The sequence below is a fragment of the Trifolium pratense genome, linkage group LG2 (genome assembly GCF_020283565.1).
Source record: "Trifolium pratense cultivar HEN17-A07 linkage group LG2, ARS_RC_1.1, whole genome shotgun sequence".
NCBI classification, from domain to species: domain Eukaryota; kingdom Viridiplantae; phylum Streptophyta; class Magnoliopsida; order Fabales; family Fabaceae; genus Trifolium; species Trifolium pratense.
Genome location: NC_060060.1, coordinates 25,450,012 through 25,522,100, shown reverse-complemented (window position 1 = coordinate 25,522,100; position 72,089 = coordinate 25,450,012). Strand labels below are relative to the sequence as shown.

The following is a 72,089-nucleotide window of genomic DNA, read 5'->3' as shown; positions in this document are numbered from 1 at the left end:
AGCCCACCCAAATTGACGTCAGAGAGAATCGAACCTCAGACCTCAAGAGGAGCACACTCTCAGGTCCCAAGTCAATACCAATACACCAACCCAAGTGGGTTTTAGCTACCATGAATATTAATGGAGTCTCCGGAGTTCAAACTCCAGATTTCATATTTTTTCGCATTTAAATGTGTGACTAGACTACTTAAAAAAAAAAAATTATTGCTATAAAAATTGAAGATCTCACGAACTTTTTTCTTTCTTTTGGGTATAGATCGACTTATAGTCAAATCAATATATAGCTTATAATTGATCAATTTAATACTATTGACTTTTAAACAATAGTTAAAAGGTGAGAATCCTTATAATTTTTAGCAATAAAATAAATCTTATAATAATAAAAAAATGAAAATAAATATAAATATAATATTTTTATTTAACTTATTAGAAATAGTAAAATTTAGGACAAATTATATTTTTTGTTTCTTAACTTAATTTCACGTAAGGCAAAATGCATTAAGAATTAATACCTTATGTTTTACGTTCGTAACTTAATTTTAGGTAAGGCAAAATGCATCAAGAAATTTCTTAAGTTTTACGTTCGTAATAGATTAGTCCTTTAACTTTTTAAGTTATAAATAAATAAGTTCAGGTCATTTTTGGTCGTACATCCAAACTGAGAGCTACAAAAGAAAAATGAAAATTATAAATTTCAAGCAAGAATTCTTATCTTAGCATACGGAGTAAAATGTTATAAAAATATAAAATAAAAGACTAAAATGTTAATTGAAATTAAATTAAGAGACTAAATATATAATTTTGCTATAATTTATTATAAATAATAAGTCTATAATGAGAATTGTATCTTTTTAGAGGCTAAAGTAACTTTGTTGCACCATAACTTGGTTCTGGAATTGGTGGTAGATATGCAGCAAGAGTGTTTGAGTTTGGAAGAACATATGTGTGGCTAGGCTTAAAGTAATGTGATTTATTTTGTAACCCGAAAAAAAAAATGTGATTTATTTTTATCATTCTATCCATTTCTTTGGACGCTCCGAATTTATCAAAATACCTCATCCGTTACTTAAGTAATGGATATCCCAAAATCATCATATTTTTATAATATCCATTACTGGACGGCATTTTTTTAAAAATTTTCATTTTTATAACGTCTGTTACTTAAGTAGCGGAAGAATAAAAAGAGATAGGTGTAGTCGCGCAAATAATCGGTAGGACGATAAAAGGAGATCTGAAAAGTAACACGAAGCAACTATTGTTTGGGTGCATGGGCTCCCAGCTATTAGTGGCCATTCCACTTCCAAATATCACACTATCGAATCCAAGACCATACAGATATGTGAGTTTAAACTTAAGAGTGGTATTTATCACTTTATCTATCAAAAAAAAATATATGTGTGTGTCTCTATGTACATGAAAACAAAAACATTTCAATATGTGTATGAAAAGCCCTATTATACTTTTTGACTTTGTATTATTTTGGTGTTTATGATAATTATTAATTAGATTTATCACTCGTATATGTATACACTCTCACTTGTTGGAATTATTTTGCAGGAGATGATTTTTAATGAAATGGCATGATCACAAGAATTGCACAAGACCAAAGACTGAAGTTGATGGAATGAATCAATTACACTAAAAAAACTTTTTTTTTATTGGAAATATATATAACTAAGTATTTGTTTTAGTTTGTTTGCAAGAGATTTTTATTTTTAATCACATCAAGCTACTTTGGTGGAGGAGTACAAAACCCAGTTAGTTCCTTGAACCTGTACTTGACCCGTAAGCTATGAGTTAGTCTCATCTTTAACTCGAAAAAATTGAAATTTATTAGGCTAAAGTCTTTATGCCAAATAAATTTGTAAGGATTATTTTTTTTTTAAGCATTGTAAGGACTGTTATGCCAAAGTTTTAATTTTTTAGTAAAAGAAGGTCAAAGTTATTATGTTTGTAAATATGAATTACTAACCCTCGACACTAAAATGAATTTGACTTCTTGAAACTTAATTCATAATTGTTAATCTCTCCATCCTAAATTGAAAAGATAAAAAAAAATAAAATTGGTTGGCCTGTCACAACTTCATATCCATTCTTTCTTTGCTTAACCATCGCAAGATGAACCATTCTGCTACATGTTTTTGTTGTGGCCTCCAAGATGAGTCTTTTCTTCATTGCATCCGAGTAGTCTTTCGCACCACATTGGATTTACCAACCCGGGTTTCTTCTCTAAAATGGACGTTTAGATTGGCTCATGGGCGTCATCGAGACCCAACCTCTGGTGTGTTGGAGACATCGCAACCTGATGTGCCTAAATAACGAGACATGGTCCTTAAGTCGACTTTCCTTTAACATCGGATCTATGGATGCTTCTTGGATTTCGATGGACCGATCACTTTTGATTCGAGACCGGGAATTAGAGTAGCATATTCGTAGGTCGAGTTGATGTCTTTTTTGGTGGTCTGGAGACTGTGGAGTTCCCTTTAGCTATGGACCTCGTTTAGTTAGTGTGCAGGTGTTCCTTTTGGTGTGTGGAGGCTTGTTTTGGTGTGCCCTTTAGTTTTGGTGTTTTTTGGTATTTCAGGAGGCTTGTTTATAGCTCTTTTTTTTTTTTTTTCTTCTTTTGTCCCTTATGTATCATGTTCACCCGCTTGACATTTTTCATGCCTTGTTTGAGGTTTCTAATAAAATTTGTTGTTTCAAAAAAAAAAAATAATAATAATAAATTAGGTCTATGATTGAAAATTTCAAGAATTGCTTCGCTCCTACCTCTTATGGCGATTCAAATGATAGATTTATCAATTGGATCAGAACAATAAGAATTACTCTTGTACCATTCTTAATGTTGATAGAAGTTGTCTTGGTTCCCCAAGTCAATCAGGTTTTTGTGTAATCATTAGAAGCACCTTTGGTTACTATCTGGTAGGGTTTTTGTGTTACATTCAAGAGTCTTTTTTCATTTTATATGCCAAGCTGTATGCTATCTACAAAGGAAGGGCCTCTTGTTGGCCATTAACATGGACATTGACGAGTTAGTCTGCTTAGATTCTTTACATTGTTTCATTAATAAATATAAAAATGAATAATTTCTTAACTTTTGATCATTTATTATCATCAGGTTTTATGTCAATATCATTTAGAATATGTTAATTCATTATTTTTAAGGTACAAAATTTTTATGGAAAGATTAAAACTGTGTGATTTTAAAATATAGAAATCAATTTTATAAATGAATAAAATTAGGGAGCAAAACTGTAATTAAACGGTATTCCACTACCGTAGTGAAAAAGTTCTCCATACTAAAATTATTAGAATTTGATTACAAATTTAATATCCTCTTACATAAAAAACACTTGAAATTAATGTCTTCAACTTATTGAAAACCATATATATCATTGACTCAAGCATATATAATGTATTCATTCCAACATTTAGACATATATTACGACATATACTCGTTCCTATATGATATATATGATTGTAAAATATAAAAACGTTTTCAAGAACATCCAAGGTTGGAAATTAAGAATCAATAATATAGTGGTTCAAGGGTCAGGTCAAGCCCGTTTCTCCCATGTTCTTGTTCTCCCACACGGTAATTGCCACTGAATATATAAATTGAAAAAAGTTACACTTTGTGCGTGAGTGAAATTAATCACAATATGATCATTTTATAATAGAAAAGTTAGGTAGTATCATACCCTATGTTCAAACCGGGAAGAGGGTCTTGTAGTATGAAAGAAGTATTAACCCTATAGTTTGGCTGCTCCCATTGAGCAGCAGCCTCTTGTGCAACTGCCTTCTCCTTCTCCTTAATCTAAATAATTCAAATCATCATAAACATATGATTTTAGAGTAATATAAAGCAATTATCATCAGTTTAAAGTATATACATGTAACTATTTTATGACATGTAGCAAGGAAAATATACTTTGTAAAATATAGCTAGTGGCAATCCACCGCCTGGCCAGCCCGTTGCCCGGTAAAAAAAACGGTATTTTAAGGGGTAATTTAGGGCAAACCTGAGTTTTTTTTTTTTGGTTTAAAACTGAGATTTTTCCCAGACTTTGTAAATTTTCTGACTCTGTCATTGAATATAGCTCAAACTTTTCTTAAGGATTGACGAAATACTTTATAAAAAGATAATCAAAAGAGTGCAAAGAGTATCAGAAGTATTCAAACAAGAAAAAAAATAGAATAACATACATGCATAACAAGACAAAACAAAACAAAAAAACAATCAAAGACTAAAATAGGAAAACCAAACTGAAAATCGGGCAAAAAGAACAGAAAACTAGAAGCCTAAAGACTAATAGGAGAACAACAAACTTTTTTTTTTATAAGCAAATGATGGAATTAATAAGGAGTACAAAGAGAACAAGAAACTTGACGGCCTTCAAACAAATTTGTCCGGTCATCTACACAATACTCTAGATAAGACATTTAAAAGAGATCCATGGTTTAAATTCCGACTGCTAATACATAGTAACAACTAAAATGTTCTGTTTAACACTAATGATATTTTAATATTGTATTAGACTTTTTAATAAAAGGCTAAAAAATAGATTGATATGTAGTGTATTAGGTTACATTTTAGAGTTTAATTTTGTTACAATGTAAACAAATAAAATCTATCATATGACAAGCAGTAGGGAAGAGCACAAAACAAAATTACTATAAGAATTTAGGGTTTCGTTTTAAAAGTAACATATACACCAACCATCTTATCCTATTTAATAGTGACAATTAAAGACACATTTAAAACCAATAGTACATTTTTAAGTGAATTTTATCCTATATTTTATAATGAATTTTATTTTGTTAGGGAGTGAGAAGACGAGTGGATTAAAGAACTAGTGAAAGATCAAAGATTTGTCCATTGGAATTGAGCCACAACTGGTCCAGTGGCCCGGATTGATGTTCACTAATGAGTACACTATACATCATTTTCAGAATTGTAACCTTTCCCATGGTCAAAAGATAAAAAGTTGCAGGATGGTTTCATCAAAGATATAAGTATTTTTTTAAGTTGTGCGGCAGAAATGGGATATTTTCATCAAAATAGATTTTCTATAGATTTTATATTTTTCAATAATATAATTACAGCTAATTATAAAATGTGTAATTAAAACTTTAATGTCTAATTAAATTTTTGCTACACCTTAATACTAATGTGGTCCTCATGAACTTAGTTCAGTTGGTAAGGGACATCACATTTTATATACTTCAACATAACTTGGCTTTTACGCCCAACACAAACATGTGTGACAATTATGCTCGTATAATCTGACATCAGAATGATGGGCATTTACTGTCCATCAAGGTTCTTCAGTCATTTTTCAACAGGTACATCCTATTATTATATTCTTAAAATTTTACTCCACCTCTTACTAATTTGAGTGTCGGAATGCCTGTAGGTATAAAAAATCCCCTCTCATTCACCAGAACAAAAGAGGAGCTTCCCCGGACTAAGAATTATTTCTGATCCAGGAATGATCACTATTTTTTTAGGGACTAAGGCAATGGCCTTGTTGGCCTTGCTAACCTTATCACTCTACTAAAAGGGAAGACAAATAGATTATTGTAATTCAATAGATTGCCATCATTGAGGTAGAGGTTGGGAATGAACTAAGACTAAGCATGCCTTAAGATCTTTAAGTTGCTAGCTAGGAGTTAAAGACTTACTTGTGATTTGACATGCAACACTTTGGGTCATATGAAGGACTGGTGACGAGTACATATTTTCATCATAGACTCCTAAGGTGGAAGAGGCCGGATGTATATTCTATTAGATTATTTTTTGCCAATGGTTCTATGGAAAGAAAAAACAAAAAGCGCAATTGGTTTGTCAATTATTAAAATTATTTACATATTTCGTTTGCCGATTAACAAAAAAACGGTTACCTTCACCATGGTGAACTTTATTTTTTTATAGATAGACGAAATGAGAAGTTATTGGAAACGTGTACATAGAAAGTGAAATGATTAGGATTCGAATCCCGTTCATGATGTTCGACACTAACAATTTCGACATTTCTGCCGATCAAGTTAAGATTTATGGACACCACGGTGAACTTTTATCCTTTGTAATGAATTGAATAATTTATAACAAAAAACGATTTCCTTCACCATAGTAAACAATACCAGATGTATGTATTAAGCGTATGATTTTGTGTTCAAAAATACTAAAAAAAAAAGACAGTTGGAAGGCTGATGTATTGCTTACCTCTTTTGAGAGCATGTTATTCTGCTCTTGAATTCCTTTCTCCTGTCATAAGAAAGAGTAGAATTAGTTCTCCATATTATTAGTTTCATTATATCTAGAGAACAACGCCTTCATTTGGTGTACTATAATGTGACAGAAAACAAATAAAGCCTGGATAAATTAACTTGGAGTTTTAGGGATACCTTTTTCTGAAGCTCAGAAATGGCTTCATACATCACTTGAGTCTGTCACCATAATTTATAATATTTCTATGATTAGTACCAAAATAGCTTTATTATATATTATAAATATAGAAACATATGAATATAATTATTATTCATTTTACAACAAGATATATAAATTTTGACAAAGTAGTGAATAAATAAAGGTTTAACAGTATGGGATTTCCTATTTGGGTCCTTGAATTACAATATTTGTCAATGATTCTCTGAATTTATCAAGACTTTGTAGTAGGATTTTAGTTAATAATTATAATGGAATACCTAAACTTTTAAATGATTTGTAATTGAGTATATACTTATTGACAAATTGACCAACATATGTCAAGTGAAAAGAGTTTCAACATATGTCAAGTAAAGGATTCCTTAGTCAATAAAATTTTTATAAAAGAAATTCAACAAATTGACCAACATATGTCAAGTGAAAATAGTTTCAAATCATTGAATAAAGTTCAAATTTCATTTGGGAAACACAGATATCTAGAATTAGGCAAGTCATGAAGTTCGACACACATTGGTGTCTGACACTCCTATGACATGTATCAAACAAATCAAATAAGTGTCTTAAAATATTATTTTTTCCTTTTCTTCGATACTCTTTGAGTCAGTGTCTAACACATGTATATGAGACTGGAACACTCATGTTGAATAGTTCATACAAATGTTCTAAAAAAACAATCTTTGTTTCGATAATTTGTAAAATACTCGTTCGACACTCCCTTCAAATATTAAATATGTCTCGAAACAATGTTAGTGAAAAATAAGGATAAAAACATTAATACTATTGTTGATGTATCTGTGTTGTGACATGTGGCCTAACAAATTTTGAAGGAGAGAGATTTCATCTTAGAATTGTAAGTTATGCTTAATTCTTGTAAGATGCTAAATACTTCAACTTATTAACTCATATTCAAACAATCTAATACTCAATGTGTAACTCTTAACTTAAATTGATTATAAAGTTCAAATTATATATTAAATATAATTTCAATATTGAGAGAGAGAATCTATGTGTGTGTATAGAAATTCAATGTAAACATACTCTGCGGGAACGGATGTTCTTGAGACCAGTATCTAACTGCTGCTCTAAACACTGAAGCTCTTTCAGGCTCATTGTAGCTAAATCTTCTCCCATATAGTGCCTGAATATATAAAAGAATATTAATTTCAGATCAATATAAACTAAGTTACACTGCACACATGCATATGTAAATAGTGCATAATTAAATTAAAAATAAGGGAAAATTAAATCATATGCATTATTATTATGCATATATACAAGGTTTTAAATTGCGGTTGCGGTCGTGGATGCGGTTGCGGTTGCAGGTATTGCGATTGCGGCTAATGCGGACACTGCGATGCAATTGCGGCCGTTGCGGCGTGAAATAATTTTTTATCCGCACAAACACAGAAAAAATACTATAATTATTGTAATTCCTTATATATCTTTTACTTATAATTCTATATAAATTTTAATTCATTTTTAAGTCATCGAGACATAAGAAGACAGAAACTCTAAAATGAAAGGACATAAAGGAAAAAATAAAGGTGAGATTTTCTGAATTTTTACGAAAAGGAATATTGGATTGAACCGTTGCGGCCGTTGCAGTCAAAACTCCGTTGTGTTGCGGTGAAATGCTGTTGCGTTGCGGTTGCGTTGCGGCATCACGTGTGATTTGAGTTCACACCGCAATTGCGGTCCGATGCGGTTGCAGTGCTTACCGCATCCGCAATATTGCGGCCGCATCAGCTGATGCGGTCCGCAATTTAAAACCTTGCATATATATATATATATATATATGCACTATTACACCGGTGTAACATTTGAGTAATGTTACTCTGCTCAATAATGCTTTAACGAATACAAATTTTACAAAATTCATCGTTGGATTGAAAACTTATATCATATAGATCATCTATGTTAAATTTTATAAAAATCTAAAATCGTTTGATATGTTATTGAGACTGATCAAGATTAATGGTTTATGCGTTTTTATTGAATACCGTTAATCTTGATCTATCTCAATAATATAACAAACGATTTTAGATTTTTGTAAAATTTAACATAGATGATCTATACGATATAAGTTTTCAATCCAACGGTGGATTTTGTAAAATTTGTATTCGTTAAAGCGTTATTGAGTGGTCAAATGTTACACCGGTGTAATTTGATCTCTCCCATATATATATATATATATATATATATATATATATATTGTCCAATGTCATTTTTTTCTTTTTCTAAAACAACAAAGAGGATAATCATAAAGATGTGTACCTGTGGTTTCGCTGCAAAAGATCAATCTTTGCTTTGAGTCTAGTGTATTCAATTGTCCAGTTTTCCTGCACCAAAGTACACCTACTACTTAGCTCCTTGCTATTATAATTTTGAATGAACTGATGTTAACATATGAATTTCAATTATTACTTTTTCTTATTATATATGTCTGTTTTTTACACAATAATCTATGACTTGTGTTGACTTTTATATTAGGGTTGACTCATCCTTTCAAGATTGACTTGTAAAGTGAGAATTATCGGTAGTTATAAATTTGTGTTCCGATCATCTTACATCGAATATGCGACTCTTAAGATGCATAGTCATAATTGCCTATATATTTCCACAGTAAAAGCAATGATTTTAAATTACAATTGCAATCACGCTAGTACAAACCATTATATTTCAGCTAACAATTGTCAAAATCACAATTGAAATGATGTTGCTAAGACCTCAAAATCCGGTTATATTGTGCTTGCAGACTGCAATTTAAAACGATGATATCTAAGTCCCTAACGCAGGCCGCAACTGCAATTCTAGTTTAGAACTATATATGACTGATGATGCTATAACACTTCACAATGCCAGAATTTATTATTGACAGATTAAAAAGAATATATTGACAAACCTGTGTGTCAGGAGTATCATTTCCTACTAGTTGTTTCTCTGCATAGCCATACCTTTCATGGCGTTCCAGTATCTGCTCCATGCTGTTTCAATGGAACAGTACAGCAAAGTTTATATATATATATATAGTTCTCAAACATTATTAATCAGTTTACACACACAATGCAGAATATGTAAAGGGAACATAAAATACTCCCTAGGATGCAAAATTTCATAGATAAATAATGTTAATACCAATTATTCAAATGATTTAAAAAGGGAATTTATGTTTAGAATAGAAAAAGGTGTATAAAAGAAACTTAGTTGTTGAGGTTAAAGCTCGAAGACAGTTTTGCAATCAAGTAATTAAATTCAAATAATTAATAAAATTCATCTAAAGAATAGAACTTTTTTCACTAAAATCTGGAGGTTAACAAAAAAATAACTCAAAGAAGACATATTGCGCAAAGAGGTTAAATGTTATATCTTCATTCACAATTACATTATGGGTGGAGTTAACATGTGTCTCACAGGTAAAAAAAAACTCTGGCTTTAAATGGGACCCCAGCAAGTGGACGGTGGGATTGGTCTCCTCGGATTAGTCGGTCCTAAGACCGTATACCGATCTTTCAAAAAAAACATGGGTCTCATAGATGCTAAGGACACATGTTAAAAAACCTAAGAGTGAAAAATTGATATAAAAAACAAAATATATAATTAAATGTGTTCAAGTGTAAAAATCAATCTGTTGTCATGTATATTGGGTGGTAGACTGATCATCTTAAGAGTTTTAACATTGTTGAATATTCAAATTCAAGTTCAGTCAAACTCAGTCAAAACATTGATTAAGTTCGAAAAGATTGATATCATCTAATCCGAATACTTTTGGGTTCAAAATGGCCATTTGAACATTTTAATTCCTCATAAACTAGAGGAAAAAAGGGTAAATTAATATTTGCAATCTAATAATAATAATAATAATAATTTTGAATGGAAAATATAACATTATAAATACAAAAATGGACACTAAAAAATCCAAAGTACTAATAAAAATAATATTTGTGATGGTAAAAAAAAAATTCATGCTTCCATGTCCCCAATCATCGAAGGGAATTGATCAAACAGAAACTCAGTCACACAAATATACAGAAAAAGGGTTAGCAAATTGCATAATATTTCTAAACAAAAGAAGGGTTAGCAAATCACTCTTCTATCAAAGATTCCTTACTTCTATACTTCCCTCATGATCTGCAAAAAATTAATCACCTCTGAAAATCTCAACAAAAAGAAACCAAAAATTTAAAATAAGGGCGTTTAATAATTTATATATGATCACAAGGTATCCTATATAAATGTTGTATTAATCCTGGTTAAGTTTGAACAAATGATTTTCCTACACTGAGAAAATCTCTTCTTTTAATTATAGAAATAAAATAAAAAAATAAAAAAATACATGGTTTGATATTATTTGAACAAATATATAATATTTTTGAGACTTGATTGATAAGAACAAAGAAAAAAAAAGCTGAAATAAACAGGAAGAGAACTTGAAACACTTTTTGTATATTTTAACACTAAATTACAAAAGGAAAAAGTAAAAATCTTCTTATGCCTTGATTTGTGGTTTAATAAAATTTTAGCCTTTTAAAAAAAAACACTAAATTACAAAAACCCTTCTCAAGATAAAAAGTAAAAATCAAAAGGAAAAAAAAACACTATAAATAAAATAAGAAACATCTTTCTAGATTTTTGCATGATATATAGATCTACTTTTTTTTTAAAGAAGATTTTAAAAAAAAATTTGGTGAACTAAGAAGAAGATTTTAAATATAAAATTGTATGATATATAGATCTAAATGAATATATTTCTATATAAATAAATAATTAGGGCTTTATATAGTTACCATGAATCAGTTGAATACTCAAAGAGCTTTCCATTATGAGAGAAGATAATCAAAGCAACTTCAGCATCACAAAGAACAGAGAGTTCATTAGCTTTCTTGAGCAAACCGGTTCTCCTTTTTGAGAAAGTTACTTGTCGATTGATCTTGTTCTCGATCCGTTTTAGCTGTACCTTACTCCTTCCCATGTTTGGTTACAATATTTTTTCCTTTTAATTATTATTATATTTATATACCTAGATCTTTACCTAATTAGTTCTTGCCCTTTTTCACCAGAAATAAATCCCAGCTCCCAAACAAGGTAAAGGAGGGACCATACTTGAGAAGTATGTTTATAAAAAGGCTGGCAAATATAGCCAAGTGTGTGTTTGACAATATTTGGTCATGGATTTTCATTTTTCTTTTTCTTCTAGACTATTATTGGTTTGTACATTTTTCTGTAAAAATTAAATAGAATATATGAGGTTGGGGTGAGTTGGCCACATCAATTGTTTTGAGCTGAGAATTAAAGATGTTAAAGGACCGAGTTCAAGTATATTAATATATACCGTATAAAATACAACTGTAAAATTCGGAAAAGTAATTTTTTTTTTGTCGGTGTGGCGTGATATAATTAATTGGTTAGGAATGCATTGGTTTTTTTCAATAATATCATTTCTCTTCCATGTCAATTTTTGTGGGGTTCATGTGTGTTTTTGCAAAGATATTCGGTTGTGTTTTTAAGCAATTAGATTAGCTATAGATTGGACTATTTAGAAAGAAAGAAGCAATAGAGTGTTCCCTCAAAAAAGTCTTCCATTTGTTATTCAACATCAAAGTCTAGGTTTGGTGGAGGTTGAAGCCTTGGAAAAAGAATTTTTGTTTAGGATTTTCGGTATTCTAATTTTTTACTCTCTTTTTTTAATAAGCAAAAATTGATTTATAAGAAGCACGATAAATACTCAATTCTTATAATTCAAAGTCAATCACCTTAGTTGCATTGTAAGCAAACTAAATGATTATTACACCAATCCGAAAAAGCTAAATTAGCATTGCTCCCTAATCGACCTATAAAAAAAAATCATGAAATATATAAATAATAAAGAAGATACATTAACACAAGCTCCTATAAATAAAATGTTATTACATATACGCCAAATGATTCTTTACTCTTGATTTTTATATTGAAATCTATTTCTTTTTAGGTAAACCTTATGCTTAAAATGTTTTATATATATATATATATATATATATATATATATATATATATATATATATATATATTCGGCTTCCTAAAAAAAAATTGGTACAAACATTTTATTAAATTTACTGAAAATGATGAATCCTTCTTTCTACACTATTTTTTAAATGTGCATATTTCATATTAGAAGTTTGCTTTGTCTACTGTTTTGTTCGGTTCTGTTCGCGTGTGTCAACCTATCTGTAAGCGGTCGGCACTGAGAGATCTCAATAGGTGCAATATTGAGGCTTATGATAGCTTATGTCGTGCTTAATTTTGTGATGGCTCCTTAATTTGGTTGTCCATTAGGATTATCTTGTATTGGTTTGCACTATTTTTAGATTCACCGGTTGTCTATTGGTTTGCACTATTTTTAGATTCACTGGTTGTCCATTTGTGTATTGCATCTTTTTCTGCAAGTTCAGGAGCTGTTTTGGCTTTTAGCTTAGTGTTTCCTTTAGCATGTTGCATTAGGTCAAGGGTGCATTGGTGACTGTCATGTATTTTGACTTGTTTTGGAGTAGTTTTGAACATCTAGTGCACAATTCACTCTTTAATATATAATTTGCTTTTCCAAAAAAAAAAAAAAAAAAAAAAACATTGATTTTATTATTATAAACCAACCTATCAGTAGACATTTTCTTACGGTTAAAAAAATTATTACTATCACGCTCTTTCCAAATAAATCAATTCATTATTGGTCACTCGATCAAAAGATATATCTTACTATTTTAATAAAATTATCATAAATTTTTTATCATTATACAATAATTTTTTCAAAGATATTAGTTAGAGTCTACTTATAAACCATTTTTTAATAACCATTTTTAATGGTCAATATTAAATCGACCCTTAATAAAATCTGGTTTGCTTATAGAAAAAAAAAAAAGAAAAGTGCCTACTAGCCTATATATAGTACCATGCTAAAACGTGACTTACTTAATTAGTTCCCTTCCCTAAGAGGCAAGTCCATTTAAATCTACCTAAACATAATATTGGTGAACAAATTCGAGAATCGTGAAAATAATTTCAAAGTTTATTATCAAATCAATATATGTCGTGGTGTTGAACAAAGTCATTGGACTCAACTAGTTAATAAATTTATCAATCAAATCTTCTTACCTTGATACTATACTGAACTCTTTCATTAAATTTATTCTTATAAAAAGAAAATAAAAGAAATCACATATAAAAATCAAATTTTAATTTTGACTTTTTATTTATAATTCAATTATACGCAAAATTTTATTGTAAAAAAAAATTATATGCAAAATTTAGTATGCTTTTTTTTTTTAAACTTGCAAGAAGCAAGCCCTCAAAATATATTGATAAAAAGAAGAAAGTACAAAAGAAGAGGAGGAGCAAAGAACCTGATCCTCAAGCAAAGTAAAGTATTAAGAAAACGTAAAGTACGGCATATCAAAACGGTTTCTAACAAAATCACCCTGCATTTCAACTTTAATTATAGTAAATATTCTTTTTAATTTTTAAATTTATTAAATAGTTAGCGTGTATAATCCTTAATATAGATAAAATATGAGTTTCAATAAATTTATAAAGTGAATATATATTTATAAGGTTTAAATATGTAAAAGGTCCATGCAAGTATAAAGAATTTTGGTGTTGTAATAAATTTTTGTTTCTAGTCGTCGTGAATATTCCACTATTTGCTTGGCGCAGGACGAGGTCTACGAGGGATACCAACCTAGTTGAAATTTCTTTTAGATCATTTGACGTCATTATGTTCTTAGTTCACCATAAAAATATTCCACTATTTGCTTTAGGTCCTTGATGGTTTATTTTAGTCACTACAAAATTAATTTATTTTAAAATTGATCCTGGTAAGAATGTAAGAACTAATTTTATAGTCCTTCAAAGTTCTAAAAGGAATATTACAAGAACTAATTTCAACATGAACAAATTTTGTAAGGACTTAAACGAAACACCATCGACTAAAACAAAAAATTATATATTTGCAAGGTAAAAAAGAATATATTTACATAAACTCAAATTACATATATTTGCATGCACTATATTTAAACCTTACACTAATTTTAAATTTATTGTATAATTAATAAATCTAGGCTATAATATAGATAAATTTATTAATTTAAAGAACTTAAAAAAAAAATTGTTTATGACGGTGGTTCTGCAAGTGCACAGAATCGCTACCAAATAATAAAGTGATAAGTTAATCGTTCTCCTCCGAGATTGTGCCAAAATTACTAGTTTCGCTTAGGAATGATTTTGCATTCGCTTTGGTGTTTAGAGATAATTGTGCTGATAAAATAAATTGCAATAATTAAAGTGCAGAGAAGTAAATTGCAGGAAAATAAATGGTGCGTGTGTGTCCACGCGGGGTGGTTAAGTATGGTCGGATCCCTCCCTTACTCTTGCTTGTTGGTTATTCTTTTGTTTCCCTCTATCAGGAATTAGACTATTAAAAATAGGTTCAGAAACAATCGTTCCCTATTTCTATTACAAATTGTTCAGAGCCTAGTTAGTGGTTACCCTTACTCTATTTAAGTATCATCGCCCCAGATTCCACTTTTTTGTTAAAAACGTTGGTATCATTACCTTAGTGACTCTATGTGTCATAAGCTGTCACGTGTGCCTCTAACTAGTCTTAACTCTGCCTCAGGTAGAAATTATCGTTCGTTCTAGCCCTATACTAAGACCTTATATACTGAATTTAATGGTCTTATCTTGACCTTAGCATACTGTCATTCGTTCGGGATTACTTGCTTCGTTTCCTATGCGATATCCACTAGGTCCTTAGATGTTATTCTAATGTGATCAATATTAAAATAAATATAAAACCAGACTATAAAAGAGTTTGCAATCAGAAACAATTGAATTTATACCCAAATTGTACAAATTACAAAACCAAGCATTCGTAAGGGAGTTCCTCGACTTCACCTAACCTAGAAAAAATAAATTACAAAGACAAAAAAAAAATAACCTTGTTGGCCTTGGCCTCCTTGCATTCTCCTTAGAGTTCTCCTAACTCTAGAGTGAATATTGAATATTCTCAATATTTTTTTGAATGAATAATAGTGAAGGAGGAAGGCTCTATTTATAGTTTTTCAGCTAGGTTCTGGGCTTTTATGCGCGTCCATCGTGGCCACGATGACGTGTATTTTCGCCTCATCGTGACCACGATGGATCATATCGTGGCACGATGGAAGATCTTCTCAGGATTTTCTGCGTTCTTTTGAAGTCATCATCGTGCCACGATGACAAGTCATCGTGGTACGATGGAAAAGATTTGTTGTAGATTTTTTTCAATTTAACCGCCTTCTCATCGCGCCACGCCAGGATTCATCGTGGGTACGATGGCTACGCTGTTTTATTACATTTTTGCCATGTTTTGCTGCTTTTTTCACTTTTTTTGCTTATGGGCCAAGTAACTTCATTTTTTCAAGTATTTGCTTGCTTTTGGGCTTCAACTGCTATTAAAACTACCTAAATTACTACTAAAAACAACATATAATTGACTGTCATCAGTTTATATTTAAAACCAAGTTAATAAGTCCTCTCTTGTCCATTATATATGTCACATACATATGTTTTTCTAATGATCCTAAAAGTTTTTTTTTTTTTTTGTTTATAATAGTGATTGGCAGAGGAGTGTAGATATATAATAATGAGGATAGGTAGTATGGGAATGGTAGACATGTGAATAGGTAGTCTCTTCTAAGTTTGGGGTTTAACCACAAGAGTTTTTGGTATTTGGCTGGCATGCGCTCCTCACTTTATGTTTATCTTTCGATTTTGATTTCTCGAATTAAATGGCGTAAAATTAAAGGCTTATCTTGCTCTACCATATTTGCCCAAAGTTAGCATGTTTGTTTACCTCTTTAATTTTAAATACAAGCAAGAAATTACTTTTTTAAATAATTTTGAATAAATAATAAATTTAGTCTATAATTTTTATTTTTTAATTTATTAATTAAAAATTTATTAATCAAATTTATTAATTAATGATTTTTTTTTTCTTTTGACAATTTTTTTATTTATATTTAAAACCAGACTAATATAGGACATAATTACGAGGATAGGGATTATGGGAATGGTAGACATGTGAATAGTTAGTCTTTTCTAAGGTTGGGGTTTAACGACAAGTGGTTTTTGTATCTGGTTTATGAAAGCCTGAGAAGTTGAGTTAAAGTTACAATGTTGTCTAACTCTGATTGGTTGATCAGTGTACTATGTTGTTATGTATATAGGTTAAAACAGGACACTGAGTGTTTCTTAAATAAATACAAAGGTTCCACCATGTGGCAGTGGGAGCATCATAGCACGATCTGATGGCTCCCTATATAGGATTGGAGGAAAAAGACAGATAAGAAAAGAAAGCATCACACAAATTAATCCTCTCCACTCCAGTCTCATCAAAATGTTCTTCATTGTTGTTTAACCAACCAAATTTAATTACTCCATCGATCTTGTCGAATCATCGAATATATATTGTTCATCATAGTGAAACAATATATTTTGACAACAAGAAAAACTTGTATATTAATAAGTGAAACAATCAAACAAAGTATGCTAGTAATTGATTTCAAAATTGTTTTTGGGGACTGGACAATCTACGGGCTAATGGACTAGACAAAAATTTAAATTATTATCCCTACTAAACTAAGAGACAACTTTTTATTTCTGGACAAGTTGTATAAAATATCAAAGTAACGTTTTGTCTACAAAACATCGTACAAAGACAAAATTTATTAAACACGTTAAACTTTATCGTGTGTTATTTTGTCTTGTACTATGCTATAATATTATGATTAATACTTGTATTTTACGATCAAACGAATCCTAAATAATATTGAACCTGGCAAGCAAGTAAAAAGTACAATGATTACTATCATGTAAACATATTAAAAAACATACATATGAAATATTTTTCTACTCTTTTGTATTTCTTTTCACGGCTGCTAATATAAAATTTAAATAACTACTATATACATGCGTGAACACGCTTTTGTTGATGAAAAATTTAAATAAATATTATACCCATAAAATAAGTTGTTTCTATGAAAAATTTAAGTAACAAATATATCAATTTCTTAATTATAAACAAAAATATTTTTTCATCAAATTTGTCAACTTTAATATTTAGTAATATTTATAATTCAAATAAACAGGCAATAAAAGAATACACATATATATATATATATATATCAATGATGCCTAAAATAGTAAAATAGTTTTCAATCTATTTCAAAATCATAAAAAAATAGACCAGCCATCAATATAATCTTTACAATGATGAATAATGTTATAACGGGACTAACTTCGTACTATACAATATTCGCCTTACAATAAAAAAAAAAAATATTGGGGCAATGCCGCGACCCCGTCCCGTGCGTACGCACGGGTATTATACTAATATTCATTAAAAAATATAGATTTTCTAAAACTAATGTATAAGTTTAATCACTTTCAAAATCGGTCGGGCTTCGGGCTTTGTCGGGCCGGGCTAAAAAGGCCAGATAAAAAGCGGGCTATAAAAATTAGTGCCTGAGCCCGGCCCGGTATGGGTTGTCGGGCTTTCGGGCCGGACCAGTTTTTTTTTATGTTTTTATTTTTTTATACTTTTTAGTGCTTGAACTCAACATTTGTGTTGTGCATAACAAAATTAGACATTCAAATTAACTACTACGCTATGATAATCATTACTCTTATATTATACATATACTATATAGGATTAAAATTCTCGCGCGCTCTATTTTTACTCATTCAAATTAACTCATCTGATACTTAAGAGTTTCTCCCCCACCTTATTTTTATTCATCTGCTACCTATGAGTTTCTCGCACACGCTATTTTTACTCATTCGCTATTTATGAGTTTCTCGTGCGTCCTATTTTTACTCATCCATTACCCAAGAGTTCCTCGTGCGCCCTGTTTTTACTCGTCCGCTACTTACGAGTTTCTCGCGTGCCCAATTTTTACTCATCCGCTACTTGAGTTTCTTGTGTGTCCTATTTTTACTCAACCGCTATCTATGAGTTTCTGGCGCGCCCTATTTTTACTCATCCGCTACTTAATTAGTAAAAATGAGAAATTTGAGGAAAAAAACATCATTCGGTACTTAAGTAGCGGATGATATTTGAGACACTCGTAGAACGGCAAAAGAAACTCTTATAATACAATCTAAGTCCAAATCATCCAAAACAAGTTACTTATATTATTTATTTTGAAAAAAAAATTATTATAATTTATTCGGGCTTGCGCGCCGCCCGCAGCCCATTCGGGATAACCCATATTTTAAAAGGGCTTTATCTGGTCGGGTTAGGATTTTCAAAGTCCGAGCTCGGAAAAAAATCGGGTTTGGCGGACTAGCCCATTGGGGCTAGGACAGCTCTATTAACAACCCACTCATAGAATAAACAAGCACTCCCATGTATTTTTGTCATGAACCACATCCAAGAGATCCTCCTCATTTCTTTGACCACCTCGCCAATAATGAAGTCTTGGATGAGAAAATCGCATCATTCATTGCCTTTGAAATTGATCAAACAGTTGAACGCTAAAATACAAGTAGTCCTTTTCTCCTTGTACTCCCTCTACAATGTTCTAACAAAGATTGAGTAAATGGAGGTGCAAATATTTCAGATTGATGTATGAATGCTTATATATAGGAGAATATTAGGGTTTTATAATATAGTGGGGTCCCTCATGTGCAGAGGATCAGTCACATATAACACATGAATTGTCCTTTGCAAGGGAGCACGACGTAGTGGACATTTGGCCTCTGTCTGTGCTCGTTGCTTTGGTTCCGTGGTCGTCGTGCCGCGCAATTAAGCTTATGCCATTTTGAATAGGCCTTCATGTGTGTTGGGCTTTTAGCCGATCCGGAACATATATAATTAATATTAATATTTTTTGTATAAGCTTAAACTCCTATAAAACTCGAAAAAAATAAAAATAAGTAAGCTTAGATTTAACCACACATATCACATATGCATCTATGATAATTAAAAAAATATTTAAAATATTAAAATCATTCTCTCTTTGTACAAAAAAAACATTCCCAAAAAAAACATTCCCCAAATAAATGTGATCCACTATAAAAATAGAAAACCTAAAATTAGTGAAAACCAATTGGACATTTGGACTATTAATATTCTGAGGGGAAAAAAAATCAATTGAACTCTTACACTACCTCCATAGTTCCCTTTTTTTTATCTACCACTACCCCTAAAAAACAAAGCATCAAATTCATAGTTTATTCATGGTATTCAAAATCTCGAGGACGACCCTACTCCCAGGCCCTCCTTCTGGACCATATTGCCCTTCATTAGGGTTTCGAAACTTAGAATCCAAAATATCATGATAGCTTCATAACATAAATTCCGAATGCATGTTAAATAAGCCAATGGCTGGGTAAGCTTAGCTTGCTGAGCATACTCTCACCTAAAAAACATGGCTTCGAAACGTAATTTCCTAATTATTTTTTTTAAAATTTTTTACATGTTTCGGAACTTACTAACCGAAAATGTTGAACTTCGGAATGTAGCTTCCGATAAGTTTCCAAGCCCATATACCACACAACCCCATTTGATGAATTTTTTTAGTTTTGTTGTGCTGACATTGTGAATTGAATAACATGGGAAAACTATTTTTTTAAGAGTTAAATATGTTTCTAGTCCCTATAAATATTTAAAAATTTCATTTTTAGACCTTATAAAATTTTTTAGCGAGTTTTGGTCTTTCAAATATTTTTTGCCACCATTTTGGTCCCCGCTTTTCAGTTGACTATTGTATATCATTCGAAATTTTGAATTTTTTTGTTCCGCAGTCATGTTTAGGACATTTTAAAAATGGATTTAATTTAAATACATCGACGGTGTAAAATAATTTTACACCGTCAATCAATATCAACCATGTTTTCCGCCACATCACCCCATTTCACCCCACTTTCTTGATATGACATGGCAAAATGGTGGTTATTTATTGGACGATCGTGTAAAACTATTTTACACCGTCAGTGCATATCAATTAAACTCTTTAAAAATATCTTTTGCAAAATTTCAAATTTTTTTAACAAATGATGAATTAAATATAAATTTTTGGGAGGGAGGTTTTTATAATATTATAAATATGAATAAAAAACAATTCTATAAAAGTCGTTGAAATAGTTTGGGGACCAAAAGTCGTTGAAATTTTTTATAGGAACTAAAAATTAAATTCGTGATACTTATAGAGATAAAAAAAGAATAGGATATAATCATGGTTTTCATTGTTGTTAAATATACAAACGAAAAAAATACTCCGTTCTTTTTTATTTGTCGTTTTTTAAAAAAATGTTTCAAATTATTTATCGTTTTCATAATTTAAGGTTATATTTTGTCTATAATAGCCTTCTTTCGATAAAACTAATTAATGCTATATATTTGTAAAATTTGTATTTATTATAATATTATTAATACTTTGTACACCATACACCACTTGAATGTTGTGCATGCTAAATGTCGCCATTGCTCATTCTCCTATTCAACATGATAAGACAAATCACATAGATATAAACCGATCACACTTCATCAAGGAGAAACTGGATAGAGAATTGATAAAAAAAGAGGGGCAATTCCTGTACATCATAATTTTGTCTGCACAATAGTCTATATATAACTTACACATAATTGAAAGACAAACGGACAATAAATTATCTCGCTAATCCTTTTTGTGTAATATGTTTTGCAGAAACTGAATCATGCAACCACCTTTTTATACCTTGCAAGATTATTGTAACACAAAACTGGTTTAGAATTTTCACTTTGACTTGGCATAAAGTTGCAGTCTAATATGGAGCTAGTGTCGCATTTCCTTATTGATCAAGAAGCATTGTAGGTAAAGAAAAAAAAATGATATGGTAAATATTTGGACCATGAGAAATAATATCAAGTTCATGGGTGAGTTTTTAGATATAGAAAAGGTGGTTAAAGAAAACTAAAAATACAATCAAAGGGTACTTCCTTATTTAAAAACTTTTTTTACAAGCAAATTTTACAATGAGTTATGCTAACCATGCTATAGCTATATACCTTGTCTAATAGCTTCCCTTATTTAAAAACTTAAATGTGTCATTAAGTACAAATGAACCAAATTATACATGATTAATCAAGATTGGATGGAATTTGGGAAGATTTTTACAAATTCCTCAAAGAAACATGTCTTATTAGGTATATAAAGCACATGGCATGTTTTATATGTTATAGCCTAATTTTCTTCTAGGCCACAACAAAAGCATCATTTATTAAACTAAGATTTATAAATTCAGTTCATCCATCCTTGCATAAATTCATTAGCATTCTGAGATGAGGTTCCTGCAGCTTCTCTTGATTCATTATTTAACACTGAAGTATTATAGCTGTAGAAAAGAAAGAAGAGTCAGCTTCTTAAAAAAAAGCTTTAGGCAAAATTAAAATAAAATTCTAATTTATTTTAAAATAATTTTTTGACAATAATTTACTTTAAAATAATTAAATATAAACAATAACGTAACAATATTAAATGATTAAAATAAAAATATGTATAAATTAAAACTTTAAGTCCCCATGAGCTTAGCAAAGTTAGAAGGGACATTGCATTTTATATGTAGGGGTAGGGGTCAAAACTCCAGAAACCCCATTTATCCATTTTATGGATGAAATTTCTAGCCACTAGGCTACCTGATATCTGATAAAAAAAAAAAACTCTATAATACCTTAATTAGTATCACCAAAAACATAATCTACTAAATATTTGTCTACAATAAGCTAGGTTGAAGAACATTACCCAATTTGCAATGTACTATTGCCACGTTCTTTCTCATTGTATCCCTCTGATTGGTGAGGGTGGCTGCTATAGGGTGCATTTTGCCCCCTAGATTCCCATGTTGGTTGAAGGGTCTCATTAATATTCTCCAACTATGAAATTCACAAGGACATTATAAATTTAATCAAATGAGGAAGATGCATACTTCCAAATACAAAAATTCATATGTACACTTAATAATATATGTTGCCATTCAAAATATATGTACACTATAAATTTAAATTTAACTAAATGTGGTGGCACACTGAAAATGAAATTGGAGGCAATAAAGAATAGTATAGTACAATAAACAAAACAATTCAAAATATGAAGATAAAATTGGACCTTATACCTTTCCTCAATTACTCTCATACATAAAAGAGGCAAAAAAATTCTTCAAGTAAGAATTTCATTTATAGCAAATTTATACTATAAATTTCTTATAAATTTTACTTCATAATTTTTTTGAGTTGAGATTCCCATTTAACAAAAGAAATAATTTTTTTTGTTGTTGTTGTTTATCCTCTAATTTACCGGAAAAGAGGGGCTTTATAATTTAGAGTTTGACCGAAAAATAAAAAATTTGTTCGACGTAAATGGGAGATTAGTTTCTCTCTGATGAAAAAACTTTGTAAAAGTAACAGTGTTTTCAAAATTTTAAAAAATGTATCATTTCCTGTGGTTTGAAAATCAAATAATATTATTAATGCATTTGTAAATAATTAAAAAAATTGTTCCACATATTATGAATGTAAATACTACTATAATATGTGAAGTCTCCCTTGGAATCAAGTCAAAAAGAGAGATACTCTGATTTGTAAATCATGTCATAAAAGGCAAAACATTCTCTCAATAAAATCTATGAAATAGTAAATAGTCTTCTCACAAAAGAATCTCTAGCTTTGATTGGAATCTGTAGACTGTAGCTAAAATTTGTAGCTGTCCAAATTAGGAGTCTCTGCTCTTTATTAAAGAATGTAGGTTTTAAAAATTGGCAAGTGCATATTTGCAGTTTATAGTGCAAGTACTTCATATGATGATGAATGTTTATGTATGAATTTGACAAGTTATTTTTCTAAGTCATAAATTCTTTTAAAATTTTTTACAAAATTTATGTTAGTAGATAAGTTCAAATAAAAAATTCAAACATACCCTAGAATTAGTTGAAGTTCAACTACTGAAACACATAAAAAAATGTAAGTATTTCATTTCACCAAGATTTTTTTTTTGATGGCAAATATATTATGTATTAATATGTTTAGCATAATTTTTAACTATATATAAAATTAATGGATTTATATTTGTAATATTTTTCCATAAATAACGAAATGAATTAAAGAAGTTTCCACATGGACTGTCTGAAGATCAGGTTCAACTACCAGCATCATATCTAACTAAACATTTTTTTATAAGCAGGTATAAGTATAAAAAAATACTTTATTATAGGTTGTTTTATATACCTTGTTCCTCAGGATATTATTTGTTTCCATTAGCATCTCTTCCTGTGTGTCCATAAAAAGTGTAGCATCTCAAAATATCAGTACATGCTCTTATTTATAATAACAAAAAGGCTTAATTAGTAAAATGGTCCCTTAAAGATATTTTTGGTTTCAGATTGGTCCCTTAAAGAAAAAAAGGTCCAAATAGGTCCCTTAAAAAAAAAAAAGTCCGAATAGGTCTCTTAAAGACATCTCCGTCAATCAGTTTGGTCCCTAAAAAAAAATCCGTATAGGACCAAACTGATTAACGGATGTGTCTTTAAGGGACCTATTCGGACTTTTTTTTTCTTTAAGGGATCTATTCAGACCTTTTTTTCTTTAAGGGACCAAGGTGAAACCAAAAATATCTTTAAGGGACCATTTTACTAATTAAGCCTAACAAAAAATATATTTAGAAAGTCTAATCAAAGTTTACCTTTCTTTGCAAATCTGAAAGTTGATTAAGCATATGCTGTGTCTGGAGATAAATGAAAAGATAAAGTTTTCATAATCTAGTGCATAATATTATGATATCAAAAACTGGAAAATGCTAACAAGTGTCTTTGGAGTACTAGTTACGGAAGTAAAAGTAGTAAAATTGTCTTCTATTTGTGTAGTAATTTTTTTTTTGAACCAGTGTAGTAAATTTTTTAAAAATGTAAAATATGTCTTTTTTCAATTAATATAAAATTTACTATTTTTGCGTTGCTTAACTAATGCTCGGAGTACTCGTTAGCATTATCCAAAATTTATAGCAACTTTAGAACATAATATATTTTATGCATGGAATATTTCCTCAAAAGCAAACTTGTGGACAAATCATTTAACAACTACTTCAAGTCATACCAGTAGACTTAAATGTCTGTAAGAAATTTTTCCTACATATTTCTATGCTTTAACCTAATAGATTTTTGTTAGTAATTGAGACAGTAATATGTTAGTTTAGAATGTAGTTGTTAGATAATAAAATAATAGTCTATGTTATTGGGCCTATTAGGTCTATTAGTTTAGAGTCCATTAGGTTTTATTATATATTCTCTCCAATAACCTTTTGTAATGTCAAGCAAGCTATTGGTATTCTATGAAAAAAATTTAGAATACCAATAGCTTGCTTGACATTACAAAAGGTTATTGGAGAGAATATATAATAAAACCTAATGGACTCTAAACTAATAGACCTAATAGGCCCAATAACATAGACTATTATTTTATTATCTAACACCTACTCTCAAACTCATGATGCATCAACAAGAAGCATTATGAGTTTGTCAAACAAAATACGAAAATAAAATAAACTACCAAATAAAATAAACTTCTAACATCACCCCTCAAGCTAAAGCTTACTAAGCTTTAAGCTTGTTACAAATTAGTCCTGACAACAAATCAACCAAATTAAGATCACGATCAACGCAGCAATTTACCATCAAAGAGGGGAGAACCAAATCAAATTAATCCAACATCCAATCCAATGCAGTCCAAGCTAACCATAAACCAAATCAATCGAACAAATTCAAACTAAACTAATCATGAACCAAATCAAATTAATCCAACATCCAATCCAATGCAGTCCAAGCTAACCATAAACCAAATCAATCGAACAAATTCAAACTAAACTAATCATGAACCAAATCAAATTAATCCAACATCCAATCCAATGCAGTCCAAGCTAACCATAAACCAAATCAATCGAACAAATTCAAACTAAACTAATCATAAGAATCAATAGGGAGAAGTGCAATGCAATCAGAAGAGAAGTGCAATATAGGGAGAAGTGCAATGCAATCAGAAGAAGTGCAATAGGGGGAGAAGTGCAATGCAATCAGAAGAAGTGCAATAGAGGGAGAAATGCAATGCAATCAGAAGAAGTGCAATAGAGGGAGAAGTGCAATGCAATCAGAAGAAGTGCAATAGAGGGAGAAGTGCAATGCAAAAGAAGTGCAACAGGGAGGAGTGCAATACAATCAGAAGAAGTGCAATCAAAGAGAACCAAACCAACTGAAACCAAACAAACCAATTATATTTCATGCCGAAACACACACCATCTTTCTTCAAAGATGACCCTTGCAAAAACTCATATCATGAACGAAGCCGCTTCATCACGTACCACTCATATAATCATATGCAAAGCCATCACAACTTTCAACCAGTAGAACAAAACTAAAAGATGGGATCCCAAAGAGAACAAGCAATAAGGTTGCAAACAAGACAAATTCAACCGTTTCTCATCCAACATAACTAAAGGTGATTACCTCACAATTTGATTGCTACGCCGCAAAAGCAAAACAAACACCAACTAATTCCAATCCCAACAAAGCAAAAAAGTATTCTCAAACTTTTGAGAACACAAGCAATAGAAGCGACGACGAACGGTTCAAGGCGGATCAAACCATGCTCTCGATACCATGTTAGAATCAAAGAGATATACAAATAGGAAAAGAGAAAGAGAAACGACGGCTAGGGTTTCATAGAATACCAATAGCTTAACATTACAAAAGAGTTACTAGAGAGAATATATAATAAAACCTAATGGACTCTAAACTAATAGACCTAATAGGCCCAATAACATAGACTATTATTTTATTATCTAACAGTAGTTAGACAGTGTAAAAGATTTTGGTTGATAGTTGGATAATAGTAGTAAGTAATGTGAAAATCACTTAGAGCAACTATATATTTTATTGTTCTCAACTCGAATTCACCTATAAATGAGTCATGGTTGCCTATTTATAGTTGTAAATGAAATATTCTAGATATTAAATTCTAAGTCTTTCATGATATTTTCTGATACAAGTTTAGTAACTATTTTTCTATAAAGTTCTACAAGTACATGATAGACTTAACAAGTAAGAGTGAAACTAATTAATTATTGAAGTATCTTAAAAAGGTCTACAAACGTACAGTATTACTTAACAAGTAAGAGTGATTCTATAACTTTAACGGGTTTGATACACAAAAATTTAGGTTTAGAAATGTGCATCATAATTTAAAAAAAGTCTAGAAATGTGCATCATAAGTTAACGGGTTTGATACACAAAAATTTAGATTTTTTTTTAATATTTTTTAACTCATGTGACTTGGAGAGTGGTATTCTATCTTTCTTCTTCTAAGTTTTGGACCAGGATTCCTATTGCGGGAATTTGTCACAGTTTCTCACAATAATCAATTTCGGTCATTAGATTCAGATCGGATAGTCCTGATTAAATATACAGTTAAAACAGAAAATCGATCTTGTCCGTTGATTCAGATCGGACGGTCCACAGCCGTAACTGTGTCACAAGCGGTTACGGCAGCTGGAAATCCATTTCCCTAAATTTGTCCTCAACCGGGACGTGTGAGTGTTAATGGGTGACTACTTTTTGTTGTTGAATCTTAAGGCCTAGGTAAATTTTTATTTAGTTTTGTAGTTTTTAGTTTTTAGCACCAATGCTATTGAATGAAAGGTGAAGTTGGGGAGTTGTTGGCCCAAAATATCCAACTAACTGGACTTCATCTTTCCTTATAAACTATTTAGTCTCATTATTTTATAGAATAGAATTTGCAAGTTTTATTTTAAACATGGTACAGAACATACAAGGGGTGGCTCCAAAATTAATGCACAGGAGATCTGAAGTTTTTCTTTCTGACAAAATGAATAAAATTTATAATTCCAAAGAAACATAGAACATGTGTTGGAAAACTTGCTAGTATTAGTAAAGTTTCAAGGTAGTATTGCAAGTAGTTTCAAGTTTGACATCAGCATGCAAAACTAGGCAAGGCAATGGGGCGGGGCGGGGGCGGAGACGGGTTTTGCCATCTCCAAACTCAAACCCATAAAGTTCGGGTTTCCCCAAACCCATCCCAAATTCGAGCGGGGATAAAAATTATAACCCCAAACTCATACCCAACGGGGATCGGGTATCGCCATCGGGTTTCGGGTATCCCCATTACGCCTCTTTCCATATGAATTTAGATTATATTTTAGTATTTTTTTTATTAAAAAAAAAGTTAAATGTCCAAAATTATTTTCTCTCAACAATATTTTTTTAAATAAAAAAAAATAATAGAGAAAAAGGTTTGTTTAATACTCAAATTAAAATAAAAAATAAATATATGAACGTAACTTAAGAGATTGTTTAAGCGTTTCTAATTTAAAAGAGGTGAAATCTAATTTTTAGTATAAGCGGGGCGGGTTCGGGGTGGGTATCAATGTACCCATTACCCGCCCCAAACCCATCTTTTGAAATCGGGGAAAACCCAAACCCAGTCAACTCATGTTTTCCCTGTCAAAACGGGTATGGTTTGGGTGGGTACCCGCGGGTATGTGTTTTATTGTCATGCCTATGCAAAACAATCTATTAATTGTTTCTGTTAAAAATAATATAAAATCATTTATGTGGCTCTATCCTAATAGCTTAAAGCTTGTGTGATAATCGGTTATCTGACATGGTATCAGAGCCTCTCCACAATCCGTTGGGCCACCTGTTATCAGATTTCCGCTATCGGGCCACCTACCATTTATATCCACGCACCAAGTCTAGTAGTGCTGGGCATGAGGGGGTGTGTTAAGGAGTCCCACATCGGTTGCGAGATGGTCTGATTAAGTGTTTATATACTAGAGGCAGTCCTCATCTTACAAGCCGGTTTTGTATCATCAAGTGATGTGGCCGTAATATTACAGTTGCGACAATGTCCGCAAATGCATTAGACCACAATTATGGAATGATCGTAAATCACAATATAAATCGCATCACAATATTGCATCTGCGACAACCGCAGCGTAGTGGTTGCCAATTGTGCAATGGTGTCATCACACTACATGAGACTAACAAACTATGTAGTGATCACACTTAAATGTAAAGCCAAGATATTAATTAAGAGGTATGATATTGGGCATCAATAAATGTTGGTTGATTTTATAGGCCATCTGATTCAATAGGTAAAAAGAAAACAACAAATGTAAGAAACTATTGTATCTTGTTTTAACTTTAAACTTGATACATTAGTGTTGAAATTTTTATTTGTTTTTTAACCCCAAAGTTTCCTTCCGATCAGACAAATGCCTCGATATCCTATCATTAATATTATTATTCTTCAGTGTTGAAAGTTGAAACTAGCGGAAACTAAGAAACACTCAACCATAACAATGGTCGAGTATGATGAGTAGAGATCTCTCCATTTTTTTATCATTTTCCATTTTTTCTATTACTACATAATTTTAAAAAATATTCAAGATATAAAATAATGTATTTTATAACATGATCAAATGCCAAATAATTTTTGCATACCTTGTTTGACCTGATTGTCTTTAAAGAAGAGTCTAACTGGCGTTCTAGCTGCTCCAGATCCATAACATCTAAGTGCTCCAATTCTTCTCCAAGAATGTTCCTAAAAGGTGAAGATATATTATTTATTTTCATAGAACTTCATACAACCTATCAGTCATAATTACACTCTTGTATAAGATATAGCATTGTACCTTTGTGTTTGCTGTAGTGACTCAACTTTTGATTTTAGCTTCAGATATTCTTGATAACGCCTCTGCCCAAGGGAATAGTGATAAATGAATGTTAGAGTTTTCCAAAAGAAAAGCAAAATAAGTATGTTCTAGAACTTTGACAAATTGCATTTGAATGGAATGAAATAATATATGTACTGCAGTATTTTTTTTATTTTATTAACTGCAAAGATTGAGCAAAGTACCATGGTACTCTATCCGATATAAATGGAGAAAGTACAACGGATACTCTAACGAAGAAAATCAATCAAAGCTCACTATTAACGAAGAAGACAATCCAACGGAGAAATTAGACCATTCATAGAAAATGCACAGCCTACCCTACTTTCTAGCTAAAACCCAACTCCAAGAGGCCCCGTTTGATAGTATTCGCCACCTCTTTCGCCACCTCTTCCACCAATGGCGATTTTGAGGAGAAATAAGCCAATTTCTCTCCCCCTAAATAGACCATATAGTCGAGTTTCAAATCAGAAGAGCCTCTTTTTTCCTTTTCTCCCACCTAGGCATGATGTAAAGGACTCCAAACGCAAGAAAAGATTCAACGGAATCAAAGCACCGTTGTTATACCAATCCGCTTATAAATTACATATCAAATCTCCCCACCAAAATCACACTTACAAAAGATATGTTTTTCCATTTACAACTCCGACGGACACCCATGAAACCTAGACAACTCCAAGTTATCAAAGATTCGCCTCCTAAATATATTCATCCGAGTTGGCAGTCGGTGGAGAAGAAGCTTCCAAGAGAAGCTAAGAACTTTTGAAGGGGCATAAGAGTCCCACGTTGAATCTAATACCTGAAGCTTTCCTTGAGATTGAGTAGATAGACGTGGAAATAATTTTACTACTGAAATGTACATATGCTTGTTTCACCGAAAAAGCACCATCATCCCCATTCCTCCACTTCCATTCTAGGTATCTTCAAATGAAGCGAGATTTGAATTTGGCTAATTTTGTTGCACATATTAATAACAAACAAAGCTTGTTCCCAAACAAAGAAATCCCTCCTCCAACTAACTCCCAAACCTATACTCCGTTGATCCCATTAACCAATTCGTTGATAAAAAGATCGTGTTGAGTTGACATCGCGAACAATCTGTGGAATTTTAAGTGGCCAACTACCCCTAACCTTACCAACGTGAATGTAAGATAACATTTATTCCCCTATCCATCTCAAATTTCAAATAATTCCCGCTCCATATATTTAGCCACTAGAACGTTCTTCCAAAGACAATCCTCTCCCACGAACAAACACCAACCCTATCCTTAAACTTTTCACTCCAAGGTCTCCATAATTTTTCCCCTACAAACCTCTCTTCACTTCACTAGGGTTGTGAATTTGCATCAGGTGGAGCGGATCCCGCGGAAATTGCCCTGTTTGGAGCTCCGAAAACAAAGATTTTATCCCCGTGGGGATAGGGATGGAGGCAAAATTCTCCCCGCATGCACTATGGGGCGGGGATCGGGGACGAAGCATCCGTCCCCGCGGATTCCCCGAATCTGTCCATATATACACTATATATTATTATTAGTATGTCATTTATTATGAGGAGACATTTGCATCAATTGCAAAGATGAATACTATTCAAATCTAATTATCTCGTGCTGCTTACTCCGGATGAGAATTGCAACAGTTTGATGTTAAAAATGTGTTCTTGCATGCAGACTTAGAGGAGCTAATAAGGTGTATCAATGGAAGAACTTTTTATATGGACTAAAGCAATCCCCCCTTGGGCATGATTTGGATGATACAAAAAAGCAATGGTGTGTTTGGGCTATGAGCAATGCCAAGGAGATCCCACTTTGTTCTTCAAACATTCACGAGGAAAATTGCCCGTACTTCTTGCTTGTGTTGATCTATGAAGCACGGACACAGACACAGACACCCGACACGGACACTGACACGTCGACACCGATAAAAATTTGGAAAAATGACATAATTTAGTGTAATTATAAGTGTCGGTGTCGGATACGGACACCGACACGTGTCCGACACGGACACGCCTAATCTGAGGAGTGTCGGTGCTTCCTAGGTGTTGATGATATTATTGTTACAGCGGATGATTTATCTGAGAGACGACTGATTAAGAAGAGCTTATTTGCCAAGTTTGACATGATGAACATTGGACAACTCAAGTATTTCTTGCGAATCAATGTGGTTTATTCAAAGAAAGGATTTTTTATCTCTCAAAGAAAGTATGTACTTGATCTTTTGCAAGCACATCTTTTGCGATGCGATTTGAGGAGAAAAGTGTCAAAATTGACAAGGATGAGTATCAAGTAATAGAGACTGTTGTTCAAAAAAAGTAATAGAGACTAGTTGGAAACTTGATTTTCTTCGCACATACTAGGCCAAATTATACAATACCTCAAAGCTACTCTAGGGAGAAGACTCTTATTTAAAAGAGGTGGAAGTCTAACTATAGAATAGAGGCTTGCAAAAATGTTGATTATGTAGGTTCAATGAATGATAAAAGATCTACTTCATGCTATTGTACCTTCTGGTGCGCCGTGCGCGAGCCTTGTTTCTTGGAAGAATAAGATGAAAAATGTAGTTGCTCGATCAAGCGCTGATGCGGAATCTAAAGTTATGATACTACGAATTTATGAGTAATTAATTATGGATGAAACTTGTGCTACAAGATTTAAAAATAAAGTGTGAAGGTCCTACGAAATTGTTGCGTCAATAATCGGCCATCAGTATTGCTAATAACCCCATTCAATATGATCGGACAAAACATATCTGAGATAGACTAACATTTCATCAAAAAGAAGTTAATAGTTGATTGATAACTACTACTTACATTTCTTCTAGGCATCAACTAGCATATGTGTTTACAAAGGATTTACCAATCAAACAATTTAGCCAACTTGGAATGATATATATCTGTTAGTAGTTGATGTAGTAGTGATAGTTTGATAGTATTATAGAAGACTTAGTTGATAGTTGAAAGATAATACCAAGTAGTGTGAGGATCACTTAGAGCAAGAATATATTGTATTGCTCTCCACTTGGATACAATTACAAATGATCCATGATTATATATTAATAGGTGTGGATGGCACATTCTAGGTCCTTGATTCTAGATCTTTCATGAAATGTCCTAGTACTTACTTATTTCACTAACTACTCAAGTAATCTAGAAAGTTCTACAAGTTTACATCATCACTTATTAACTAATAGTTATAAATTCTACAAGTTACTAATATATTCTAGAAAATTCTAGAAATATGCATCACATTTTAACACTCCTCCTTGATGCATATTTCGGTAACTCCAAGCATAGTTCGTAGTTGCTCAAATTTTTTTCTATCCAATTCCTCGATCGATGAAACATTGATCAATTCTATTGTACCATGCTCGATGATCTTTTTTGAGTCCAAATAAAGTTATTCTTAGTCTTGGAACTTTTTCTTTATTGCCTTTGGTCCACAGTTGTTGTTTTGACACCACTTGATAGCTCTTAGAATCAAGCATGGAAAAGTTTTCATATATATCCTCCAGTGATTTAACCCGCGTTGGAGTAGATTCTGGTGAAGAAATTTCTTGTTGTGAAGGTGAAGGTAGCGTACCTGGTTTTGCTATTGTGTGTTCCATATCCTCTATGTCTAATTGTCGTATTGGAGTATATTTGAAGTTTATTGGAAAGCTTATATTCCTTTTGTCCATTTTTACTCTGGCTATCTCATGTCTTTTGTGAATATTGTCATATATTAAACATGTGTCTTCTTCAAAATTAAGAATATAGCCTTTCTCCATCATTTGTCCAATATTCAAAAGATTTTCTTTGAGATTGGGAACTAGCAAGATATCTTTGATGAATCTCGTACCTTTTTTAGTCTCTGTTATAACAGTGCCTTTGCCTTTAGATTATACGACAGTGTCATTTCTCAGTCGAACTTTTACTTTGACGAAGTAATCAATATCCTTGAAGATACTCTCGTTTTTGGCCATATAATTGTTGCAACCACTATCCAAGTACCAATTTCTGCTCAATTCATCATTGGAATCTTGTGTAGCATAGCAAAGATATTGCTCATAGTCATGTTGATCATTCTCACACTCATGCTCTTTAACGAAATTTGCTTAATGCTTATTTTTGCTGTAACAATTTTTCTCCACATGTCCAAATTTCTTACAATGTTGACATTACTCTTTCCCGCGCCATCGACAATATTTCTCGGCGTGATTTATCCTCTTGCATATGCCACATGGAGGATACTCATCTTGATTTTTCTTTCTTCCATATCTTCTATCATCATGAGACCGTAATTTGAGTTTTGATTGAAAGGCATTTTCAATTGTATTGTCATCATGCCTACTCAATCTTTGCTCATAAGCTTCTAGTGAGCTATTAATTCTGTCACAGATAAAGTAGATAGATCCTTGGTTTGCTCAATCGTAGTCACGATTGCATCATACTTACGAGGAATGGAAATTAGAATTTTCTCAACAGTTTTTTTGTCGAGAATATTATCCCCGTATGATCTCATTTGACTCACTAATTCTTTTATTTTAGTATAGTAATCTTTTAATGTCTCAGACTCTTTCATTTGAATCAATTCAAACTCACGCCTTAGAGTTTGAAGTTTAATGGCATGTACCTTGTCACTTCCTTGAAACTCCTCCTTCAATGTTCCCCACGCATCTTTGGCACTTGTAGCTCCCATTATTCTTGGAAAGATACTATCTTCTACCGCTTGTTGTAGAAAGAATAGCGCCTTTGAATCTTTTTTTTTATTTTCCTTCAACTCTTTTATCGGATTAGCATTGAGAGTTGAAAGGTCTTCTGGAATAGTAAATCTTTCCTCTAAAATGTCCCATAAATCTTGAGAGAAAAAAAACGTCTTCATTTTAATGCTCCAAAAATCATCGTTTTCACCATTGAAAATAGGGATAATCATAGATGATGGTTGAAAGATATTTGTCATGTGTTAGGAGAAAATTTAGAAATGATGTAGATATAATTAGGAGGGTTTGGTTGGAAATATATGAATGAAATTTCTACGCCCAATGTATGATCGAAGGTAGCTCTGATGTCACTGTTAGTAGTTAATGTAGTAGTGGTAGTTTGATAGTGTAGAAGACTTAGTTGATTGTTGGAAGATAGTAGCAAGTAGGCTGAGGATCACTTAGAGCAAGAATATATTGTATTGCTCTCCACTTGGATATGGTTACAATGATTACATATTTATAGGTGTGGATGACACATTCTAGGTCCTTGATTCTAGATCTTTCATGATATGTCCTAGCACTTACTTATTCCACTAACTACTCAACTAATCTAGAAAGTTCTACGAGTTTACATTATCACTTATTAACTAATAGTTATAAATTCTACAAGTTACTAATATATTCTAGAAAATTCTAAAAATGTGCATCACATTTTAACAATATCCATTCACCGATTTTGGTTACAATGGAGCCAAAGAGGATCGAACCTAAAACCTCATGTCATGCATACTACTCAAACCCCTCACCATTAAACCAAACCTAGTGGCTTATCCATTCACCGGTTTAAAAGAGTATAGTATATATAATTTTAGATTGTATAATTATTTTTATAGATTTTATTCAGTTTTATTTAGCTCGTTAATTAAGTTCATTAAATATATCATAATCTCTTTAACCAGATGATATACATACTTTACTTTTAAAATAATATTCAGAAAATATTTCCCAATTCTTCATATATAATTAGATTAGTCATTTCCTTTTGTTGGGAAAAAGTACCTACCCTTTAATAAGGGTTATTTATTATATATTTTATTTTTGGAGCGATTTTTTTCCATGTTTCCAAAATAAATTGCCTCCAGCTTAATATATATTATGCACTAGGTTTGGTCTACTGATGAGAAATTTGGGTAGTAAGTTTTAAGTCCTGGGTTCGATCCCCAGCTCATTGTAAACAAAAAAAAATAAAAAATTCAAATTATTGAATTTTGATGAAAGCTATTTTATAATTTAATTATTTAATAAAATAAAGACAATATAAAACAATAAAGATTCTTCATATTTGAAATATATATATATATACTATATGCTATATATATAAAGAGAATACGTTAGTTTTGGCGTGAACTTTTCATAATATCAACAATACCCTTAATTTTTTTTAGTAGCAACAAAAAAGTTTTATTAACAAACTCACCAATGCACAAAACACATTTTTTTAGCAAGCAAAAATATTTTATGAACAAACTCACCGTAATTTTTTTTTACATAAGTTAGAGACTGGCAGAACGTATCTGCCTGACCCGCTAGTTTTTATAAAAAGGTTTATTAAGTTTGTTCATAGTACTGCTTTTAATTCCATAGACCCAAACGTTAGAAAACAAGTTATATACTGAAACAAGACGTACAAATTATGAAAAAAAGTACATGGAAATGATATATCGATAGTATGTCAGCAAAATATTTGAATTTTTGTATATGGTCATTACTATGTCTATTATAATAGTAGTTTGAGAATGGAATTTCATAAATCATTTTGAAAATTACATTCACTCAAAATCGTTTTATATAGGTATCACCAAAAAAAAATATTATATTTTCTACCTTATTTATCATCTTGAAAGTCTAAATAAGAAAAAAAAGAATACCTGTGTTTCAATTTCAGGTTGATGCTGTAGTTCCAAGGCTCCATAACTGCATCTTTGATACCGTTCGAGTGTTTTGGCCATGCTAAAAACCAAATAGCTAAATATCAGCTTAATTTGCTAGAAATAATTAAGGAAATAGGAGAGATTTGGGTCGACTTGACCGAATAATACATGATTGAACAAGATAATATAGGACAGGATAAAATTGTACCTAAGAGAAATAAAGCGATAATATTTTTATATTCGAAAATAAAATGGATATTTTCGTAATTTTTATAGTTGTATTGTGAATAAAAAGTTGTCATGTGGATGTGGTTCAGTGAGGGACAAAAATTCTTGTTTTTGTCCTGTCTTTTGTTACCCAATTTATCCGGTCCCATAATCAGTTTCAAATCAAACAGGGTACAACAATTGTTGTCCCGTCCCTCATTTTTCTTTTCAGTAAATCTAACAGGGTACAACAATTAAGGTCACATATAAATCAAATCATAAAATACATTCAAATAAAAAAGACCTTCAAAAGCTACAATATTGAACCAAATAGTTGGACTCAAGCAATTAATAATGATTTGTTTTTGAGAAAATTATTTTCTCAACTTAAATTTCTTGTTCCCTTTCTCGTTCATTTTTTTCCTCTCTAACTTTCTTGACAAAATCAAGTTCTCACTATTTGAGATACATTTCATTTTCTTTCTTGCTCTATTGGAACAATTTCATTTCCGTTTTAGATCTCTATCTCAATTTCATTTGATTCTCTTGTGTCAATTTCCTCAATTTCTAGGGTTTTCAATCTTTTTCATTAATCCTAGAAAACCTAAATGTGACAAGGAAACTACTTTGTTATGTTAGTCCAAAAACATCTAGTCAAGATATACACAGAAGAACTTATGTCCTTTCTATGCAAGAGTAAATCTTTTTAATGGCAAAATATGAAATTCCAAAGCGAAAAGGGAAAGAAAACTACAAGTCTACTGAGACTGAGGGTGGCTACTATAGGGTGTTAATGAGTTAAATAAGTTAAAAGTTGAACTATATAAGTGAAAAAATACATCTTATCTTATATAGTAATATTTTTTAGTGAAAATGTCTTGTTTAAAGTCATTCTCTATGATGTTACCAAATATGGCTATTATTGCAGACCACTTTCACAAGTGATCCACGGTAAAACTATGCATTAAATTATTAAGAATTCTAATAACTGGCAATAATATTTTTTAAAAGTAAAAAATCACACAATTATTCTTTACTGCTAAAATAATGATATAATTAACATCAGTTTAAATAATGATAGAACACTTGTTAAAATGATCATATTAAAATTTTCTAGCAAAACATAGTACTCCTATGTAACAATCTCTCCTGATATTTGAGACTCCCCCATAAGTCTAAGTGTCTAACAAAACACAACTCTAAGGTCAAAAGGATGGAACAAAACACAACTCTAAGTCTCAAAAAAACATTTGGATAGAGAAGATTCGTCGAAGAAAAGATATAAGTTTTCTCTATTGTTTTCTTAAGTGATTATCATTGAGGTTGAACGAAAAAGTAGAAATTAGGTTTGCATTTCCTGAGATCTTGAAGCTAATTTATTTTTTGTAGCTTTTATAAATATTCATTGTAATGAATCGGAGAATTGCTCTCTCATTTAAATGTAGGTTAATTTGGACCAAACCTGATTAATAATTTTGGTGTTTGCTCATATACTCATTAAGTCTTTATTTTGTTCTTTGGATTGATAATGTGAATTTGTTTTACCCATAAACTCTAGATTTGTTCTAGGTTAAATCTATATTTGTCTGGACAGTTTAGTTTAGTTTAGTTGTCATTAGTATTTGCTTGAAATCACAAGTGAAACAAGTGGTTGATCAAATTTCACCACAAATAGTACTAAATAACAATAAAGTATCAATTATATAATATCTCTCAATTACTAGCTTTGTCATTAAATATAATACTCTTGAATTAACTCACTTGGGGTTGGTTTAGTGGTGTTGATTTGGGTCCTTGGAGTATGCTCCTCTCAAGGTTTCAGGTTCGATTCTCCCTGGTGCTAATTTCGGTGGACTAAGTCCATACAAAACAAAAAATCTCTGGCTTTAAATGGGCCTCCCGCAAGTGGGCGGTGAGATTGGTCCCCTTAGATTGGTCGGTCCTAGGGCAGGATACCAAATTTTCAAAAAAATAATAATAGTGTCATTTTTTTTTTGTTTTCACCCTCTGGTTCCTAGGGGAAGGGGGTCCTAGTGGTCCAGAGTTCTGGCATCAAGTGATTTCAATCCCCTTCCAAATGCAGTTGCGGAGGATCGAACAGCGGTCCTCCCACCAAGTTCAGCGTCAATCACCACTAAACCAACTAGCATTTAGTAATAATACTGTCATTTTATGTTTTCGTAAACTAACATATATTCTCAAGACTAAAATCCTTTTAAGAACTTGATCTCCTCAATATTTGTTTTTCCAAAGCATCCATCATCGAACTTTAAATCAAATAGTTAAGAAACTAAAATATCTACCATACTTATGTCATACCATGTTAGTTTCTTTATGGTTTCATAATACTCCTTTCAAAATTTCTTTGTGGTTTTCATAATACTCCTTTCAAAATTTCAACTATATTAGTTATTTCTTACTAATATATCTTAGTTATTTCTTTACTAATATATCTCTAATTAGACTACACTTGTTTATGTAATATTATATAAATACTCGAATAAAAATATCAATTCTTGTGAATTAGTGAAATGAATCATATATTTAGGAAGGGTGGTAATATCAATCGGATCAGGATTGCATGTTGTAACTGCTTCACGCAATTAAACGCAGCAGACAATCTCAACCGTCCAAAAACAACCAACGATCTGATTGATCATTATAATTTAAATACAATTTTAATCTTAAGCATATATTGTTGATTGGACGGTCGAAGTAACAACATGTAATCCATTTCCGTATCAACGAAGGTTGAAAATAATCTTGGAATTATTAATATAACAATTTAAATAAATAATATATATAAATTACTACCAAAAGAATGCCAGAATTCTTTTCATAAAACAGTATTTGTTGCTCTAAAAAGAAAAACAAAACACAGTGTTTGGTCGATATGTTCCTAAAACAAAGACTCGATGTAAGCTGCAGATGAATTAACGAATTGAACAAAGACACAATCAACATTGAAATTTGGACAGGACAAAAAAAAAGCCAAAATTAACATTTGTTTTTAATTTATTAATTTTTTTTTACATAATTTATTAATTATTTAATATAATTAATATAAACAATTTAATAAATGTATTGTATATTTCTCCGTGAACTTAATTTAGATGATAAAAATATCACATTATATAGGCAGGAACATAGCTATGAACTTTAGACATCCACTTATTTATCTTAACAGTAAAATTTATAACAACCAAATTATTAAAAGTTATTTGACAAAAAAATCGGCATATGTTATACAGTATAACTTTTGTATTTTTGCATTTGACAGGCTAATGTATATTTCTATCCAATCATGTGCATACAACGCAAGGGTATCAATGATAAGAAACAAACACGTTTCATGATTTTTTTCGTTATTAAAAAAAACATGTTTCTTTGAATTAAAACAATCTGCTACAAAAAAGAATAAAAAATAATTATGCTCGACACCGACAAAACATCAAAGACACGACCTCACTTAGGAAAATTATTTATTCGACTTTTAAACAGAAAAAAAAAATGGAATAAATTTCATATAAAAAAAAGTTTAAAACATTTTTATTTTTATTTCCAACCATTATAAAATTTTGCAGCACCAAAATCAGGAAACCATACCAGAGCCTCCCACCCCCAGACAGTTTTTTGCCATTTTTAATTTTCCATAAAAAAAAAACTAAAATACAAATTTTAATTTCAAAATGGAAAATTCATTCCATTTCCACTTTCTTTTTAAGGGAGAGATAAATCACTTAGAAATTAAAAAATAATAGTGGGAGAAATATTACTAATTAAGTATAGAAAAACCTAATATGAAAAAAATTGTAGAAAAATCATATATTCATTAAGCATATATATAATGAAATGATTTTGTTTTAGATGATTAGTTTTAACAATAAAATACTGTTTAATTTCACAAATTATTGTATCAAACCATAAAATGAAACTCAACAATAAGAAATAATCTAAGAAAATTCATTATGGATAACCCTTTAACAAATCAAGATAAGATTTTGAAGAAAAAAAGTTTACAAATTGTGACTGCAATCTAGGTATTCCATCATCAAATCAAACCCTAAAAATCAGAACATAAGAAAAAAAAATAAAAATCGTGATGAAAAATATGCAGAAAATCACCCAAATGAAATCAAGACAAAGAACAAATTTTTCACAGCAAGATACAAACTTTACACAACCCATTAAACAAAAAAGAAAACCAAGCAAACCCAGATAAAAAAAATTCCCAAAAATAATAAGTAACAAAGATTTTACACACAATAAAGAACAACAAAAAAAACATAATTTTTAAAACAAAATCAAGATTCATGTACCTAGTACCACTGCAGAATTCATAGAGCTTTCCACGGTTGGAGAAAATAATAAGAGCAACCTCAGCATCACAAAGAACAGAGAGTTCATAAGCTTTCTTGAGTAACCCATTTCTTCTCTTTGCAAATGTTACTTGACGATTTATTTTGTTTTCAATTCTCTTCAGCTCTACCTTTCCTCTACCCATTATTTTATTACTTTATATATATTTTGATGACAAAATAAACATTGCTTTTTCAGAATATATTAGATGAAAGAGAATAATATAAATTTTTATATTTTTTTTGACTATTTTCTGCAAAAACTTTCTTCTATCTCTTCTTTGTGTAAGGTTTTGATAGGATATGATTTGATATGTCCTTGAATTTTGGTAGTTATGGTTATTACCTAAAGGTACTATTTATTATAAGGAAGATATTGAGAATATATATTAGCTCTTTTTCAAAGTAGTTGAAAGTAATTTAAATAGAAAAACGAATAAAAAGTAAACAAGTTTATCCTATAGTACTAGCCCTAGTACTACTCCTTGAATTTTTAGTTTTTCACTACTAAATTTTTTTTAACAATATATTAATCAACCAATTAGCTCTCTCAGTACATTATGACTGAAAAACAACTACACCAGTTTATAGATACGACAATCGAAAGAACAACCTGAAAACAATGTTAATCAATGCACAAACAAGTAAACAAGTTCGACCACCGGCTATGTAGTTTGAAACTAGATTGATATTTGTTATCTTCAACCACAAGTAAGAATAAAGTTTAACCTTATCCAGAAATTGAGGTAAGGCCATTTTTGAATTTTTGTATAACATATGATTTCTTTTGTTCCAAATAATCCAAGCACAGAGAGCCAAATATGTACCTAGAGTGATGATACCTCGAATTGCCAAATTTACTTTAATTGAGAACCTATCTCTCAACAATCTTCATGCAAAAATAGACAATTTCAAGGGGACTTTTTTGTGCCAAATGAGATATTCAACTGTGTCCAAGAGACCATACTGTTGAGAAGTCAAGATCTGATAAGCCCTCCGGACTAGAGAACTCTGACAGGATTAGGCTGTAATTGCCACGAATCTGGAGATTGAGTCCGCGGAAGAAAGTTGTGAAGTAAAATTTGACACCCCCTTAAGAAAGGATCCTCTCAATTATTTTTTCCTCAATTTTCCTCAATTGTTACATCATAACCATTGAATAACTTTTCTTCAATTTTTTCTCATTAAAATATTATCACATGTTTTGATCCAATGATCTAGATCCATACATTATTCCCTCAATTTTTTTTACAACGTAGAAAATCCACTCTCCTCCCCCAACATCTCATCCTCCCACACCTAGAATTGTCTCCTTCACTACTAAAACTTGAATATATATTTATTTTACGATCATGTAAGTATGAAGTTTCTATTATTATTATTATTATTTTTATTATTATTATTGACGACTAACCCTTATCCAAAAATTTGTGGGACACGTAAAATGAGTTTTCCCTTTTCAACCAAAATTTTTCGATACAACTAAAACTTAAATAATTTTATAGTGAACAAATAAAATAGTAAAGTTGACCAGAGTTGATCCAATGGTAAAACTTACTTCACTATAGACCATGGTACGTTCACAAGGTGAGTAGTTAACTCAAACCTATATGGCTGCTCATAGTCATAGAGAACAGTCGTTGGAAATGTTTTGTTTCTCGGAGGGTTGTGGCTTAAGGGTCTATTAACTTTTTGGCATGTGGTGGTGTTGTTAATATGGAAAGTTAGGAATGACTTCTTGTTTTCTTCATTTATGATGAATTGTATTTTTATGATTGTTTCATTTATTTGTTTTTCATATAGTGACAGGAGATATTCTTTCCTCTAGTTTTTTGTGATTTAGGTCAAGTATTTCTTATACGAGGAATGCTAGCAACACACTCTTTAATAAACACACTTTAACACACTCTTTTCTATTGGTTAAAATTTATATGGGTCCCATAAAAGTTATATGGGTCCACATTTTTTTATGGGATCCATGTGAATTTCAACCAATAAAAGAAAGTATGTTGGAGTGTGTTTGTTAAAGAGTGCGTTGCTAACATTATTCTTCTTATACTTAATATATTCTTTCCTCTAGTTTTTATATACATTTCTTTGCCCAATTAATATAACTTTTGCTATCAAAAAATAAAATAAAATCTTGTGCATGACAATTTTTCTTTCATACAATAATAACTATTATGTGCATTAATTGTACCATTTTGTTCATACAATAACAACATTTTTTTTTTGTTACATACAATCAGGGGCGGAGTCAAGAATTAAAACTTGAGGGATCAAGTCCAACAAGTATAATTACATAGAGAGAGAAAATAAATTTTAAGTGTTCAATATACACAAATAATTCTAAAATTTATAATTCAATGTCATGTCATATTCTAGAATTATATTTCCTGATATTAATTTATATTAAAATGTCATTTTTAAATGCATTTTGTATGCATGACTAAACATTACGGGTACTAAAAATTTACCTTTTAATATTCCAACAATTATGATTATTATCGATGTAAAAATTATTTTCTCTATTCATAAACATAAATTAAATCTATGAAAAAAATGGAAGTAATATTTCATTATTTTAATGTGTCTATTCTAATATTCTTTTATGTGGTCAAAGAGGACTTTTTATCATTAAAAAGAAAATATGTATAATGTGCCTAATCTGATAGTATATCATTATAGTGTAAAAAGAGTTGAAAATGTTGGGGGGATTGTGGCCACATGACTGCAGTCTGATAAGTGGATCAGTCTATCGTCGAGTAATAATTCACACTATAGTATTTAGAATGAGTTCGTATCCACGGAGATCGTGTCAAGGCTACTAGTTTCGCTTAGGAATTTAGGAAAGTAAAGTGTGTTGCATTCGCTTTGTTTGGTTCGAAAGAGTCTTGACAAATATTAAAAGTAAATAACAATAAAAAAAATAACAATAAATGTAAAAGGTGTGCGAGTAGATGAGCACAGGTGGTTAAGTGTTTTGAATCCCTCCCTTAATCCTGCTTGGTAACTGGCGTTATATCTGCTTTACTATTCATTTATCCATCTGACGGATTAATTTCTTTTAGATAAGTTAAGTGCTATCATTCCTTATCCTATAGCAACTAAAGAAGTATAGTCAACCGCTGGTAGGGTCCCCCTTGTTTGTCACGTTTTCTACCTTTAACAAGTTCTCACGTGTTAACCTACCTTGTTTGCATAATTTATCTATGTGTAATTCTTAATCCTAACCCCCAACCTCAAGTACTGAATTTAATTGTCTCATATTGGTTAGTTGTATTGTCTTTATGTTCGGACCTATTAGTCTGTTGTCACGAGATCAACTAATTCATATGGGTTCGTTCTATAATTTGATCAATATTAAGAACAAATCATTAAAACAAGACAATAGTAGATAATAACTGAATAACAATTGAATATAATCTTGTTCGAACCAAATTACATGTCTCAAGTATTCATAAGAGAGTTCATCTAGTCGACCTAACCTAGAGAAACTAAACTATAAAAGACAATAAAAAGGAAAATAACCTTAAGCCTCGGAGTTCACGAGCCTTCTTTCCTCCTCCTTAAAGTTTTCGTAACTCTAGCTTGAAGCTCTCACAAACTTAGAATAGTTGTGAATATTTTTGAATGAATAATTGTGAAGGAGAAGGACTCTATTTATAGTTTTCTTGTCAGGCTTGGGCTTTTTCCCGCGCTTCATCGTACGCATCGTGCTGCGATGGCTTGTTGTGGGTACGATATGGCGCGCTTTTTCTCTTGGACAAGTACCTGTGGTACCTTAATTTGATGAAGTACAAGAGAATTTCTTTTTGAGGACCGGATGTGTCTTTGTATGGTCCTTATTCTATCACTATTTTTTCTTTTTCTTTTTATAAATTTTTTGAAGAGACTATTTTTTTTTTTTTTAATTTTTGATGTATTATGTCTCTTTTTCATTCTTTTTTTTTTCTTTTTGATAGTTCTCTTGTATACCACCCCGAATTTAGATGTTGCTAATTCCAAGAGCAACCCCAAACTTATAATGTTGCCAAGACAAGAGAACTATTTCTCTACCTAACTCCAAAGAGGGTAAAAACTTTGTTTTTCATGTCTCAAGCTTATAATGTGGTTTGTCACCGAAAGAAAAGAGATATTATTTTTTTACGGCTCAAAGTGGTTAGCAAATGATAATAATATATAAGGGTGGCTTGAAAAATGTTCTGAGTTTATGAATAAAATTGCCTCAATGTGTATAAGTTAAAACTAATCAGTCTGGCAGAGAATAATTGCAATTTCTAGAAAATACTAAACAAGTACACGAATACTCTCATAAGTTTATAGAAAGAAAAATGGTAATACCGTGGAAATATTTGGCTCAAATTCTCACTTGGTTTCGATATCTGAAAGTCGAACATTTATCTCGTGGACATTATCTTCTTTACTCGTCTCGCTATCTCTCGAACTTCCACGCTTTCATGAGCAATCACCTGAATATTCTTTTTTTTAAGGCGTGGATCAAGTCTTATTCTTTTCAATCCAATCTATTTATTCTTGCATTGCCTTCCTCCAAGCATCTTCTTTAAATGCGTCTTCATAATTTTCTGTTTTAATTGCACAATAATTGCACCTAGCATAAACATTATCCAAACTCATAATATTTATTGGGGTTGGGCTTGGAGATGATAAGCTAGAAATTGTTGAAGATGGGGTTGAGCTTGGTGAGATGAGTGAGTTTGCCTTGATCTCAAGGATTTAATCAAATAATCAAACTGATTACACCCTCATTGACATCTTGTCAAGACTTCTCGAGGCAGTTGACTAAACCTAGTCCCTTAAGGATATCAACAACTGTTGATTTACAACAACGTGTGTATTTACAAAGATTGCTTCTTGATAAGCATATTACACACAATAAATTATAACTGGACACTTAGACAATTTATAACACTAAGTGTTTACAAAAGAATTGAAGAATGTATATGTATGTATGTACTTGTATATGTATGTGTGTGTATATGTGTATATCTATGTTTCTTCAAATTCTTCGTTCTCCTTTTATAGCAGATGAATGATTGTACTGTTAAAATTTGATTGAGCAAGTCTTCCTTTGCTTTAATTCTTTTCGTTCTTATTACTTTGTTGGTCTAGGAGATTATTCAAAAGCCTATTATGTAGAGGATCACAATTACACACTTGAACACACAGCTTGATAAATTATTGCTTTTATTATAAGTTATGTTGAATGTGTAATTGTGTTGTTTGAAGCTTGTTTGAAATCTCACATTGTTTAGGTTCCTAGGCTGTTGAGTGTATATATATGTATGACCTAATTTTTGTGGTTGAAATCCAAACATATTTAATATGGTATCAAAGCTATTTTTTTAAAGAAAGTATCAGAGCTGGGTTAAGGACTGCAACGTGAACATTTGGCTCAGACCCACATCGGGCGTGATGGTGGGTGTTGAATGTGTAATTGTGTTGTTTGGAGTTTGTTTGAAATCTAATATTGTTTAGATTCTCAGACTGTTGAATGTATAAATATTTGAGGACAACCTTATACTATGAGCTAGTTTTTTGGGTCGAGATCCAAACAAGTGTTTTTTATCATTAAACCACTAAATAAATGAGATATTAATTGTCTAGAACACATTTGGCTCTAACTCTCGAGCTTTGGAAAAGGTTGGCTGGTATTATTGGCATGCCCTTGGATCATCTTACAAATTTATTTTTTTTGAAGGCTACAAATGTTATTAGTATGATATTCATTCTCGAGACGAATTGGAGGTCTCAGATTAAAGATATTGCTTATATTAACCGCTTGGATTTGCAGGAACAAAACTAAATACGACAATGTTAGCTTGAATTTTAGTATTATCTTAAACATGGTCAAAATGGTTGTACACATTTCTTTTAATCTCTAAAGGCACCGTGTTCTAGCAATGATAAGTTCAAAATAATCAAATAGTGGCACTACTTGCCACACTCTTTTAGGCTGTGATTGCAACGGTTGAAATAGAAACGAGAGAGACATGCGATAGAAGTATGAGAGAAACTAAGAATTTCTTCTGATTGGCATGTAAGAGAAATTGGGGCGAGAGAAAAAAACATCATGGGAGGCACATGTTTTTTCTTCTCTCCAAAACAGCGCAGAAAGGGAGGAGAGAGCACCAAAATATTGCACTATTTCCTTTTGGCTTAATTTTAAAAATATCCCATAAAGACATTTTTATTTTAGATTGGTCCCTAAAGAAAAAAAAATCTGAATAGTTCCCTTAAAGAAAAAAAAAAAATTCAAATAAGTCTCTTAAAAGACATCTCTGTTAATAGTTTGGTCCCTAAAAAAAGGTCTGAATAAGACCAAACTGATTAACGGATATATCTTTAAGGAACCTATTCAGATTTTTTTTTTCTTTAGGGACCTATTCAGACATTTTTTTTCTTTAGAGACCAATGTGAAACCAAAAATATCTTTAAGGTCCATTTGGTTAGAGCTGTAAAAAGGGCCTTAAGGGGCCGGCCCTTTAAGGGGCGGACCCACTTATTCCTGATTATTAATTTTATTTAAATTTTAAACAATTTTTCTAGTGTCGTGAACTTATTCTCGTTTTCTTCAATCAGCACTGTCCACGATCGACACCCTAAAAAAACTGTGTTTAAAATTTAAATAAAATTAATAATCAGGAATAAGTGGGTCCGCCCCTTAAAGGGCCGGCCCCTTAAGGCCCTTTTTACAGCTCTACATTTGGTTGCAAAAAGAAAGTGAAAAAGAGAAATATGTGAGAGAGAGTATGAAAAGAGAGAAATAAGTGAGAAATAGAGTAGATTTGATATATTATTTGTTAGAAGAGAAAGCTAAGAGAAATAGGAGAGAGAAGTATCGACTAATTTTGAAAGTACAATAATACCTGTTATCATTCAAAAAAGTACAGTACATTATTAAAATAAACCATAAATAAACAAAAACTTTATTTCCTGTTTATAAAATAAATAAATAAATAAATAAATAAATAAATAAATAAAACTCTCATAAATTTTTTTTTTTTTTTTTGCACCAACCGAATGCAAAATTCCAATTTCAATTACAAAACAATAAAAAAAAAATTGAAATGTGAATTGGGAATTTGGGATCCAGCCAGCCAGCCATAAACTGGGAAACGTGGTGCAAATATGAAAAATATGTTTATTATTAAATTAAACAAGCTTGCACGCTGTGTCAAAAAGAAAACCTTGGGGACGGGATTGCCGCAACAATGCTTGGGAAGCAGCAAAATAATCAACGGTGATGGAGAAGCAGTTGGGTTTGTATTTGATTTGTAGATATTTATACCCATATATTTCAGATATTTCAGATTTCAGATTTGTGCTCCTGTGCTTGTACAAAGGCAAAAGGAGAGGCAATGAAGACAAGGGTATATATGGAAACTGCAAAATATTAGCTAAATTGAAGAGAAATAAAAAAGTGGTGGGTCCCACGGATTTTTACTCTCTCTTCTTTGTTTCTTCTATGTGCCAAACACGTGAGATACCCATTTCTTCTCTTTCTCTCTCGCCCTTATTTCTCTCTCACCACAAATATGTTATTCCAAACACATTTAACTATTTAAGAGATCATTTTATTAATTAAGTCTTTCCTTTTCTATTCATATTCTTCAAATAAATCATATATTTAAAATAAGGGTACTTTTGTATTTTTAAAATTAAACACATTTCTCTCTTCCCTATTTCTCTTCACTTTCACTTATAGCAATCAATATCTCAAATCTATGTTGCATGGGTACTCCATTTTAGATCGAGTACCGGTACCGGGTACCGGTACGCGTATGGTACTTCCCCGGTATGCACCGACGCCGTACCTAATTTTTTTTTTTTGTTTTTTGCAATGGGTACACGTGTGGTACACATGTGGTACGCGCGTGGTACGTCAATCCAAAAAAACATGATTTTTTTTCTTCTTTTTCTTTTATTATTAGTTTTTTTTATAGAAAGATTTACGTTTTTTATTTGTTTATAATATAAAGTAGCAACTATTGCTAAAAAACAATAACAAAGTAGCCGCCGAAATTATTCACTCATTCATTGAAAAGGAATAGACTAAATTCAAAGAGAGCTGAAGATCTAGTTTTTATTCATACTAATCTTCGTCTTTTCTCAAGAAAGAGAAATATTAATACTTATAATGAAAGTGCAACAAAAATGTGGGATATTCGTAGAGATAAATGAGATTTATTTAATATATAGTTGATATTTTTGAAATCGCTAGTGTTTCTCGCGGTAAACCTAACTAGAGGTCACTCTTTTTAGTGATGATGAAGAGGGAAATTATTGACTTTTTTTGAGCTAATTGGTTTTTAATTTCATATTTTGATGTTTCGAACAATTTAAATTACATTTATAGTGTGTTGTGATCTTTTTTATGTTTAATTATTTGTTTTAACAACATAACTATATTATTTGATATATATAATTATATTTTAAAAAAAAATTATAGGGACGTACCCGTACCTTAGTTTTTCTAAAAATGACGTACCCCGTACCGGATACCGGTACCGTACCCGCACCCGGGCAACATAGTCTCAAATCTACTATATTTTTCAACTCTTTCTCTCTTCTTACACTCCCTCTCACTTATTTCTCTCTTCTCAAATTCTTCTCACAACCAAACATACCCTTAAAGAGAAAAAGAAAACGCATGGGTCCCATGTTTATAATTTCTCTCTATCTTATCTCTCTTCAAACCAAACAGGAGAGTTTGAGACTTTCTCCCCAATTTCTCTCTTCCTTATTTCACCCAAACCAAATATAGCCTTAGAGATTCTCTTGGTCTCCATTAGTCGTGGTATTTTCGGTTTAAAGGGTCATTTTTTGGTGGATTTGCTCTTAACATCGGTGCCTAATTCTTTGATTGTTGAGGTAACTGCAGCCAAGTTCTCCATGGAAATTTCTCATTGAAGGGATTGGTGGAGTTTTTTTTACTTGAATGTGATGGATTGGCGCTGAGTGCAGTCAAAAAATAATTCCTACAGTGCATTCGATCATATATAGATCGTTAGATTAAATCTGACGATAGTCTAAATTTTAAATTAAATTTGCTCTTAAAATTTGAATTTAAACTCTGAATTTTTTATCTTTATTAAACGGTTCAGATGCAAACAGTTATAGTGAAACTGCATTGAATCCAAATACGAATGTGACCAATTGATTCAAATGTTTACTAATTTTCGTATTATGCTTTGGTCCTTTCAAATCATATGGTCAAAATTGTCTAGAGTTCATTAAAATCTCACCTTACAAGAAGATGTCCCGAGAATATAAGTGACACATTCGTCACCTTACAAACTATTTAACCTTATAAGAAAAAAAAATTCTCTTTTAGATTCAATAAAATATAAATGTATCTGGTCTATGATAGTATAAACAAAATACATCAATCTTTAAATAAATTTTAAAAAATTACTTTTTAAATTTTAATATTGTATTAAGGATTAGAGGGAGTATTACTTCCTCTAATCTTTATTATGTGAAGAAGATGAAGAAGGAGGAGAGCGAAGAAGATGAAGAAAAGTAAAATAAATCAAGTATTGGTGGTTCATTATTAGTTATCATAGGTTTACAAGATCTAAGAGTATAGATTTTAAGAAAAAGATCAAATGGTTATAATTAAAAAATTTAATGAGGTCTATGGTGGACCATTTACGGTATTGTTTCACCATATATATTGGGGGTTAAAATTTAACATAAAAGACATTTTTAGCTAATGGAGATGTTTTTAAGGGATCAAAATAAAACTTTTTTTCTTTAAGGGACGAATATGAAACCAAAATATCTTTAAGGACCAAAATACTAATTATTTAATTTTTAGTTTATTTAATAATTGATATATCTAATTAATATTATTGATAAAATACATCAGTTAATTAATTAATAAATATAAAAAATAAATTACTTCTTAAACTAAAGACAGAATTGTTAAAGATATGGAATGGATGAAATCAATTCCAAAAGAATGATTATTATTACTACGTTTTCAAAAGTCGTTACTGAACCGTGCAGGAAAAGACACCTAGGCCAATAAAGAGATGCAATGAATTGGGGTGATAAGAAGAAACAGACTACTAGTGATAATTAAAAAAAGGTTATGCTAACCGGTGTCCGGGCCACTGATTAAGAAAACTAAAAATAGAAATTTTTAAATTAAAAATAATACATTTTAGATTTTCGATACATTAACTACACAAAGTTCAATGTCATATTACTATATTTGCTTCTTTGAACAATGCTCCGGGAACACTGTTTAGCATTTTCTTAAAAAAAACTGATAGTGATCTGTGAGACTGTGACAGTGATCAACGTCAGTAAATGCCGAATAATGTGACAGCCATACATAGTAGAAGCATTTTGTCGAGCTCTTATTGGCTGTCTTTCACTTCCTTCTTACTTCCTCCGGTTCTATACTGAGTTGGGATCATGCTCCCTTCAAGCTTAGAAAAAAATTACTACTGTATTTTGTAGGTTCATAAAATATTCTGTATATCGAAATTATATTATGAACTAACTAGATATCAAATATTCTATAGATTTAAAAAGTAAATTTTTTTTATATAAAAAAAATTACCTTTTAGATTTATTGTAGGAAGGGTGTATTAAGACTATTCTCCCTCCGACCTCATATCTTTATTTCTATCATGTACATAGCGAGATTTTCACGGAGCTTTCTCGTGCATTCTCATAGAAATTGCTTAGGTGTGTCATTTAATTAGAAAGATTCAATTGAATCTTTTTTAAAAAAAGATTTTAAAAAAAAGAATAAAAAAAATCTTCTCAAAAAAAAATTAAAAAAACAGAAGGAAAAAAAATCTTCGTATAAAAAAAAAAACTTTGCATCTTACTTATTTGTTGGATTAATTGTTGGATATATACAAATTAATTTGTAAAAAAAAAAATAATAAATATAAGCTTATACAAAGTTATGTTCTATTATTGCAAAAAAAAAAGAAAAAGTTATGTTCTACTATATTATAATTTATATATACAAAACTACAGTCGCAGTGCACATCATAATTGTTAAATTCATTCCTTATAATCGTGATTCAAAACCCCATTTTTTTATAATTTATGGTTTTGTGCTTATGTTTATTTGTTATTTTTAATTTTGATAGGATGAATATCACGGAAACGGAAGTGCCAACAAATAATTTTGTTGGCTAAGGTAAATATTTATAGAGCATTTTAATTTTGCTATTTTCTTACTTAATTATTTATGATTTTTTAATTTATTGCTGAAAGACTTTATATTGATCAAAAACTATTTTTTTTTCGTTAAGCGTATTGTTAATTTTTAAATGTAGCAAACATGACAAAGATGAGTTCTTACAGTGGATTGGATTGACTTATTCATGGCGGTGAGAGTTTTTATGAAATGAATGAAAATATCCAATGGTGGGTGTGATGTATTCATGGCGGTGAGTTTCCATAGTTGAAGATAAATGGCGGAGAAAAAATTCATTCGCAAAGAGGAAGATGAATATAGCTTCAGGGTGGTGTTTGTTAGCCGTGTAATTTTTTTAATGAGAATATAAGGATGACAATGGGTAGGGTATGGGTAGGGTACTATAGTACCCATCCCCATACCCGCGGATTGAAAAAATACTCGTACTCATTCCCATACCCGCGTGGGTAACAACTTTTGCCCCCGTCCCCATACCCTATGGGTACCTAGGTACCCATACCCATACCTGTTACCCGCATTTTTACTAAAAACAAATGAATACACGTGTAAAATTATGATTGAGAATAGTACAAACAGGACCTAGAGTATTTGGCTGAAATAAAAGGTGAATGTATTGTTTAAAATTGACGGAGTATGGTAGGCATCACAAAAAGTTCATAATTTAAATAACGTACATCTTTACATGTCGTTGATTGAAAAATTCCTATCTCCATCTCTATTATATACATTATGAGATTCCTACGGAGCTCTTTCATGCATTTTCAATAGAAATTGTTTAGGTGACATTTAATTAAAAAGCTGCTTACGTGACATTCAATCAGAGAGTTGGCATTTTCAATAGAAATTGAATCTTCTTTTACTCATTATAAAAAAAAGTATTAAAAAAACTTCTTTAACACACTTTGTTGTCATTCAATTAGAGAGTTTGCTTACTTGTCATTCAATGGATTCTTCTTTAACCTATTATTAATATATATATATATATATATATATATATATATATATAAGTTATGTTATATGTTAATATTAACAACTAAGCTTATACAAAGTTATATATTCTACGTAGTTACATTTTATTTTATTTTATTTTATTTTAAAGAAAATATTATGTTCATTAGGAAAAAATCCCTATGGTTGGATATGTGTTCTATGTTCTACGAAAAGTTATCATCATGATGAAAGTGTGTGTAGAAGATAGTGAGAACTAAACATTAGAATTTTATTGATATTCATTAAAAAAATAATAAAGAATTAACAACTACGTTTTGTTCATAGAGCAGTTATTGAGTCTTATAACGGAGACGAAAGAGGGATAGAAATAGAGAGAGAGTCTCAGTGGTGTAAAATAGAAAACGAAGAGTTTTTCCCACCCGACTCTTAAAAATACACATTGACTAATTAAAATTTGAATATCGACTGCGGAGGTTATCCATATTTTCATATTTCATATTTCAAAATTTCATGTTTCATATTTCATTATTCATATTTCATATTTTATTTAGCACGATGAAAAGTGACCCCTAATATAAAAAGTGTAAGTAAAAGATAGTGATAACTAAGCACGAGAATTATATTGATCTTTATTAAAAAAAAATATAGAATTAACAATTGTTTTTTGTTGATAAAGTCTCTATAGAGTCCTGTAACATAGACGGGAAAAAGATGGAAATAGAGATAGAGATAAAGATAGAGAGAGAATCTCTCATTGGTATATCATAGGAAACATGAAACACTTACCAATCCACTATTATAAATACACATTGACTAATTAAATTTTAATTTCGACTACGGAAATTTTTCCATATTTTGTGTCCATCGCACTTTCACTAGATTACATCCGGCTGATGAAATTCATAGAAACCTAAAATAAATTACTATAATTTTAATTTTTTTTTATAATTAATCTATGATTTTTTTATAATTCCAATTTTAAACTTTTCATAAACCTTTGTTCGAACCATTTCGGGAATGCTAATTTATCAATGTGAGTGAAGATCCATACATAGAGATTTTTTCATTTGAGGTTTATGCGTGAAGATTGCTTCTTTGTGGGACAATGATCAAAGTATATGTTAATATTCATTTGAAAAGTAGTATAAAATTTACAATTATTTTTTTATTGATGGAGTCCCTAGAGTATCATAGGTGATAGAGATGTGAGAGAGAGGGAGGGAGGGAGAGAGAATCTCTTAGTTTTGTTGAACGAGGAACAAGGAACATGGGAGTACTTCCCACCCCACTATGCCTTTGTAGCATCCTTAAACATATTTCGTATTTTCATACTCAAGTAATTTTAAATATATACAACATTCAAAATAACATAAAATGAAATAGACAACCTTCAAAAAAAAAAAAATTATTAAAAAAATGAAAATTATCCGGTTGGAGGGATATAGAAATATAGATAGAGAGAGAGAGAGAGAGAGAGAGAGAGAGAGAGAGAGAGAGAGAGAATCTTTAATTGGTGTAGAATGAGAAATGTAGATCACTTTCTACTCCGCTATTAAAAATGATCCTTGACTAATTAAATTTTCATTTGAGAATCAAGATTATAATTATTTTATATTTATAGAGTCACCATATAGTCCCGAGGATGAAAATAAGAGAAATAATATATTTATTAATAGTGTAGAACGAGAAGCGAAATAATAGTTTTCATCTTGCTCTATCATGTAATATCATTAAACATATATATATATATATATATCATGCAAAACCTATCGTAATTTTATCGTAGAATTTTAAACCAAATTACTTAAATAATATTTCAAAATAAACACATAAATAATATCTAAAAAGAAAATAATCCCGTGCATGACACGGGCTAACATACTAGTGTAAGCAAAAATAGCATTTTTATATTCATTGAAAAGTGATGTATTTGATCTATATTTTAAACTAAATACATCTATTTTTCAATGAATCTAAAAAAGTTACTTTTGCTTACATATGAGAAGAGAGAAAAGAAGTATTAATTTAGATATATATTTATTCTACAATTAATCTAAAAAAGAAGAGAGAAAAAGAAAAAAAAAGTTTTATTTGAAAAAACAAAAATAATTTTATTTTTAAAATGACAAAAGTAGTTATCAATAAAGATGGTGAGCTCACATTATTTTAGAGAAACAATGCAAGGGTAAAAAAGTAAAAAAAAATGTTTCATCATTTATGAAAATTCACATTCCATCACCAGTTTGAGCAAGGTTCAGATGGATCTAGAATCAAAGGTGAAAGAATTTGTGAAATTGTCAATTACTGAATCATGGAGCTCTTCGTCCGTTGTTGATATATCATTTGAAGCAACTGCAAAATTAAGATTCCCCGTCCATCTCAAAATCCTTATTACGTTCATCCTAATGAGAGTGCCACTGCAACACTCATTACACCACCTTCACCGCCGTTAAATGGCAAGAACTACCATGCATGGTCAAGATCAATGATGAAAGCCATAGCCTTTAATTAAGAATAAATTGCGTTTCTTGGATGGTTCTTGTTCTATGCCCGATCAATTTGATCCTTTGTGTGAGCCATGACTTCATTGCAACAATTTGATTCTTTCTTGGTTGATGAATTCGGTTATTCCTGCTATCTCACAAAGCCTCGTGTACACTGATCGATCTTGCTTCTCAAGCGTGGGACGACTTGAAAGCTCACTGCTCTCGTGCAGATCGGGCACATGTTTCATATTTGTAATGTAACACAAACTTTATGCTCTTTGCCAAGATTTCTCATCTGTCACTATACTTCACAAAATTGAAGGGTTTATGGGAAGAATATGAGTTACATCGTCCTATTCCTAACTGCATCATCTGCTCTATTCCATGTACGTGTGAAGCCAATCCCACCATCTCTTTCTCAACACATATCGGGGGGAAAATGGGTCTCATGATTTATGGATCTTATTGGTGGTATTTTTTCATACTTTAATTTTTTAATTTGGTTTGCAGAATTGTTTTTACTTGGATTAGGTTTTTAATCATATTAGAGAAGATGAAACCCTTGATTTGGATTTTACAAGACATGACGGGAATGTTTTAGCTTTTACGATAGAAGGATTGGATCTTGAATTGAAAACACACTAAACAACACACGCTTTTTCTTCAATCTGATTTTGTTTGTTCTGTTTCTATTTCTTTGTTTTTTCCTTGTTTCTATTTCTTCTCCCTTTGATTTTGTTTTCCCGTTAGTGGTGGTTGAATATGGTGGTGGTTTGTGAATGAAGAAGATGCAAGACATTCCTTTTTCAATTTGGTGATTAAAAAGAATAATAAAAAACCAGAAGACTTATTTTTTGTTTTGAAGGAACAAACTAGAATATGTTATGAATAATATGTAATGAATGTCCATTATGTGGTAGGTTTTCTTGTCCCCTAGTGTGTCCTATAAATGACACTCTTATTTCCATGTAAACACACACTTGTGAATAAGTTTATTCCTTTCTCTTATCCCTTTCTCTTCTTCCTCTCTATTCTTCCATATTATTGTTCATGCTTAGAAATAGTTTATAACACGTTATCAGCACGATAGTCTCTCTCCCCTCTCTAGAAAGGTATAGCAACCATGAGAGGTGATAATTTTATTTCTTGTATTTTTTATTCTATTTTTTTCGTTTTTTTTTCATATTGATTCACAGCCTACGATCCAGAAGTATCGTAGTGAAATTTTTAAAATATGAATCCTGAAGATTCATAGTATGATGAAATTTTAAAATATGAATCCTGAAGATTCATAAACCTACGCTTCTAAAATATCAATCCCTGAAGGATTGAAAAAAATAACTGATTTGATCTATTATATAGTTCTTAAAGAACTTAAAAATCCAAATTTTGTTCTCCATGAAATCTTGATGAATTCAATTGGGACACATCCCTGAAGGATGTACAAAATAATTGATAAGATCTATTATATTTATAGAGTTTTTGAAGAACTCATGAATAATTCAATATATTTATGCATCCGTGAAGGATTGCACCAATATATGTATTCCTATTACATTATAATATATGTTATACAGTTCCTGAAGAACTCGATGTTGTATGCATTCCTGAAGAATTGCATAAATGATTAATTTTACATTATAATGATGTTATATAATTCTTGAAGAACTTCTTATAAATTATTTCTTATGAATTCCAGAAGAATTCAAAATACATATACATGCATCCCTGAAGGATAGCTTTATCAATTTTTTTTAGAGTTTTGGCTATTTATAATTTTTATTGAATTTATTTTATTTATTGTTATAATAATAATAATAATAATAATAATAATAATGATAATAATAGTGTATAATCTATGCATATCATGCTGATTAAAAATAAATAAATAAATAATAGTAATAATTTAATATGTATCATCATATTGTAAAGTTAAAGCATAAAAATATTCCAATTTATTTTCAATAAGTTACTAATTAATCTCATTCATAGCATATGTTACATTATAATTATTATTAATTTCATTATGTTACTATTTAATTTGCATTATAAAATTTTAGTACGTTACATTATATTAGTATTAATAAAAATAATTGGAATTATCTTTTATTAGACTGTGTTTAGTATGTTTATCTAATTATTTGCTTAATTTTATTATTTGATGATAGTATATATCAATGATAAATGAATGAAAAATCATTCCCAGAAGTGAATGAAATCTAACCCACTGATGTTACTCCATTCCCAGAAGTGAATGTAGTAACACACGATTACCATGAAAAAAAAATTTGTGGTCATGGTCGTGGTAATAGTCATGACTCATGACTGTGTTAATTTTAAAATTTCGGCTTCTCACTAGAAGTGAAAAAAAATAATGAAAAAAAAGAGTAAAAAGTGGGCAAATTAGTTCCTGAAGAACTAAAGAAGAAAAAGGGAAAATCCAATTGAATGCACAAGGAATAAATTATTCTTAATCATTATGAAGATCACTTGTGATATAGTTCTTGAAGAACTAATGCTTTAATAATAATGATCTCCGATGGATTACTCAAAGAATATGAATTTCCCGAACCATTGTTAATGAAAAATTATTTGTATAGTTCTTGAAGAACTTAAAATTCAATATTAAAGCATTTCTTGTAGTATCGCTCAAGAACAATTTTTCATAATCAATGTTTATAAATATTGGTGGTATAATTCTTGAAGAACTAATATTTTAATTTCCCTAAAGATATAGTTCTTGAATAAGCAAAAGTTTAATATCAAGTATTCCAGAAGGATTGGAAAATTGTAATTTTCCATAGCCATTGTTGATAGAGATAGAGATATATTGTTAAGTTCCTGAAGAACTTACAAAATTTTACAACATGATTACAATCTATATGATATATTTGATCTTGGTATAAGGTGAACCAAAATTAAAAGGAAATCAATAGAAGAATTATTTATGTCTCTTGAATATGCTCTTGAAGTAGCAACTTTGAAAAAAAAAGTTTAAGAATATTTTGTATATCCATTGTTGTACATACATTGGATAGATATTATTGATATATTAAACTCGTGATTGAATGCATGGTTCAAACGTTTTTTTCTTCCTCTCATAATAATGATTATTATTTGCTCTTAAAAAAAAAAAATTATTCCTTGCAAACATAAATTGATTTTAATTATTCGGTTACATATTTAAATCAATTGATTGATTTTAATTTTAAAATCTTTTAATTGTTACTATATTTTAATTTCTAATTCTACTGAAATCCACATAAACATTATTTTGTTATACTTTATTTTTACTCTTTTAATTCTCATACAAATAAATTATTACTATTTTTTTATTGTGTTCCACCGAAAAGATTTTTTTGTAGAAACATATTTGTTTAGCTTGAAAATATTCATCGATACTACTATTCATGAAAAATTAAATTTTATATTTGGTAGTACGAAAATTATTGAAGGCTCCAGAAGAGACAATGCATTGTTATATCGAGAAACAAAGTTGCACTTTGCTAATATATTTTATATTTTAAGTCTTAAAGAAATTTGTTACCGAAGGATATTCACATAAATGAATATCATATTGAAACAAGAAACGACGGAAATATTTTATCTCTATATTACGAGACATATTATCAACTTTTGTCTCTAGTTTGTGGCGTACTTATGATATTAGTGCAATTTAAGCACATGTTCAAGTAAACCAGAAGTTTACAAATAAATCATATTAATTTTATCATTGGCAAGATCAGTTGGGTCATTTCTGGTCTATTATGAAGCGAAAAATTTCTATGAATATGTATTGAATGACCAGAAGTTCATTCAATCTAACACTTTTTGTGTATTACTAGTTCCCGAAGAAAATTGATAAATTTAGTAAACGAGCGTCTCTTATTTTATATATAAGGTGATATTTATAAATCAATACACCGATCATGTGGACCAATTAAATTTCTATAATTTTAATTGATGCATCAACTAAATGGTCACATCACATGTATGTTAGTTATCAACTCACAACCAAAAGTTTGTGAGATTATTTTTGAGAGCTCATTATGTATATATTATTCTAGAAAGTATTCGATAAGTATCATATGTTAATTGAAATTTATACCGAACATCTTGTAGAATATGTTCATACAAACAAAAATAATAATGGACTTGAAGATCCATTCTTTAGACGTGTAAAGTTAATTACATGATCGATACTTATGAGATCAATACTTCTATGTTCTATTTTATATTTTGGGAACATTTAAATATATATGTTGAGATATTGATTCGCTCAAGCCAATAAGTTATTATACGAAAGTCTTCCCCCTAACTTGCAATTAAGTTTAGTTTTATACTCTAATATTTTTCATATAAGCATTTTTGGATGTGTTGGTATGTTCCAATTGCTCCAATATAATGCAATACGATGAATTATTAAAGAATATTGGGAAAATATATTTGATACAACTCTTCATCCCTTATAAATTATATTGAGCCAATAGGGACTTGTTTATAGCCCAGAAGGATAATTTTCAAGTGATGATGAATTAGTTTTCCCAATATTAGGGGGAGGGAATAAGCAGCTGAAAAATATGAACCTGAAGTTCAAATGAATCACTTGAAATAAATAGTTATTATTATCTCATCTTGATCCTCATATAAAATAGATTGAACCAGATGTTCAAAAGATATATCATTTGCAAAGTCTATGAAATCAACTATCAGCTGCTAATGCTCCAATCAAAATAGATGTCCCTGTTGGACAATCTTATATTGCAAATGAATTTTAACCACCCTGTAGCGTGGTAGGTCAGTCGGTTCCAAAGATTAAAATCCTCAAATAAGAAAAGGAGCTAAAAAGAAAGATGACTCAAGTGAGGATATGAAAAGAATATTTGACATAATTAATTTTCTAGTTCCATAAGAACTTATCAGGTACCTGAAATTTATGAAAATAAAGAGATCTCGACGAATTATGTCATGAATGGAATACGATGAAACTGAAAGAAAAATCAACGTTGACGATGTTTATTTATATAATATAGCGCTATATATGATAAGAAATAATGAAGATCATAAATCAAAGTCTATTAAGGATTATAGACAATGAAATGATTGACTAAATAGATAGACACAATTGATACAAAATTAAACTAGCTTTGCAAAGCGAAATGTTTTTGGACCAGTAGTCCATTTCATCTGCAGATGGAGATAAATCGATATGAATAAGTTTTCAAGAGAAAAATAATAAAAACAAAATGTTTAGAGTTTGAATTGTTATTCAAGTATATTGATAAATGTCAATCATTGATTTTCAAGAAGCATATTCACCTGAAGTGAATTCAAAAATTAATTAAGTTGAGTAGCATCTGAAATACTCAATTCATGTGAAATATGTGTTTTAACGTATTTGACTGGCTCACTTGATAATGATGATCCCTGAAGGATTTAGTTATATTTGACAATGAATTATTTATATCTGAGGCTTATATTAATGATAAAATATCATCTAGACTCCCAGAGAGCTTATGAGATATTCTCATTTAAATTTATAATTTAAATAAGATTATATAGCAAAAATGTTAAAATAGTTTGACATTGACAAATCTAATTTGTTGTATACTAAAAATGGTTGCAATGTCATTTGATGTGTCATGCCTCAAGAAAATGATGAACAATTTGAATTGGTCCTGAAGTACCATATCTTAATTCAATTAAGCTCACTAATATATTTGCTATAATTTTATTATTTGATGATAGTATATATCAATGATAATTTTTTTTTTTTTTTTTAGAGAAAGAATATCCTTCATGGACATTCAAGGGGGAGTGTTATGAATAATATGTAATGAATGTCCATTATGTGGTAGGTTTTCTTGTCCCCTAGTGTGTCCTATAAATGACACTCTTATTTCCATGTAAACACACACTTGTGAATAAGTTTATTCCTTTCTCTTATCCCTTTCTCTTCTTCCTCTCTATTCTTCCATATTATTGTTCATGCTTAGAAATAGTTTATAACAGAATACAAGTTTTCCAATATAAATGTTGGGGTGAAAATTAAATGGGGTAAAATTGGAATATCAAGTGGTTTGTAGGGATAAAAGTATAATTGTTGGGGTGGAAAAAAAAATTCCCAAAATTTAATTCGGTTTAGTCAAAACGATTTAATTGTGACTAAATTTTTGGAACTCATTTTTAAAGTATTCCAATTTGTAACTTTGAGCAGTGTTTTAAAAATCGGACTGGACCGACCGGTCAAACCGGGAATTGGAGGCCAATCGATCGGTCTAGTAGTTGGAACGGCCATGTTAACGAGTCGGACTGAACCGGTTCAAACCGGCCGGTTTATGTGCAAGTTTGTTTTTTTTTTAAACAATTTGTTTTTTAGTTGAAAGTTGAAACACTCGTTTTTTGTAGGTTTTTTTTTTTAAAAAAAAAAACATGTTTTTTGTAGGCTTGGTTTATGTGCAAAGTTTTTTTTTATAGTAACATGAATGGATTTTAAATGTTTAAAAATATAAAAAATTGTCAAAGGCAGTTTTGAAACACTAACCTCTTAATAAAAGATGAGGCACATTGGCACCGTGCTAAATTGTTCATTTGTAAGTATTCTTACTTTGTATTTTATATATTGCATATATTCTTGTATTATATTTTAAGCTTTCTCACAAATTTTTATTCGTTTCAAAAACACATTTGATTTTTTTATGGACTTTAGATTTTATTTAATGTTTTTTATGGACTTTATATTTTATTGATTATTTGCTTAATTCAGTTGTTCAACTCACATTTTTACTTATACTAACTAATGTTTGTGTGGTAAAAAAAAAACAAATGACTCTAATTTATTATATTTACAATTAAAATACATATGTTATAATTTTTTTAAAAGATAAAAAAAATAGGTGTCTAATCACCGATTCAATCCAATTTAATAAATATAATTATTTTTAAAATTAAACTTTGTTATTCTGTTTATATTGCGATTTTTTTTGACAAACCATTTATATTGCAATGAAACTTTGTTTAAAACTTATGAGCTTGATGACAATGTTTATGATTTGAATTTAAGAACTTTTGAGTTGTGACATTATGACATTTTCAAAAATTTTAGGTGTCATAAATTTTTTTAGAGACTTAGTCATTCGGTTCGATCAATTTAATAACTATATAATTTTATTATAGAGACCGGTTCATTTCATCGATTTATCCGGTTTAGTCAAGTAGTTCGACCATGACCCGGTAGTTCGACTAATGAACCAGTGATCCAGCACTCTCATCGGTTTGATGACCAGTCCAATTTTTAAAACATTAATTTTGAGTACGGAAATATTAACTCAAATTTTCCGAAAAAAATGTATGTGCCGAAAATTTATCGTATAGATGAGGTCAAAGGATAAGAGACAGATAAAAAAGGAATTTTGAGTTGTTTATACGGATGATGGGTTAAATATTGGGGTGCAAGAAAAAATTTCCATCAACAAATGCATTACAATCCAATTAGTAAAGTCTAAAGCCCATAAAAAATGAAAACGTGTTTTCTCTTTGGGGAAGCCCAATGAGTGTCCATACAAGAAACTAAGTGTGAATTATTTGTTGAAAATTTTGAGGGATGAATAACAGTGATTGTCCATTGGGATGGTTGTGTGATCTCATGAGTGAGTTTAATTAGAGTTAAATAAATAAATTAGATAATTTAATTAGAAGTGCAATTTATAAGATCCAAATTCAAATGTCATACTAAAATAACTTTACCTTCACATTTGTAGTTTTGGTCTTCTTCTAATTAATTTTTTGATAATTTGGTTTCCCCATTTAATTTTTTGGTCCCCTTTTTTTATTTTTTTATTTTGATCCATCACCCCACTTTAGAGTTAATTTTGATTACATTAAGTCACGTATGACGTGATAGAGTAATATAGACACAACAATTACATGTCATTATTCATTATTTTAATTAGGTTTTTTTTGACGCAATTATTTTAATTAGGTTAAAAAATGTTTGGTAGATACACAAAATACCAATAGTCATTGGGAACTCATACACTCAACTGGATGAATCAAAATTTGAATCACGATCACGTCATTCGATCTAATAATTTCGACAATTTCCAATTGAGTATTGAGAAAATAAGGTTACAATTATATAATGGACAAAACTTACATGCATTTCTTACTTTTTCACTCACAAAGAGGTGGTTATTTGTGTTTTTTCATTTTGAAAAAATAAAAGAAAATTATTTTTTAATAAAAAAAACTACCTCTTTGTGAGAGGAAAAGTAAGAAATGCATGTATGAAAATGCATGTAAGTTTTGTCCATAGTTTTATTTCTAACACTTTCTAAATAAAATAAAAAAATCAATTTCAAGGTTAAAAACTAGAAAAACATTAAACACAAGGATGAATCATAAACATACTAAAATATATATATCATATAATCATCCAATCAGCCAGATCAAAAGTTTACATCAATATTATAATCTATTTTATACACGTGACCAGAGTGTTCTTCAAATGGAGGAAAATGCCATATCAACATTAAGACCTCTAAACTTCCTTGGTTCTCTTGGCGATAGATTTCTTACTTAGCGAACCATTTGAATCTTCATTAACTCGTATTGAACCGACACCAATCATGTCATTGTAAGTGTTGAGCTCTTTGATTATGATTATAACTTTGATTACATTTGAAGTTTGGGTGATCTTTCCAACCAGGATTGTAAATGTTGGAATATGGATTTGGTTTCTGATAGTTCCCCATGTACTTCACTTATTTCGAGCTTCCTTCTAGAATACAGTAACCATTTAGATGGTTTTCATGGCAGAAGTCGCAGATTTCTTGTACTTTGTTTGCATTGGCCTCTAGAGATTCCTTCTCGGAGAGTTTTCTCCTCAACAATTCAATTTTTACTTTGTAGGAGGTCTCCATGTCAATATCAATCATGTCAGCTGTCTTTGTACTTCGCTCATTATTCATGTTGTATTCATTCTGGCACATATGCTTAATGAGTTATTTCACCTATTCGTTGGTCTTCATTTTGATATAGATCCTCCGGCTGAGGCATCGAGAAGCACCTTGTGTTGCATCTTCATGCCACCAGTAAATATTTGCATTTGGCATCGATGTTGTGGTTTGGACTATTCCTCTTGAGTAGCTTGAACCTTTCAAGCCTCGCACAAAGATTTTGTTTCATGTTGTTGGAAGTTAAGAATATCAGACCTTCTCTTCTGGCACGATTATGAGTGAAAAATCTCTCTAAGAACTTATCCTCTAGCTCGTTCCATGCTTGGATGGTTCCGCTGGGCAAACATTGTAGCCAATTCTTAGCATGACCTGTGAGTGAAAACACGAATAAGCGTAGCTTGTTCTGGTCATCAGTGATACAATCGGGCACCTATGGATCCTTGTTTACTCTTCCGTCGAACTGATTCTCTCTTAAACCTGCAAGCACATTGCTTTTGATGTCGAAGTTCACTAGGTTAGTTGGTCTAAACCTAGAGATAGATTGTTTTCTTCTGCAATAGTCCCCCATCGTTCGCCTCGGTGGCAGAGGTAGATTGTTTTCTTCCATACTCTTCTTCTTCAAAAAAAAAGTAGATGTTAGAGCTAACCGGATAGCCTTTTTCCTTGTTTTTAGTGTTCTTTTGCTTTCAGGATCAAAAGTGGATTTTCAACTGTCCCTTTAGAAAATATCTTAGTAGCACTGTTAAAATAAAAGCAGAAAAATACAATATTTTTGGATTTTTTTAAATATTTAAATATTGTGATTTCCCCTTGTAATGTTAAGATTCCGTTGTTTACCTCCTTCTTTCATTAGAATCAACCTACATGACATGCCGACTGAATTAATTTCATTTATTTGTAATTAAAAATATTCCACATAGCATTTCTATAATTAACTAGACAAATTAAGGTTTCAATATCGCATTAGTCTCTGTATGTTTTCGTTTTTTTTTTATTTTAGTCCTTGTATTTTTTTTAAACGCTCCCTGCATGTCCAATTCCTTTTGGTTTTCGTCTCTCCCATCTCAAAAATGCTGATGTGGCTAATGACGTGACATGTGACATGGCAAATGAAGAACCAAAACCAAAAAAACAAAATCCCTAAAAAAAACAAAAACAATTTTTTAACGTTTTTTACTTTTAAAAAAAACCAATTTTTTTTCAGATAAAAAACAAAATTTAATATATATATATATATATATAAGAGTGCTAAAATTTTAAAATTCATAAGCCTATAGTGTAAAAACTTGCACACAGTGTGCTAAAATTGGTTTAGGACATGCTAAAAAATCTGGCTATAATGCCAGTGTGATTAAAATAACACATCAAATTAGGCTCTGTTTGTATTAGCTTATTTTTGAGATTATGCAAACAACTTATACAATTTTTATGTATTACTCTCTCCATTTCAAATTACTTGACGATTTAGAAAAAAAACAAGAAATTAAGAAAGTTTATTTTTGCACCTTATTTTCCTATTATACCCTTATTTTAATTCACCAATATTTTTTTTTTGTGCACACACTTTCTCTTTCCAATAAATTTAATATGTTATGTACCAAAAAAAATTAGTTTTTCAAATATATATTAAATCGTTTTCGGTTTCAACAACTACTCCTAAATATTTGGAATTTACATGAGGGTATAATAGACAAAATATAACCTTAGATTATCAAAAAGACAAGTAATTTGAAAAAAAATAAAATTTTCTAACACGTCAATTAATTTGAAACGGAGGGAGTATTATAAGTTTTTCAATGTAGTTTATGATAAAATAGCTTATAAAAATATAATTTTCACTAGTGTGAATTTATAAAATAGCATAAAACCTAATTTATATTGCATAAGCTCAAAAATAAGCTAATCCAAACTTTGTCTTAATATTGCACAAACAAATAACAAGTGACCATTAAGGCACTAAAAAGTTGTTAATAATATAACTTGTCTTATATAAAAAAAGTTGTTTTTTTATTTATTTTTAAAATTAAAAAACGTTAAAGTAAAAACAAATTTTTTTGAGTTTAATTTATATGCACCGACGTTAAAGTAAACACGATCGTCCAATAAATAACCATCATTTTGTCATGTCATGTCAAGAAAGTAGGGTGAAGTGGGTGATGTGGTGGAAAACATGGTTGATATTAGCTGACAGTGTAAAACTATTTTACACCGTCAGTGCATATCAATTAAATACAATTTTTTTATGGTTTTTTTTTGGGATTTTAAACGTTATTTTTTGGTTTTGGTCCTTCAGTAATAATATTTTTTTGGTTTTGATCCTTCATTTGCCACGTCAGGATGCCACATGTCACGTCATTAGTCACGTCAACATTTTTACGATGGGAGGGACGAAAACCAAAAAGAATTGGACATGCAAGGTGTAACAGGAAATAATATTAGATTAATAGTTTATTTTAAATAATAGTTTATTTTATGTCATTTTACATTTTTATCCTTTAGGGTTGTATTTAAAGGCATTGTGTCTCACTTTGAAAAACAAATCAATGAATGAAAAATTATCTTCTTCTCTCAAAAACAACTCTCAATTTATCTTTGCATAATCTCACTTGTACCGAATTCTATTCAATTCATTAGAATTCCTACTTTAAGACTTGATTCTATCGCTTTCGTCCCTATAATCTATTTACGATGGGAGGGACGAAAACCAAAAAGAATTGGACATGCAAGGAGTGTTTTTTTTAAAAAAAACATACAGGAACTAAAACAAAAAAAAAACGAAAACATACAGGACTAATGTGATATTTAAGCCACAAATTAAACATTTTTATTTTGTAAGTATTGTTGAACATAATTAAAAGATATCTATCTCATCTCATAATTAATTGTTTGTGCATAATCTGTTTGTTTGTAGTAAACCTTGGATTTCGAGTTTCATCCATGAAATTCCCTGATTTCAAACATGGCTGCTCGGCTCCATGAGCTTAAGGCCATATATATTTAGTACACATTTTCATCATAACATTATGGAAATTAAAAAAAAGGCATTACCAAGTGTTTGAGATATCTAGAACTATATGTGAATCTAGTAAAGCCACGTTTATTTAATTTCTGAAAAAGTTAGAAAGAAAAATTGTCTAAGAACATTGTTTATATGCATAATCCAAGAAGTATCCAACTGTATGAGACCCATTTGTGAAATCCTCTCCAGATGATTTAATTCAGATTGTTAAGATTAGATTTGCTTGCACATTCTCTTGTACCCACATATCCAAACCTCTCTAATTTCCTTATCCTTATCTTTTAATTCTCTTATTATTATTGAAGGGCCAACTCATAAAGGGTGCTTCCCATTGGAGGGTACTTGTGAGGAACCAGAATCGAATGAGGGTGCATCCTAATAGGTCTACCAATTCTAAGATAATATCTTAAACATCTAAGATCTTTTGTGTCGACATTGATTAGGTAACTCGAGTTCCACTCCAAGTATATCAATCATTTTAATTTATAAGCCAGTTTTGTATGTTAATTAGTTACATCTTTAGAATAAAAACATAGTGTGTTTTTTTTGGATCTAATAGTTTAGTAGTTAGAATGACTCAAACGTGAAAAAATTAGGGTTAGAATTCCGGCCACTCTAATATTATTTTTGATAATAATCAATTGAGCTATACATACAAGACAAGACGTATAGTGACTTGTCTCCTTTTAGTTATATTATTAGAGATTGTAAGCATTACTTTTTTCTATTGTCTCAACTTGTTTGATTGAGTTTTCTACTACCTAATGTAATAGCTCACGGATTGTGAAGTGCAGTTATAGTGAGACTAATCCTCAAGTTTTTGGTTTGATGTCAATTTGTATAACTACTTTTTTTTAATAATAATATGACATAAGTTTGTTTTTAAAGAAACTCAATTTTAAGAAATTACACTATGAACTATATATAAAAATTTGTTGGATCATTGTTATATCAATTCACTTGAGTGCCACTCCAAATGTCCATGCATCCCTAACCTATCTCTCATGAATCAATTTTTTCTTAAATATAATACTCCTCCAAATGACCTATATGAAGCGGGAAAAATACTATTTTTTCTGCATCCAAATGAGTAAATACGAAGAAAAAATCTATCTCGATGGATAAATTAGAAAAGGGAAAGGGGGAAGCTCCCGTCGATATTTTACTATTAAGTTAGATTCAACTCAAATTTTTTCGACAACAAAATAAAATCACATTTTGGGCCAAGATTAAATTGTAGTTCTGGTTTGTTCAGTCCCAGCTTGTCCCTGAACCCAATAACAAGGTTTTTAGTTGTAGGGACACTATTGAGACTTTGCTTTAACTTCATGTCCTTGATGGGCCAAAAACAAGTTAGATTCAAATAATCTTATATGATAAGTGTTTTTAATTAAGTTTGAAAGAAAAAAAAAAGCCTTCATAACATCTAAGCCGGGACTTTATATGGGTCTACAATAAATCTTAAAACCCACCTAAACTCCACTTCTAATTAATAAAAGCTTCAATGATAAATTTATGATCCATTGTCGTTTTGGTAAAAAGGTATCAAGAAAATCAAACATAACATAACATTAGCTCTAAAAGATGAGGCTGTTGGGGCAACCTTGTCCATTAAAGGCCACTTTAACAATGCATGGTGCATATTTAAAGAAAACAACTTGTGAATCTTCCAAGATTATAGAAAAAGTTTACTGTTCAAGATGAGGATGATGATTACAAGTACAACACATCTCGTGGTGCTATTGGTGTTGGATTTGATCTATCGATTCCGGGTAGGCCATAAAATGTCTATTGCTTCCTACACCCCTATATTTTCAAATCCACCCTCCCATGTTTTTTAAATTATTTATTTTAGCCTAGTGGAAAGTCCTTAGTAATTTATAGTTACGACGAGAAATAAGTAAAGTCTAACTTGGTTAGAGATCCAACTCGAGTACACCCTATATACATATCCAATTTTTAAACTTTTGGAAAGTTAATTTCCATAATTCAATTTTGGTCAAATACCTCCATAGGTCTTTAAGTTTTGCTTTTGTAACAAATAGGTCTTTAAGTTTTTTAGGTAATAAATAGAAATCAAGTTTCTTAATTTATTGCACTGTTACCCTTCAAGTTATTCTCCGTTACAAAAATACTAGAATAACTTAATGAAGTGGTAGTGAATACTGCGTTTTGGCTTCCAAATAACAAGAAGCGGCGTTCAATTTCATCTCATTAAGTTAACAGTTATGTAAGAGCTTTTGTAACAGAGTTTGGAAGTGTAACGGTGCAATAAATTAAAAACTTAAATGACATATTTATTACATAAAAAAATTAAAGGACATATCTGTTACAGATGAGAAACTTAAAGGATCTCTGAATGTATTTATCCTTCATTTTTTTATGTTTCATAATTTTATTGTTGAAAGGTAAAAACATGTGAATTTTGCATATTAATTTTGAAGACAAACATGTGTTACAAAATTTAGTTTTTGATACAATGAGAAAACAATTGTGAAGGTACCCGGTTGTTTTTAGAAGATAGGTGTGATATGAGAATGTAGGGTATAATTTGCAAAATGTAGATAACGATAGCCCCACGTATACATATCTGTGGCTATTGTTCATAACTTGCTCTTGTCCAATTGGGTTTATGTTTTTTATTTGATGTAGCCAATTCATTATATGTAACTAAGATATCAGGCAGATAAATTAGGCCAATGTAGTTAATTTATCTTGTTTATGATTTCTCTATGTGGTCTTGAATTGAGCTTCACTAATAATAGAGTATCAAAAAATCTTCTTCCTACAATAACTTTGTCCTCTTATGTTCATGAAAATTATAACAAAGAAAATAACCTAACATATCATAAAATGTGGGTAACAAGAGCCTCCATATCCAATTCACTCAATTTTAGGTAGATGTTAAAAATGGTAGCTTTTTATTTGTTTGCTTTAATTGAATCTCCTTTCTATTTCTACCCAAGTATATGGTCCAAACTCCAAATGATCAAATCTAAAGCAAACTTACCAAAAGATGGTGATGTTCCATATATCATGGTCTAGTGCCCCTTATGAGTCACACAACACAACCATTGGTTTCTATTAGGTTTTAAATAGCATGATTTCTATTGAACATGTAAAGAGTGAGTGTAACAAAAGTATGTTTCTCTTCTATTTCAAAACTAGTGGTTTGAGAAGGAGGATTGTGACGTATCATATCAAATTATCTATAGTCAAATTATTATAAAGAAAAATGACTAGTGTATATGTAGACTATACTCTATACACCTAAGTGGTACTTAGCTAAATAAAAATTTTGGGACCAAAAAATTGACAAGACTTGATGATCTTAATTGAAGTGTCATGGTCACTTCTATTTGAATGGTCTTGACTAACTCAAGGTTTTATACGTACAACAATATTTGGTCGTCCATCCATGTATGGTTTTGATGCATATCCTTAATTTGGTGTGTCTTTTATGGTTCATATGTTATATGCAAGTAAGTACCCGTGTGTGCTAGTGCCCTCACTACTTGGCCAACTATATATGGAAGTTGAGTTTGATTGGCCAAATAATCTCTTCCATATAGTCGGCTACTAATTTTAGAAATGGATACGATTAAGAAATTTCTACTAATAGAGTAATATCTCATATCTAGCTTGAAAGATGTATAAAAAGTGTGATTTGTGATTGATCCATAGTCTACAAAGTTTTACTCCAATAATTTAAGTTGATTATGTATTCACGTCAATTTTAATAAAATCTATTAAGTTGAGAATATTGCCCTTTATTTAACTAGAACTGTTAAAATGGACTACCTAATTCTAAATGCGTTGGCCCTAACGAACTACGGGTTTTATCAAGTCGGGCTAAAAAGTCATATTTAAAAACGAGCTCCAAATATACTACTTGTGTTTGTTCTTTACAGGCTACCCGGCGTTAAATGGGCTGATTCTTCATTATTATAAAGCTCAAACTCTATATTTTAGCGGATTTCGTAGATTGACCAATACAAGCTATCCTATTTTGACAACTCTAATTTATACCATCATGAATCTATTCATGACCATGTTTGATTTTAGTCAATTTTAATTTGAGAAATACTACTAATTAATTTTCAAACACAATTTCCTCCATTAGTTGACAGTCTTTGAATTTCCTGTGACTTCTTTATAGTGTAGTAGTTGTAGGTACAGTTGGATAATAGAACGAAAAATTTATCATTATAAATCTAATATTTGTTCATGAAGCTGCTGCACCATAACAAATCTAGAGAATTGAGATTTTAGTTGAAATTCATATAGGTCCAATCAGAATATGGGATCTATATAATTTAGTGTTACACATCAATTTTAAAATGGAACTTAGATATATTCACAGCTTGAGAAAGTAAGAGTTCATCTTTTAAGTTTTCTTAAAACTCATGTTAATAGGTGATCTTACCTGATTAGGAGGTTGCGGAGGATGAAACGCCGCTTCTGTATGGTGGTTGGTTGTAAATAGGGTGTACATGCAAGATACTATGACGTTTAAGTCAGTAAGGATGTGAAGTGAGAGGTTTTAGAGTTAGAGAATGTGCCGATCTCGACATTGATGCTTGTCGAAATAATGATCAAAATACCAAGATTGACATTAAAGACCAATCATTGTGATATTGTACGTTATTGTCTTAGACTAGCATGCTCAATATGCCAAACAAGACGCATTTTACGCTCTAGCCCGGCCTGGTCCAGAACAATAGTGAAAACAAGACAGTTCTTGAATTAATTAACTGCCAGGGAACCAGGGGCGGTTGGTCCAGCAAGCCTGGGCAATTGCCCGGGCCCTGGCCAAAATTGTTGGTATTTTTATTGGTTAATTTTGGGCAAAACTAAGATATTTTAAGGTTTTGTTAGGACAAAACTGAGAATTTTTTTTAGACTATATATATATATATATATATATATATATATATATATATATATATATATATATATATATATATATATATATATATATATATATATATATATATATATATCACATGTTAAATTATGCACAGACTCAATAATAATCATAGCTCTGCCATTGCAAGGAGCTTGGGGT

The 72,089-nt window shown here is 30.6% G+C and overlaps 2 protein-coding genes across 2 annotated transcripts; both read right to left on the bottom strand.

Moving 5' to 3' along the window:
- Window positions 1–3,258: 3,258 nt before the first annotated feature.
- On the bottom strand, window positions 3,259–11,650 carry LOC123911546 (truncated transcription factor CAULIFLOWER A-like). The gene is made up of 8 exons (XM_045962983.1): window positions 11,233–11,650; window positions 9,351–9,432; window positions 8,723–8,787; window positions 7,487–7,586; window positions 6,409–6,450; window positions 6,227–6,268; window positions 3,702–3,817; window positions 3,259–3,605 (listed from the first exon to the last, which is right to left on the bottom strand). Exons 1-8 carry the CDS (start codon window positions 11,415–11,417, stop codon window positions 3,530–3,532), a joined length of 708 nt encoding a protein of 235 aa, XP_045818939.1. The 5' UTR covers window positions 11,418–11,650; the 3' UTR covers window positions 3,259–3,529.
- A 10,051-nt stretch (window positions 11,651–21,701) lies between these two features.
- On the bottom strand, window positions 21,702–40,807 carry LOC123911545 (agamous-like MADS-box protein MADS2). Its single transcript, XM_045962982.1, has 8 exons — window positions 40,358–40,807; window positions 35,829–35,910; window positions 29,185–29,246; window positions 28,994–29,093; window positions 24,166–24,207; window positions 23,712–23,753; window positions 22,234–22,364; window positions 21,702–21,826 (listed from the first exon to the last, which is right to left on the bottom strand). Exons 1-8 carry the CDS (start codon window positions 40,540–40,542, stop codon window positions 21,733–21,735), a joined length of 738 nt encoding a protein of 245 aa, XP_045818938.1. The 5' UTR covers window positions 40,543–40,807; the 3' UTR covers window positions 21,702–21,732.
- Window positions 40,808–72,089: the final 31,282 nt, after the last annotated feature.

Coding starts and splice junctions, on each gene's coding strand:
- LOC123911546 (XM_045962983.1), bottom strand. CDS start 11,417: ATGGGAAGGAGTAAGGTACAGCTAAAACGGATCGAGAACAAGATCAAT. Junction 7,587..8,722: donor CTTTTGCAGCGAAACCACAG/GTACACATCTTT, acceptor TTATATATTCAG/GCACTATATGGGAGAAGATT. Junction 6,451..7,486: donor AGAACATCCGTTCCCGCAGA/GTATGTTTACAT, acceptor TTATGGTGACAG/ACTCAAGTGATGTATGAAGC.
- LOC123911545 (XM_045962982.1), bottom strand. CDS start 40,542: ATGGGTAGAGGAAAGGTAGAGCTGAAGAGAATTGAAAACAAAATAAAT. Junction 35,911..40,357: donor GAATTCTGCAGTGGTACTAG/GTACATGAATCT, acceptor TTTGGTTTTTAG/CATGGCCAAAACACTCGAAC. Junction 29,094..29,184: donor TCACTACAGCAAACACAAAG/GTACAATGCTAT, acceptor TTCACCTTTTAG/GAACATTCTTGGAGAAGAAT.